This window comes from Ursus americanus, chromosome 3 (assembly GCF_024610735.1).
Source record: "Ursus americanus isolate L20-20 chromosome 3, mUrsAme1.1.p, whole genome shotgun sequence".
NCBI classification, from domain to species: Eukaryota; Metazoa; Chordata; class Mammalia; order Carnivora; family Ursidae; genus Ursus; species Ursus americanus.
This window is the reverse complement of record NC_142129.1, coordinates 48,781,600-48,853,688: the sequence shown is the minus strand read 5'-3', so window position 1 is coordinate 48,853,688 and position 72,089 is coordinate 48,781,600.

Sequence of the window (72,089 nt, the reverse complement as noted above, 5' to 3'; positions counted from 1 at the left end):
AGGAAAAGGAGACAGATCTGCATTTTGGTCATGGGAAATGATTTGTATGCTACAAGACAAATTCTATTTAATGGGGGTTTTGAGGCAAATAAAAACAAACTGATTTGTGACAAACGAGTAAAGGAGGAGCAATAACCCACTTGGGTGATTCCAATTAACTTCCTCCACAGGACTGAAGGGCTTGAGGTTATTTGGATTTGGTTTTGAGTTTGGGGTTTGGGGCAGGGTGTGGGGATGGGAGATGCGGAGGCTCTTGGCAAATAGCTTAACCTTGACTTGGGTTCCTAGCCATAGCCAAAGCAAATGGCAACGCCAATAAAGTAGATACTTGTTTTAACGCAAAACTAGTGCTTACACATCTGTACGTCAGTTTCACCAGAAATGGCGAAGAACCAGGGGAGAGAGGTGTTCCCTAAGTAAACAACCGTGTGGACTGTTTCATTCAGTGGTGCTTTTCAGACCGTGTCTTGTATATTCACACGGCAGGTTCTTCATATAAGATCATGGATAGCTTTTGATAATACATGAGGGACCAGACCCTGAACAGCGTCCAATCTCTACACCACAGCAGTTTCTAGTCAACATTTTTAAACTGGAAACCCAGGTTAAATCGGGTCAAAGTTTCCTTTGAATTTAAGCACTGCCCCACCACCTCCTAAGAAAGAGCCTCCTTTTTCCTCCCCTACTTTCTTTTATCTTATTTCCCCCTCCTGGTCAAGGAGTGAAATGATTCCATTCATGCTGAGGCTTCTTTTCTATAAAAAGGAGGAAGTATTTTTCCCCACTAAAAAGACGTTTGCATTGCCATTCAAAGGGCAGTCGTGAAATAAAGGTCTTATTAAAAGCCAGGAGTCCTATTTACTTGCTATGGAGCCTGACTTGATTGCTAATGATTTGACCACGGGGTCATCTTCCCTGAGGGAGTGCCCCCTTCAGGGGGAGCATTGCTTGTATGACACTTTTGTCTCTGAGAAGGCAAACTATTCACTTTTCCTTCCTGCATGGGAATCTAGGGAAGCCTGCCGTGTCAGGGGACGAACACACACACGTGCACGCATGCACGCACGCATGTGCACGTGCTTCTCTTGCCCAATCGATTGATTGCTAAGGTGTCACTGACTTTCCTGTCATTCTCAGGCTGTTTCACTAGCTCAGCATTTCTCAACTAGGATCGATTTTGCCCTCAGCAGACATGTGGTAATATCCGAAGATGTTTTTGGTTGTTAGGACTTAGAGGAGGGATGCCTCTCGCATCCAGCGGATGGAAATCAGCGATGCTGCTGAACATCCCACAGTGCACAGGGCGCGCACCACCACCACCACCCCCCTAAATCATCTAGCCCAAATGTCAATAGTGCTAAGGTTGAGAAATACTGCACTAACTTGATCAACTTGATTTGAGGCGATAGGTAGATCTATAGATTTAGGTTCAGAATGAAAGCAATGAGACAAAGGGCTACAGAATTTGTTTAGGGACATTGGCACATACCACACAGACACAAAGAGATTAGCTGGAACAGGATTCCACAAACACAGGGGTTATTGCTGTTTAACACCACCAATTTTAATACCAAAAGGAATGCAATTCAAAAACCCTGCCCCTAGCCCTGTGTGTGCACCAAAGGGGTTAAGCACCACTCCTCACTACACACCTACACACACACACACACACACACACACGTCCTCACACACGTTTAGAGACATGACATGAACACACACAAGAGAGAATGCAGAGGAGGAGAAATCAGTTCTGGATTTGGAGGTGATGATGACAATGATAAAGAGGAGGAAGAGGTGGAGGAAGGCATCGACATTTACTGAGGTGTCAGGAAGTATTCCAGGCACTTTATGTAGATCCACACAGCAATCTGCAATGTTGATAGACCCATTTTACAGATAGGAAAACTGAACTCCAAGAAGTAACTTGCGTAAAGGCAGAGAGCTAGTAAAGCAGTGGAGCTAGGATTCAAACCACATCCATCTGATTGTTCTTTTGTGTTGAGGGAATGCTTCATTGAAGAGCAGGACGTGAAGGAGACTGGAAGGGTAAGTAAGATTCAGATTGTCAGACCTGAGGGAAGAAGACATTCTAAACAGGATAAAGAGGGGGGAATAAAACAGATGCTGGAATGTGTATATTATAATAGGGACATTCAGAGCTGGAATAGAGGGATCTTGCAGGTTTATAGAGTTTACACGGGGCAGATACTGCTGGAAAGTGATTGGACCCAAATGTTGCCCACTGCAATCACTTTTAGGAATACATCTTGCAAAGACTTGACCTTTGATATTGAATCCATGTGAAAGGAATGTACCACGGTAAAAAGGTTACTGTTATAATAGCTTTATTCATAACAGCCAAAACTTGCAAGCAAGCAACCGAGATGTCCCTCAGTAGGTAAATGGGTAAACTGGTACATCCAGACAATGAAATACCATTCAACACTAAAGAGAAATGAGCTATCAAGCCACCAAAGGACATAGAGGACCCTTAAATGCATTTGCTAAGTAAAAGAAACCAATCTGAAAGCTACATGCAGTATGATTCCAACTATATGACATTTTGGAAAAGGCAAAACTATGGCGACAGAATAAGTTTAGTGGTTGCAGGGGTTTGGGGAATAGGGAGGGAGGGAGGGATAGGTGGCGCACAAGGGATCTTTAGGGCAGTGAAACTATTCTGTATGATATTATAATGGGGGAATACATGTCACTATACATCTGTCAAAACCCATAGAATGTACAACACAAAGAGTGAAACCTAATACAAACTATGGACTCTAGTTAACAATAACATCAATACTGGGACACCTGAATGGCTCAGTCAGTTAAGCATCTGCCTTTAGCTCAAGTCATGATCCCAGGGTCCTGGGATCAAGTCCAGCATCGGGCTCCTTACTCCGCAGGGAGACTGCTTCTCCCTCTGCCTGCCACTCCCCCTGCTTGTGTTCTCTCTCTCTCTCTCTGACAAATAAATAAAATATTTTTAAAAACATATTAATATTGACTCATCAATTGTAACAAATATTTCACACTAATGCAACATGGTATTTTAAAAATTGGGGAAATCGGGGGAGGGTTGAAAAGAGGGCATATGGGAACTTTCTGTAATTCTTCTTTAATCTTCTGTAAACCTTGAAACTACTCAAAAATAAAAAAGATTATTGGACTAGACCCAGATTCTAGACCTGGCTCTGTCCCTAACCAGCTCTTAGACCACATCATAGCCCCTCTGGGTCTTCCAGGTCAATAGCTCACTACATGGCCCACCATCATAAGACATTCCACGACTCTGACAGAGCGTCCATTGGTCCAACATGATCCCATTTGTTGAAGAGTGGAAGAGAGACCCAACATGCTTGGGCCTCAGGGCCATAAATGTCAGCCCTGCAAGGGTTTGGACCTTTGCTGCTGGGGATCGAGATCCATGACATCACTTCCTTTTTGGGCATGAAGTCATTTGCATGTGAGGACCCCAAGAACCAATGTGCGTGTGGTTGTGGCTGTTGTTTGTTTAGAATAGTTACTCATTCTCAACTTCTTCAAACACTATCACAGTGTGTTTTTCAGCACGAAGTATTTTGCAGCGTGATAGAAATTGGCATCCACAAAATGTGTTGACTTTAAAGGAGTGGATGTGAGAATTAAAATGTCTTCCTTCTACACCCCGTTTCTGAGCTTATGTGCTGAGCTGCTTGACAGAAAGTTGGCCTCAACCTGCCCACCCCCCACCCCCCGCTGCCACGTAAATGATGGTGTGACTGGCCGGACAGATGTGCTAATATTTACAGGCCTCCATGTCAATGAATCTCCGTTCACCTCATTTTACGGTTTCTTCCCTGCCTGCTCCATAGAGCTGCCTCAGAGGAAGGGAAGGTCTGAGCTTACATCCCAGGTCTGCTCTTACCTCAGTCCCTCAAAAGTCATAATGACACTGAGCACATTTCAGCAGGTCCAGTATACACACAATCTTGTCAGAATATTGCTCATGAAGAAGGGAAATGTAAATGCCAAGTAAGATGGCTAATTTCATTTTATATAAAAACATATGTTGGAAATACACATCATTTATAGATTGCACCCAATTTTTTTCTGCACGCAAATATACTTTCATTTTAACAGTGTGGGAAGAAAAAAAATAGTATCAACTTTTACTTGTGTGTAAACTTTGTACATACAAGAGTTAAGCAGATGTGTGTGTTTACAATTTCAAAGATGCACATATGTAAAACATTCCACAGGATATTTATTTGCACAGTTGATTTGACTGAAAGACCCTGTATTTACATCTTTTAATTGTGTTATGTGGGACAGTGCTACATACGTTGCTTATGTGTGTGACATTTATTTTTTTAAAAGATTATTTATTTATTTATTTAACAGAGATAGAGACAGCCAGCGAGAGAGGGAACACAAGCAGGGGGAGGGGGAGAGGAAGAAGCAGGCTCATAGCGGAGGAGCCTGATGTGGGGCTCGATCCCATAACGCTGGGATCACGCCCTGAGCTGAAGGCAGATGCTTAACGACTGTGCCACCCAGGCGCCCCTATGTGTGTGACATTTATGATTGAAAACCAAGTGGCTCATGGAAGTTAGTTCTTCATGGGTTTTGAAAGTATTCCAGACCTAAAAGTTAACTGCTGCCAAGAAAGGCGCGGGTGGGGGTGGGGTACAAAATATCAGTTGATTCCAAAATACTTAATGACGGTAAAAAGTAAAAATTAAGAAATAAAAACCCAAAACCCTACTCCAGACAAATCACACACCTTGAGACTACTTTTACCATTTAGGGAAAGAAAGCAGCTCTCTGTTTCTCTTGATGTTACTGTGTGATATTGGAAAGAGGGAGCAGCCCGGGGTAAGTTAGGATGGGGAGGTGGGCAGACATCTGTGGAGCTCACATCCAGCACTTCTCAATGAGGATTCCAGAAGGCCCAGCCTGTAAATGCCTATATTGTCTTCCTTCTCTGCAGCCACAGTCAGCTGAACATTTTGCTTGGTCTGTCCACAAAAGGTTTCTTCTTGCATCCAAGGTTTCAGGTTTTAAAACCCACTCTGTTTGGAAAAATCCTAAAATCTGCAAGGATGTGGTCTGAAGTGTTGAAGTGTTTAGCCACATGTGGAATACACAACTCAGAGAAATGAAGTGGCACATTTGTCAAGTCTCAATGTGAGATTCTCAAGTTTGGGGTCCAGTAGAGATTTAAGTCGAGCTGCACTGGCCAGAGATTACTGAACGTCTTCATCCTTCTGACGTGTGCACGTGTTTTTATTGCTCTCCTTCAGCGTGTAGGTGCCTCTACCCTTTGGCACAGATTATTAACGCCCCTGACAGTTCTGCTCTTGCCCCCGTCTCTTTATCAATAACTCAGGCTTATGAATCCAATAAATATCTGCCCAGACTGAAATTATACATTGGTGGATTCTCTCGTCCTTCCCTCTGTTAGTTCTCCACAGCAGTGGGGCAGGTTAGCTCCCCGCGTGAGATGTGCTTGTGCCTAGAATAACAGTGCCCCTAGGTGAGTGCTGGTAGCATTTCTGAGGTCACACTGAGTCATTCTGAAAATCCACACTGTGGTGGTACTCATCTTCAAATGTGGAAAGTAGCGGCTCTCTTGGAACTGACAATCACTCTCTGTTTTAAATTCCAATGGATGTGGAAACAAACAAGGCTAAGGAGTTTTCATTGCAGTCTGCAGAGCAGCGCCAAGTGGCTGGTGAGTTTCGTGGGCAGAGGGAGGGGGAATTAGCATTACTTTGCCTCGACCCCTAACTCAATCTTGAGCATATTCATTCCAGTAAAATCAGGTTAAAATAATCCTTAAAGGCCACTTGAAGGAGGTTTAAGATAACTGGGAGGGTGTGTGTGCACAGGAACTTCAGGCCTCTACAAATACCCACTGGCAGACCCTCACCTGTCCCTCAATCCCAGCCCGGAACGCACACCCCAGGCCCAGCCCCAGCCTGGACCATGACTGAGGCTCCACTGGGGTGCCCATTATCGCAAAGCCATGGCTGTGTGCTCTCAACAGCTAGAAAAGCCAGTGGCCAACCTCTGATTTCTCAGGTAAAATCAAAGTACACAATCGGAACCCCAAATGGAGAGGGAGAAGGGGCATCCAAAAGATGGTATCAAATGAGCAAATTTCAGTAATGGTGGAAAGAAAGAGTCAGAAGTAAGAGAACCTTTGGTGAAGGGGTAGGGATGTATGCTGCAAGAGAAAAATGGTATTTTCTTGCCCTGCACACTTGTCCCTCTTTCTCTGTCCCTCCATCTGTTGAAGGTGGGATTGGCAAAGAAATAGACTTGTTTCCATACAGCGGATGATGTGGAGAAGCCCATGTAGAGAAAAGGGGAAATAGGGGAATCCAGCCCCATTTGCCCATCACATACAAACATCACCACCACCACCATCAGTCACAACTATGGAAGCTTCTTTTCCCTACACCTTTAGGGAAAGGGGGGAAGTTTTCCCTAAAAGAAAAGTTTTAAATCTGGGGGAAAGATAATTCTCCATATTTCTAGAGGACTAAATCTCAGCTTGCAAGCAGTGTTTGTGATGAGCCCTTTATCCAGAATAGCTAAGGCTTGCGGAAGGAGGCACGTGATGTCACTCTGGCTTTCTCAAGCTGTCATTCTCTCATGGTCAGCCTGTAGCTTACTCATGGAGTGCTCCCACTCCTACAGGTTTGAACGCACTGCTGATCTTTGTTTTGGTCCTAACAGTCAGGTCCTCTCTCTCTCTGCCATCCTGGGAGGAGAATCAATCAGATTTCTTTCCACACGTGTCCTATTTGAGAGTTTCCACTTTAATCCTCATGCCCATGCCATCTCATCCAGATTGCAAATAACTTCTTCCTTTTCAGCCTGAACTTCAGCATCTTCTGCTCTCTTTGCTCCCCCCCATCTCCCCCCTGTAGCACCAGTCTGCTGTCACTCAAATCTCCAGAGACAGTGCCGGCTGATTCACCTGCAGAGTCTCTTGTCCTGCATGTCTCTGCGTCTGCGGGCCAGCACCCCAGAACCTGGAGATGCACTGTGGGTGGGGGAAACGCCACATGCCCTGTTCTATCCTTGGGGTTCCACAATATTCTATCATCCACACAAAAGTTCCTGAGACTTCTCACCATAAAAAGGCCTGCTTCATGTCTGTAAGTATGAACTTCTTTTAGAACCCCATCTTTTGAGTCATGCTTTCTACCATTTTGCAGAAGTGTTGTTCTGAGGAGCGTGTGCCAAGAGATGTCCCTGGTCCACACAGTGGGACCCACGTTGTGGGTCCACCTGGGATCCAAATGCTTGTATGTTCCATGCCTCGGGAAATGAGTCCCTCTCCAACCTCTCTGCCTTGTCATCAACACGCCAGCATACTGGTAATGCCAGAGATGCCAGATCTGGGGTAACCAGCCCTGAGATCCCAGCCCTAACTACTCACAGAACTTCAGAAGTTCCTCTTGTCTGCCTTCAAGTGGCAAAGACTGATGGTTGTCCTACAAAATTCTTTCTCCCCTTGTTCTTTGATAAAAGAACTGATTTTTGGCTGGGCATGGAGGGATTCTGAGTAATCTACAGTCCTCAAAATCCCTTGCAGATAGGTGTGCAACTGCAGGAAGAGATGTGTGCAGCACCGAGGAACTGTGCTTGAAGGAAAGGGGCATGCTTTTCTTTCCCTTTTTCTGTTCTCTGCTTCTGGAAGGATGTGATGGCAGGAGCTTAAGCAACCATCTTGGGTCACGCAGTAGAAACCACATACTCAAAAAGATAGAAGGATATTGGGTCCCTGATATAGTAGAGTGAGATATCAGCTCCAGATTGACACATCTGTGTTTCCTTTATATGAATAATAATAGAATTTTTTATTACGCCACTGTTATTTTGAGGTTTCTGCCACCTCAGCAGAATTTAATCCTGACTCATCTGGTTCCTCTCCAGCTAAGCCCTCAGATCTCTCCAAGGCAAACTAAAATCCCAAATCATTTCCTAGAACAGCCTCTCAGAAAGTCATCTGGACTGGGAACAAGTTAGCATCAGGGTGACCCCACTAGAGTGTCTCTTCTGATGACCATCTGCCTCCTCTATCTGGACCCTCTCTTACCCAAGGAGAGCAGAAGGTGGGAGCTGCCTAGACACTCCTCCACACCACCATAATGAGCACGTCAGCCGTCCCAGCCTGGGTGGTCTAGTCCCAGTGCCCATATGTTTTCTCTCTCTTTGCCCCAGATAACCATTCCCTGAGTTGCCAAACTTTTGGTGTTATGTGTTCATTTGGCTCTATACCCATTTGCTATTAGTGTCTGCCCCATGTTAGCCACCCCATTTGTTCATTGGTATATATGCACCATCTATTCTGATGGGCTGCAGTGTGATGCGGTTCAGATTCAACAACACACAGCTTCGAAATCAACAGAGATACTCCAATCCACTACTCTGACCCTGCCAGTCTACTCCATGTTAAAATTCATAGTGCCAAGGTTAGTAATTCAAATGAACGCAAACTCGGGCTGTGTCACCCACAGATACTCACTGAGCTGGGTGAGCCCTAGGTCGGTGATTGTTGGCTAGAATCTGGTTCACCAGGAGAAACCAATGAATGAAACGTACATGCAACCCATGTGTAGACTTAATGTCTTGATGAATCTTTCTCCATCTCTGTTTATAAGATACATGAACAACAGAAGTACATTATTTATATTTCGTAAAGGTAAAGCTCTGCATATACACAAATGTTTAATTATAAACCTTGTATTTATACTTTATCCCAGCAGTTATCAGTGCCTGAAATTACATAGGGTTTGAGGCATATGCTTCTCTTCTACCATTACACTGCAGATGCTCTTGGCCCCTTTTTTTCCCACCCCAGTACCTAGCTTAGGGCAGCAGTTAGGAAAGAACAAGTCCTTTGGAGTCAGCCTTGATTTTGAATCTTGAATCACTATGAACACTGAACAAATTACTTAATCTTGCCAAAGCTCAATTTCCCCATTCAAAAAGAATAGGGATAATAATACATATCTCATAGTTTGTGGCAAGGTTTAAATTAGTAGCACATGAAGCTGTCAGCAAATGAGACCTATAATTAAATCTCAGTGGCACAGCTATTAAGTGAGAAATATCTGATCAAATGGAGTTTTTGAGAGGCAAAACCTCATCTCCCTCATCTAGAAATTTCTCTGTGCATCATCAGGTCCCTCTCTCAGACATTCCGGGATTTGTTATTTATTCTGCCAAAAAGTATTAAGCTTACCCTATCTCCCAGGCAGCGGAAGAGAAGCTAGGGATGCTGAGATATGTTTGACACAGCCCCTCCCCTCGAGGAGCTTAGAATCAAGTAGGGGACAGACAGGCAAATGGGTAAGTGCTACATGGTTATAGATCCTATGCTAGAAGCACTATAGAATGTAGTGAGTGTCCGAGGATGGGAGGCATCAGCTCTACCTGGGTGGTCAGGACGTGAAGAGAGCAAAGTCACAAAAGGCTTCAAGGAAGAAGGGCTTATTTATTTATTTATTTATTTATTTATTTATTTATTTATTTGACAGAGAGAGACAGCCAGAGAGAGAGGGAACACAAGCAATGGGAGTGGGAGAGGGAGAAGCAGGATCCCAGCAGAGCAGGGAGCCCGATGAGGGCTCAATCCCAGGACACTGGGATCATGACCTGAGCAGAAGGCAGAAGCTTAACGACTGAGCCACCCAGGTCCCTGGAAGAAGGGCTTTCTAAACCGGGCCTTGAAAAGCAAGTCAGTATTTGTCAGACAGACCTCCCTCAGCACAAGCAGCCATGGGAGCAGAGGTGATGGGGAGAAGTGCCTCAGGCTGCTTTGGGGAGAAGACCACAAGCAATTCTCTCTGGCTGAGGGACAGTGGAGGAACAAAGACCAGGGTGGGAGTTGGAATTGGGAATGGAGCACGGGCCAGCTGGGAAGTTGAGTCCTTATGCCACAAATAGCTAGGCGCTCACTCAACAAATGTGTCACCACCCAAAAGAGAGGGGCCAAGATACTCAGAGAACGGCCTGAGACACCAGCAGCAACCAGGTTTCCTCGCATGTGGAGAGGATGGAGTTATGCTCACCCAGCCAGGTTGTAAGGCCCTTGTCTTCTACATCCTCTGGCGTCCCGGGCAGCATCCCACACACCGGTCCATCCTCTCCCTCAACAAACATCTCCCACCTGATGTTTCTGCTTCCTCACGAGTCCATTCTCTGCTAGATGATGGCTCACTATCTAATTTTTAAAATCCCCAATATCAAAAATAAATAAATAATAAAAAAGAAAAATCCCCCAAATCATATCAATATGTATCAATTTATTATTGATTCCAAGTTATATGTTGCATTTAAACAGGGACTTCGTGGGTAATACTTTAAACCAAATGGATAAAAATCCTAAAGACGGACTTTCAAGCACTCTGACACTTATGTGAAAGGCAGATTTTTGCACAAGAAACTGATGTTTTACTGCTAATTCTGGGCTATGGAATCAACTACTTTCTTAGAGTTTGTTGCTTACGAAAAGGTTTTCAGAAAAAAATAATTTTGCCTGTACAAAGGCTGAGAACAAGGATAAGCACAATGATGTTACACTTTTGACTCTATCCCAGTGACCGGCATGTGGCAGCGGCTTCACAGATGAGGAAAGGGAAGAAGGCAAGGAGGAAGAAAGGGAAGAAGAGAGCAAAGAAGATTGAATCTTTTTTTTACATGGCTTCTAGCATGGAATCTGGTGGCTAAAAACAGATAGCTCTCCACTACTGAGGGGAGCAGAACAAGGAACATAGATATCAACTTTATGGCCACAAGCAGTGTTACCCTAAATTTTGAAATATTTGAGCATGCGAAAGTTTCATGTTGTATGCTTTTTATTGGATGCATAGATCTATGTTTGTAGAAAGTTTTAATGGTTGCAAAGACAAATTGCAAAAACGATTCCTTTTTTTTAGTGATCTTGATAGATCATGCTGCATTCTCATTAAGTTCTCAATACTGGCTGTAATATAGATTATAATACTAATGTTTCCCTTGGGGTCCAGCATCAGAACTCCTTGGTAAATGTCCTAGAGTTAAGGTGAGTGAACCAAAGGGCTGTAAGTCGCTGGCATTTCTGTGGTATGAAGACTTTGGTGGCAGATGCAGGCTGTTGAGAAACTTTTCTTCAAGCTTTGGAGGCCAGGCAGTTTGCAGCGTGTTTTCTCCCCACACTCTGAGATCAGTGTGGTTCTGACACCTTCCTCCCAGATACAGCATGATTTTGGAAAGACAACAACAAAGTCATGGAAATAATGGTATTATTGTTTAAGGGGGCCTTCAGGAGGCAATACGCTAACAAGAAATGAAGCTTGAATTCTTTGAACTGAATTTTTCAGGAAAGCACTTCCAAACTCTTGAAAGGGAAACATCAAAGTTTGAAGGGCAGATATGAAAAAGACTCCCCCTCTTACCCCACAGTGACACAAATTCGACCTGACACGCATTGATGGTGAGCTGAGCGTGCCAGCGAAGATGAAACGGGAAGAGGCACGTGCTTGTCCTCAAGGAAAGTATTACAATTATCTCTCAGCTGCTGGAGACCTTTGTTTCCAAATTATTGTTCCCTTCTGTCCTCTGCCTACTCAACAAGGGCCGGCTGGTACATGGCTTTTAAAGGTGCTCTCTTAAGGTACACAACCTCTTCCAAGATAATAGGAAACAAATTGTAACTATTATGGGAAAACATTTTTGCACCAATCAGTTTGGCCAGACCAAGAAGGTTAAAAATAGAATGTGCTGGTAAGAGCTGAGGTAATGGAAAATCTCATATGTCTCTGGTGCCAGTGGAAAGAGGAACGGCCTTTGTAGAAAACAACTCGGTAATATTTACCTTACGTTTAAATGGATATGCAGGTTCATCCAGCAAGTCCACTTCTAGAAAGATAGCGCTCTTTACAAGTCCTTTGCTCATATGTGAAATGAGGTATGTTAGATACACATACAGAGCACTGCTAAAACAACACAAGAGTAAAACCACCTGTCTGCCGCCGGGGGAGTTGTCAAGTGCACGCCCCTTAAGGGCGTATGAGCTCAGATGGAATCAGAGGCAGACATAGCCTCGGCGGACCCAATGAGCCGTGGTGAGAGCAAACGGTACGTATGTGGCGCGGGGCGTCTGGAGCAGGTGTTCAGGGCAGCAGTCCCGCAGCACTGTCACTTGCCCTCCCCTGACTGCCCAGGAAATGAGCGCACTCGGCGGCCACCGGTCTAGTTCACAAAGCTCATCCTCTAAGGACCCCAGCTCTGTCTTGAGTCCCTGAAAACCCAGGCCGTCTTTGGTGTTTGTGAAAATACAATGTCCATGACTGATACTTCAGATCTACATATGGCTCTCCGTCACCCTTCTGCCCACCAGAGAACCCCCCAACACCCTGTGAGCGGCTACCGCCAGTCTCCCAGCACCTGCTGCACTGTCCAGCGACCTTTACAAAAACAAGGCCCAGTAGAAGCAAACGGGGAAGGGCGGGTGTGAGCCATGGGAGTGCTCAGGCTCTGGGATTCAGAGTCCAGCCGCATCTGAAAATCTTATGAACCAGTGGGTTTGGGTGTTTGTTGGCAGGAGGAAGATAGCCTGCAAGGAGGAAAGTCTGTGCTCTGGGCTCCAACCAAGAGGAACAAAGACCCCGAGGGGAGACCGTGGACCATGTCTCCCCATGTCTCCCTGAGCACAAAGTGGCTTCTGCACAGTGAGAGCTGAAGGAGGCCCGCTAGCTTCTACGATCTGCAGAAGTTCCAGTAATCAGTGTCCAGAACAGTCTGAAAGGTAGGGGTTAGATTCCCCAGGAATCAGCATTTTCAAGCGCCTTTGCAGGAAACAGACACTGTGTGTGAGAGCTGTGTGTGAACCCATGGGAAACATGCCCATAAATAAAATCAGGAGACTTGGACAGGAGGGCACAGGTGCCCCTGCCATGTGGCCTAGAACAAAGGTTCACCAGTGGGAGAAGCCTATGGAATTTCAGGTTACAAAGCCAAACAGATTGCTTGCTTCAACTTGTGGGAGTCGGAGGTACTGAAAACCGGACCAGAAGTCTTCTCCTTCAAGAGGATGACTCCCGAGATGTCCTGCAGAGCCTGCTGTGTTTCCTGCTTTCCTTCCCCACAAGTCCAGTCCTGCCAAACAGGAGGTTTGCGGGGCCAGTGAAATGCCAGCCCTCCCCTGTGTCAATTGCTCCTAAAAACATTTTCTTGTCTTGGCTACAGACCCCTAGCAGGATGTACCCAGAGCCTCTGTCTACTATGCCAACAGAATATAATGCTTGACAGGAGGAAATAAATCTGATTATCCAAAGCAGAAGCCAAAACCAGAAGTGTGGCTGCAGGTTCCAATGGTGAATAAATCCAAGGCGGTTCTTTTGCAACAAGACAGCCTGATGTTTAAGGGGAAGTGAGAAGTCACTCAAGACCACTTCTCCAGCCTCCAAACTGGTCTCTCTGTTCATCTCTCCTCTGCCCCAGACAGTCCTCAGGGTTACTTTTCCCAAAAGCCCACTTTCATTGTTAATAAAGAGGTTTTCCAGGCATCACATAGGCTCCAAAATTCTTAGCTTGGCTTTTTGTATGCTACTTAGCAGTACATTTCACACGTAGTATTGACTTGCAGCATTTAGATTAGAAGAGGCCTGCTAGGGACTGAATCGCGTCTCCGCCCCCCACAAAAATTCATATGTTGCAGCCCTACCCCCCAATGTGATAGTATTTGGAGGTGAGGCTTTAGGGAAATAATTATGTTCAGATGAGATGGTGAGAACAGGGTTCTCATGATTGGATGAGTACCCTTACAAGAAAAGAGACAGTTTTTGTTTGCTTGTTTGTTATCCATCTGGCCAAGTTTTATCTTTCTTTTGGAGAGTTTCAGCCTTTTGCATTTAAAGTAATCAGTATAAGGAAGAACTTCAGCCATTTTGTTATTTGTTTTCTTTTGAGTCTCTCATTTTCTCCATTACTGCTTTTCTTGTGTGTTAAGTTGATTTTTGGTAGGGAACCTGATTCCCTTCTCATTTCTTTTTTCATGTATTTGTGAAATGCTTTTTTTATAGTTATCAGGGGGGTGATATTTAGCAGCCTAAATTCGTAACAATCTAGTTTGAATTGATATCACCTTAACTTCAGTAGCATACAAAATTTCTACTCCTGTAAAGCTCTGTTCTCCCTTTATGTTACTGATGTCACAAATTACCTCTTTATAAAGTGTGTGCCCCATAACATAGATATTTATTATTATTTTGTATGCATTCGTCTCTTAGCTCATGGAGGAAATAACAAGCAGAGTTACAAATCCAAACAACAACAAAAACAAAACTCTCTTCGAACTGCTGTCTCTGTCTCTCTCTGCTGTGTGTGGACACAGAGAGAAGGCACCCTGCTGCAAGCCAGGAAGAGAGCTCTGACCAGAACCCAGCCATGTGGGCACCCTGGTCTCAGACTGCAGCTTCCAGAACTGTGAGAAAATAAATTCCTGTTGCTTAAGCTACACAGTCCATGGTATGTGGTTAAGGCAGCCTGAGCTGGCTAAGACAGAGCCCAAAGTGGTCCTCTGAGCTGGCCTTCTTTTACACAATGATCCAAGGGGACACAGAGTAGAGCATGGGTCAAAACCCAGCCGGCCCCCCAGCCCCCAGTCCCCAGCTCCAGCAAGTATAACAAGCTTGCCAAGCATCACAGAATGAAAGAAAAGGCCCAAAGCAATAAGTATATTTTTCTTAAACACGTCTGTGCCTTGAAACTCTTTTTATCATAGCTTTGAAATAACAAACCGAAGGTCCAAGGGGAACCTCCTACAAGGTCTGAAATTGAGAATTCGGCTTAAGAGGCTGGCAGGGATGAGGAGGGAAAGGGAGAGGCCTAGCTATTTGATTATAGCAATATTATAATTACAGGGCGTGAATCATGCAAGGAGAACAGACTGCAGGATTCACAAGCTCACGGGATTTTTGTATCTGTACACAAAACTACAAAGCTCGAGCAGCTCAGAGCTTGGCTTTCTGTCAGTAGCGCTACATTACGCTCACACGGCGTTTTACAGCTCACGAAGGGCTTCCACACAGCCACATACATAGTCTCCTGCAACCCAGGCCACGACCAGCACAGGAGTTAGCATTAGCCATTACCCCCTTGAGCCTTAATTTCCGTAAGTGACCTGAGCAAAGTCACACCGCTGCTGAGTGTTGGAGCTGAGACTGGAATACTGTGTGTGTGTGTGTGTGTGTGTGTGTGTGTGTGTGTGTGTGTGTGTGAGAGAGAGAGAGAGAATTGGGGTGAGCCTGAGCAAAGTCACACCGCTGCTGAGTGTTGGAGCTGAGACTGGAATACTGTGTGTGTGTGTGTGTGTGTGTGTGTGTGTGTGTGTGTGTGTGTGAGAGAGAGAGAGAGAGAGAGAGAGACAGACAGAGAGACAGAGAGAGAGAGAATTGGGGTGAGCCTGACCCCACTTCACTATACACTCCCAGACTACATTCCAAGAAGCCCACGAACATTCTCCATTAACTGGTAGCTGAAAGAAAACTGAACTTCTAATGAGAGACCTGAGTTTCAGCCCCAGCTCCGTCACCAATTCATGACTGACCGGGGCAAATTTCTTAGTCTCTCTAGTTCCCAGTTTCTTCCATCATGAAAGAAGCAGGCTGAATAGCTTTGTCTTTGATTCCCTTTCAATTCAGACAATCTGTGATTTTCAGAACTGAACAGGGTTAGATAAAAGAGCGGGCCAACTCACTTCCAAAAACTCCTGATCCCTGGACCAGGTCCCCAGGAGGAAGACATTATTCATAACGCATCCTCCCCACACTCTTCAAGTGGGGAGGGGGAGACAAGACCTGCATCTGGTCTGAATGCAAAGGAACTGAAGCCTGTCCCATCGCTCTAGTTAAAAGACTCTGCGTTAGCCGTGCACCAAAGTGGTCAACATGACTCTGGAGGTAAATCAAAACCAAGTATGCAGAAGATCAAAAGCTTTGCTCCACAGAGACCAACAAAAGGCACATTTCCCAGACACTCTTCCCTGTGGAATTTAAGATCTTCTGCTATCTTGCCTAATTTAGACCCCAAACTCTAGTAATTTCAGGCTGGAAATAGTCCTAGATCAATAAATACCCAAATCATAGTAAATCAGAAAACAACGTTTATAGCACTGAAAATCTCTTTATCATGGCAGCATCTATAGGTATTAACTGTATTTATTACTAATAAAATATGAAGAGTGTGAGAGTTTAATGTGTCATTCCATGAGTTTTTAATCTTTAACACAGACTATTTTGAATCAAGTTCAAAAAATGTCCTCGATGGTTCCATGTCTTTAGAGAAACAGAACATCCATCAAGAGAAAGACTTTAATGCATGTTTTCAACAAGTAAGAAATAAAGTCATTGTCAAGAAAAGATGAAAAAAAATATGTATTAGGGCATATTAGCACTGGCTTTCAAATCCCATATTATGGAATTCTTATATTCTGTATTAATTCAAATTTTCACATATTATAAAAATTTCAAGGAATCTCCACCAATAGAGTCTTCTGATCAGCAGATGTACAAAAGGAGGATAGCAAGAAAACGTATCCATCAGAGGAAACACAATTTGAGACTAAGATAAAGCTTCCCAGTTTTCCACATTAGAGTCCCACCTTCACGATTTTGTGCCGTTCCACTGTACCCGCACCAGTATTATTTACTTAACACTTAATTTTAAGTTCATACTAAACAATGAAATCTGTTAAATGACAAGTTCAATATGTAAGTTATTTCTTCTCAAATACATTAAACTATATCGTAACCATTAAAAATATTCAATTGGGAGCCCCTAAAAATGCTACATGATGTGCTTGGACAAAGAGTTGGTCTGCAACTTTCAAAGTTTGTTGGCTGCCATCTGGGTTTCCTCATTTATCCGCTTATGAAGTATTCAGTTAATATAGATACAAAATAAATAGAGACACAAACTGAATATCATCCAGTTCCGGTCATTATAGTCATCATAGGATGGGAAGACAAACAGCTGAATTAAAATTACAGCGAGGCTGCCGCTGGCACAACAGAGATGGGTATAAGGCACGAGGAGAGCAGAAGAGAAAGCACTCAATTCTGCTGGGGCAGCTTTCTGGAAGACATGGTGTCTGAGCTCGGGTGCTTGTTAGCTGTAGAATGTTGAGAAATTACTCCAGCTCTCTAAACCATACACAGTGATAAGCAGTCAATGATACAGGGTATCTAGAACAGCGGCTCTCAATGTGTTTGGGCTCAGGGCCCCTATAAACTCTGAAAAATTACTGAGCAGCCCAAAGAGCTGGTGATTTGTATCTATCAGTATGGATTGTATTAGAGTTTAAAGCTGAGAATTTTAAAGTTTTTATTGCTCATTAAAATAACAATAATAAGTGCACATTAACATAAATAGCATTTTTCTTATCTCCCAAAACAAAAAAAAGTTTACTAAGTGAAATAAGCCAGTCACACCAAAACAAATACTGTGTGATTCCGCTTATATGAGGCTCCTAGAGTAGCCACATTCAGAGACAGAAAGGGGGGAAGGGGGCAAATGGGGAGTTGTTTAATGGGTACAGAGTTTTAGTTATGCAGGATGAAAAGAGTTGTACCAACTGATTGCACAATGATGGGAATGCACTTAATACCAGTGAACTATACACTTAAACATGGTTATGATGGTAAGTTTTATATTATGCATATTTTACCACAATTAAAATATTTTTAAAATTAAGTTGAGTAATAGGAATGGCACGGTTTTACAGTTTTGCGGATCTAATTTTTCTTTTTGTCTAACTTAGCATAGCTGGTTATCTCTTATCCGCTCTTACATTCATTCTGTTGCAATATGTTGTTTTGATTGAAGTATATGAAGAATATCCACCGTCGTGATTAAATGATAAAGGGAAAACATTTTGATAACTTTATCAGATTAATCATGGATCTTCTCCTTTGATACTACACCAGAATTCAACAAGTGGTAGTTTCTTAAAGGTTAGTTATAATGTGGAATCTGAAACTATACAAATGAACTTTTGATACTTTGTTACATTAAAATCCATTTTCTGCCTTGCACCTTACATAACCCTTTGACCAATGCATGATTTCTTCACACCCACTACTGGTTGTTGGGAAATGGTGGTTCCCTTTTCCAAATGTTGTCTCATTTAATTTTACGATATCTAAAAACTTACATGTGTTACTATCACTTCTGATGTCATCAGAAAAGTCTTTAAGTGTTCTGAATTTATCAAGCTCATGGTGGTGAATACAAGTTTTCCAAAATTCCAGTTTTCTCTTGAAAGCTTTAATTTGTTATTTATTGGCCATACATACTATAAGTGACTTCCTTGACACTATAAGTGCATTTTTGTTTACTCTCATAAAAAGATCCACTAACTAGCCAAGTCTAAACATCCGCAGGCTGTGTGTTATTCCTGCAGGTAAAAATGTGACTCCATGAAGGAAGTGACTATTCAGCTCCCAGCTCAAAGTATCTCTCACAAGAGCTTTTCCTCAGGACAATTTTACTTCAGTGTGCAGGAGAAAGGCTTTATGCTTCTGTCCCATTTTGTCACACAGAATGTTAAAAAGATGCATACTTAAGGGTCAAGTTTTAATAAAATAAATAATTTTTACACCTTCATCAAGGGCGTTCCTAAGTAAAATTTGCTTTCTTTCCCCTCTGTAAGTATGTGGTGGTGAAAAACACAATGACCGCTAGTACCATTTGATGCCAGGCATTGACTTATGCTAAGGAGCCAAAAGGCTTACCCTCCATTATTTTTGCAACTTCCGTGTAAATGCCAGCACAGTGAAAAAGGCAATTAACATCTTACTGTAAGTATGGAAATGCTTTGATCTTGTGGGTTCCCAGGAAGCTGTCCATGGACCATGCCTGGAAAGCCTCTGATCCAGAGGTCTTTTATTTTCTTTTTTTTTTTTTAAATCTTCATTTTTAGGTATTATACCAGAAACACTCCAGCTCCTAAGTATAAATGAAGATTGTAAAAATAAATAAAGACCAAAGGAAGTATTTTAATGCTTGAATTTTTTCTGAAAAGCGTTCTAGACCTAACACACCTGAGCATGGTACCTTCAATACTAAAAAGGAAATTCAAGTGGGTGCAATGTTAGGCATAGAGCAATAAAACAAAAATTATCCAAGCTGGTTACTCTGAGAGACATCTGTAAGAGAGGTTATGGCTTCTAAATGTTTCTTTTCTCTTTTAAAAAAATGATATTTTTCTTCAAAAAAAAATTTAACCTAAAGGAGGGAACCCCCCCCCCCCCGTTGTTAGTCATATTATTTCTTAATTTGGGCAACCAGTCATGGCTTTCACAAGCAATGACAACAGAAACTTTTCTTAAAACAGAACAGATTTTTCAACCTCAAAACCTATACGGACTGCTGGATTTCAAGGAATAAAATCAGTGGAAGCTTACTACATTTGTCGTATTTCAAGCTGAGTGTGTAAATAATAAAGGTCTAACTCAAAAAACAAGGCTGATAATTCCATGGTGACCAGCCAGACTCCCATTCCCATCATTTATTCATATGTTGATAGACTTCCCCAGGAAGCCTGGGAAAATAACAGAAGTAACTCAACTTTCCCCAAGAGAAAAGGCTTCATTTTTCCTTGGCAGATTCATTCCTAATCACAGAGCAGGGAACCATTATTAACATCTGGATATTCAAAAAGAGCCACTGAATTATTATAAAAATGTTTCAAATCATCAGCCTAAAACTCAAATGATCTACAATGTGTATGATGCTTTTTTTCTCCCTTTAGTCAAGAAGATAAATGGAGAAATTCTTTATATTTCAACTTCCATTACACATTTGTTTTTAATCTGGGAAAATTCATGTCCGCCTACTGTACCTCCATATCAAAGACTGATATGTCAGCATTAGCTTCTGCTCCTCTCACCATGAATTTCTTTTAAGAATACAACTTTTTTTTTTTTAGGAGTGAGATTACTGCAAAAATCAGTTGGTCCCAAGCAGTTATAAGTCAGGTACTAATACTGAGTTCAATTCCTTTTTAGTGCAGTTATGTGCTGTTAGATTGAACAGCAATTAGGCAGATCAAGTGTCTTCATGTTTAACCCCATCCCCCTTTAGACAGTTTCTAAAAATTAATTGCCATGACTTGTCATAAACACACAGACAACACACATATTATAATGTTCTTTGCAACACCTTCAAGTCTCAACCTTGGGAGCTACTAATTCTGTTGGGTCGAGACGACAGTTTAGTTGGTGGCACTTGATAAATATGAGATACTCCTCTATTTAAAACCCTCTGGTGGCTTCCCATTCCTCTCAGATCGCTATATAAAGTCCCACCATGGCCCACAAAGTTCTACTTGCAGCCCCATCAAAAGAGATTCAGGCCAGGTGGGGGAAAGTGTTTTGGGGGACCCTCCAGCAGGGATGAACAGGTTAAAATCTTTGCAGGCAACCTCTAGTTAACAAGGCCCATTCCAGACCTTTTGCCCTCTGCTCTCCCTGCCTGCAAGACTAGCCTCTTTATTACCCACCCCATCACTTGTCCCAGCCTCCTCTCCCGATGACTGCCCATCCCTAGCCTCCCTGAACTAAGGCTCTGCCCCAAATGGTCTTGTCTGTTTTTCCCAGTCAAATCCTACTCAACCATCAAATAGTCTCAGCAAAAGAGTCAATAAAGAAATCTTGCCAAGTTCTGCCTCATACACACTCACAGGCTCTGTAGCCTTCCTCTGCAGGCCTCCTCACACTGACCACACAGTAGATAAGTAGCTGTTGAGGTGGTCTGTTTTTACATGTCTGTCTCCCCACTAAGCCTCATAAATGCAGAGACTGGGTCTGTTTGGCTAGTATAACCTCCCCAAAGCCCACAAGAGAAAATATGCATATATGCCCTCAGAAAGCATTCCTTCCTTGTGGGACAGAGTTCTTAATAAGGAGAAACTTCCCCAAACCAAACTTTACATTGGGGTGAAAGCCCATGAAGTGAATTCAAGGGGGCTTCCGAGGGGAGACTCTTTACAATCTGCTGGAGATAAGGGAGAGAATGGGAAGAGGATTTTTAGGTTGGTGCCTCGCTAACAGTTGTGTGGCCTGGTTCAGCAGCCCCAAAACCACCCATCGAAATATTTAGAGGCTTAAAATCAATGGCTAACAAACAGTTGAATGAAATACCTTCTATCCTCCTATCTTGAAAAAACACACCTTCAAAGTAAACTGGAAGTCTGAGTACTCAAACACAGTGAAATAGAGAGACTTTAATCAAGTCGGGTTTTCTGCACCCAAAGTACCCACATTTGAAAACGCTTTTGTAGGAAATAATAATTTTCTTCATTGTCTAAATACACACAACACACACAGAGTTTATAGTTACCCATTAGGCAAGAATGGGGCCTATGGTTTGGAAAAAACAAAACAAGACAAAACAATTGATTTCCAGGATGCTCGGTCTCCATATTGAACTGTGAAACCAATATGTGTACAAAGGAAGTTCCTGCCTGTGAAGAAATTGCTGTTCTCACTTCATTGTTATTCCCCTTTCAGTCCTTCCCCCCGCCCCAAAAGTCCTGCTCCTTTCCCCCCTTGGACACGTTACAACTCTGTATTCCTTCCTTGGTGTCTCCCAAGAGTGATGGGTCTTCAAGTCTCAGACCTCTCTGAACTATGTCCCACCTTATGATTACAATGCATGTTCTGCAGACTGTCATGAGATGAGGCTTCTAAAAAGTGAAGAAGGACAGTTACAACGCGGAACACAGGGAGACCTTGCTTTATAAGGTGAATGTGATCTGACAGTGCCGAGTTCCCGATGGCGTCCACTCCCCTCTGTCTTCCATTGTCTGTGAAGAGACTGTTCACCTTCATTTCGGAAGGTGACTTGAACAAGGGCCTTTCACTTTCCCCTTTGTCCTCCTTTGTGTCAAGTAGTCACCGTGATATTCATTCAAATCCTCCATGAAGAACTTACATAGATGGTTTATAACTAAATATAAATTAAGGATCCATGAATCCCTCTGAGACATGGAGCAATCTGTGGCAACCTGGACGCAAACCTTGCACGGTCCTCATTCTGTCCAGTTCTGATTGTCCCACATGGAATCCAGCCGGACCCCAGAGCAAGGCTTGTCCGCACTTCTCTTCACTCGCCTGCTCCTGCACTTACTACTTTTGTGTGTGAAGGAAAAACCACACCAAAAATGAACTTGAAAGAATCAGAAATTCCAATCGTTGGACTGAGAGCAACGACTGAGGCATCACGAGTAATTGCTTTGAATGCCAAGGTGAGGGGTGCTCGTCCCAGTGGGACACCTGTTGTTTCTGTGCCTTTATAGTTTCCCACCTCCTTAAACTTTTCTGAAGTGGCTTCCCAGGCTGGAACTTGCTGTGTAACCAGTAAGAGAGCGAAGGAGGATAAAATTCCAAGGTGAAATGTACTAAACCCAGACATACTTTTCACCTTGTCCTTTTGGCTCCGCCTCCAGCAGGACTCAGGCCTAATGATTCCAGGAAGTGAAAGCAATTAAATTTCACTTGGTGTAAAGTTGAAGAAATTGTCCCATGTGAACACAATGTTTCTTTGCCACATTCCATCAGTGGCAATAAACAGGCAGATTTCACTGGTTTGGATATAGTAGTGTGAGCTCTCACAAGGCGCAGGTTGATTTCATTTTAAAAAGTTAAATTTATGGGACAGTGGACTGAAAGGTTTGTACTGACATGTTTGAAACCCTCTTTTAAAAAGTGGCATATTGCATCGTTCCATTTAAGTGTTCACACCGCAGACTGAAACATAATCTGTTTACTGAGAAAACAACTTTTTATTGCCCTGTGAATAATTTCCCATTGAAAAAGAAAACAATGTACAGTATTTTAGTGCTTTGTGAAACATCTGGAAATTTTTCTTCAGTTGCTAAAGCTGTTAGGAATTTGCATCCACATTCAAACTACTGATTTTTTCATTTAATGCAGAACCACTTCAAGCTTACTATTGAACAAATCTACAAGCAGCAGCTTCCAGAGGCCCGCCGAGGGCAGTCAGACACAAAGCAACAAACCCACCGCAAGGCAAATCTGGTTTCATGGCGAGCCCATTTGGGGATGTTTTGCTTTTTTGTCCTCCCTTCCCTGAACACAGCGTAAAGTGGATTGTATTCGTTAGGGTGGCGGGCGACACCAGCTGCTCTGACGAGTAAACCCCAGTCTCGGTGGTTTGTCTCAGTACAAGGGTTCTTGCTCACCCAGCGGTCCAACGTGGTGTCCCCAGCAGGCTGGCAGCTTTTGCATGGAAATGCAGAGACCCTGTTTCCATCTCTGACTCTGCATCTTCCACAGGGAGCTTTGCAGCAGAGACACAGCATGGAGACAGGAGTGGCGCCCGTTCCACCTGCTCTCGTGCCACAGGCTAGAACTCACTCCTAGAACTCAGTCGCATGACCAAGCTAACCACAAGTGAGGCTGGAACCGCACTGCCAGTGCCAGGAAGGAAAAGAAAAGGGTTTGGCCAACAACTAGAGTCTGGAGATTGCAGTCCACATGTTACAAAATTTTAAAATTTACCCCCAATTCTGACATGCTCGGTGCTCAGTATCTGCTTATCCAACCCCTATTGTGGGCTCCATGTGACTCACTCTGCTAATGGTCCTGGTAGTTTCCTCAGCTGACTAATGGGGCAGCAAAGCCATTGGACTTCAGATGCTTTTTCCTGATCTCAGCTCCAAAGCCTGTGCCTTTACTTATGAAAGTGGTGAAATGGGACTAACGATGGAGAAAAGAACAGCACATCGACAAATCAAGCTCGAGAAATAAGTACAAGCTTTAGTGTCAAAATCTTCTTTGCATTTTCTCTATTTTACTTTTCTCCCAAGACTGTTATTTCTCCACAAGGGAACTTCCTGCAAATTTAAGACTTAAGTAATATTTACAAAAAAACTCTTTCCATGGTTGTTTATGTGCCTATGTGTGGGCACAATACTCCAACCTAAAGAGGATGTGGTTATATGAGCCAGGTTCCCTCACAAACGTGTGCCCCCTAGAAAAGATAAACTAAAATATAAATAACTGAAAGTTGTTCATAGATTCCTCCTTGCCCATGCTGTGCCTCCTTCTCCTCCGCAGCCCATGTGAGCAGCTCTTCTCTGTGTTACCATCAGATACCATCCTACTTGATCGTCTTATTATAACTGAATATTTACCTGCCAGCCTCCTCCATTACATGATAAACTCCATAAAGAAAGGGACCTTCTCTACCTTGCTTAACCCCAGCACATACCACGGTCTCTGGCTCCTAATAGGTGCTGGCTAAATGTGCGTGAAATGGGATCGAGTTGAATGTAAGTCAGAAAAAGATAGGTTCCATAAGACAGTAAAAGAATCAAAGGGCTACCAGTGTTCAAAAGAGCCATGCATCTGGCTGAAGGGGGGCAAGGAGAGGGGGACCGTTTCCTGAAGCATTTGAAGTGGACTTTAAAGACAGGGTAGAGTTTCAACAAGCAGCATTGCAGTGATGGCACTGCAAACACAGGAACAGCATATGTCAATGCTCAGAGGTTGAAAAGCAGAAACGAGTTTGAGGAGCAGTGAGTATTCCTGTTTCTCATGCACTGAAAGTGTGTGAAGGGAGGGATAAGAGATAGGAATGCAATGGCAAGTTTCAAAGCAATTCTGTGGGCAAGAGGAAGCTGGGGGAAGTCTGGGTACTGGGGGGATCCATCTGCCAAGTGGGCAAGGGATGGAGTATATGGATGAGAGACAGGAGAAGCAGACCTCTCTTGCAAAGGCTGCAAGTGAAAGGCACCTGCTGAGGCAATCGACAGGAGGGATGGGGCAGGCTGAGTTTAAGGCATGGGCAGAGGAGGAGCCCACAGCCCTGGAAAACAGGCCAGATTCGAAGGAACGATGACAAGGCAGGAATGCGAGGGGGATGAGAGTATAGTGCTGCCTCAAGAGGAACTTGAAGGGGAAACACTGATGTGGTGATTGAAGGGAAGGTGAAAAAATGGGTTTGGAACATTTTGAGCTTGAAGTGCTTGGGAGAGGCAAGGCAGGGATTTGGGCAAGTAGGACATCCAAAAGGAGCTAAGGAGGAGCTGGCGTTGCAGAACGGTGAGGGCCAGGTGGGCCAGGTGGGCCAGGTGGGAAGGGGGGGCCACGTGGCCCAGACCTTGGATTCATGAAATTTCTCCAACTGAGACTTGACATTGCCTTTAAATGAATGTATATATACAGTCCCTGAATTTGTGTGGGTGTTGGAAATTTGATAAGTATAAACTTGCAAACTGCACCACAGTTTTGCAACCCTACTGGGATGTTTATTCACTGTCCTAATACACGCAGAGACTTTTAAAAAATAAAAGTGTCTTTTAATAGCTGGCGAGGCATCCCCTCATAACCTGCATTTACCCCTAACGGTAGCAATCTCTCCACTGAACTATGATTGCTGTGTCCCTCCCCATCTTCCCACTACCTGAGGGACGGCATGGGGTTAGAACCCCAGTAGCGAGCCTGGCCTCTGGCAGAGAGAAGACAACTCAATAAATAAATATTGTGAGAGGGATGGTGAGGAAGGGAGAAGTCATTTATTTTGAATTAATAACAACGGACCTCAAAGTGGAAGATTACATAGAAGAAAGAAAAGTATCTTCCTTTCAAAAAGAGCAACAAAACCATCTTGTAGCATTAGTAATCTTATCTAACATATGGCAGATCCTAAATGCAAGCCGGGTGCCATCTTCCTTAGGAAGCTTCCTGCCAGTATCATGGAAGTTCTGTCCAACTTGGGGTGAGGGTGTGGGGTGAAGAGATAGGAAGATCAAGGAAATTCCGCTCCAGTTCTTTTTTAACATCTTGAATTCCATTTCTGAGCACATACAGTCATCTCCTGAGAAACTCTCTGACCACCTTTTCCATTCCTTGCTTCCTCTGGCTCTTGAGTGAGCATGGATGGAAAGAGAGAGAGAGAGACGAGATCAAGATGTGGAAATTTTCAGCAGATTTGAAGACGAAGGATGAAAGATCTTGGCTTTTTTCTTCCCTATTAAGCCCCGGGCAGACTGCTTCAAGAAGAAAGAACAACACATTGCCCAATTATTATAAGAATATACTTCTGATACACCTGTTTTACTTCCCAAAGCCAACTTTGATGACCTTAATTTTACCTACGCTCTGGTATAAATTTTCCCTGAGATCTTTATCTTGTCCTGACACCAATTAGCACGTGAGTTTCAGCAGAAGAATCCACGGCAATTTAATACACACCTTTGAAGAAAAGGAAAGACTGATCGAAATGAAGACTGTCTCAAAACCAATTGAACAGGTGTGCATTTCCATAATGGCTGCACAATTCAGCCACGTATTGGTGTTTGCTCCTTTTGCTTGTGAACTGAATTAGTAATCTTCACATGCTCTGTCCCGGTGATTGAAATAAATTACTTTGTTAAATTGCGAAGCAGGTTGACCCATCTGTTGGCCCATGAATGTTCAGATTCTCAGAGGGTTTATTATTCCAAATAATGACTGCCATATGCAGTGGTAAACAGTTCCTTTAAAACTGACTAAAGGATTTGGTGCGACTTTTGAAGGCAATTTATAAAGCTATTCATGTTCCCCTAAAGGATCTGCCCTTCAACTAACTTCCAGGAAAGTTGTCTTGATAGGTTAATCCTAGCGGAGACACCTTGTTCTCTTTGGAGAGGCCAGAGGAAGGCGAGAGCAGAAACATATGTTCTGTAAACACCTACTACGTGTCAGGTGCAGGCCCATGTGCTAGCATGATTCCCAGAGCCTCCCATGGGCCCGAGCCATGGGTACGGATGACAGAGACAAGGCAAGGGTGGAAGAGGTTAAGCAGCCCATCCAAAGACAAATGCTAAGTTGTGAACTGGGACTCGAACTCAGCCCACTCGTTCCAAGACACATCAGGCTATTTCCATCAGGCCTGAGCATCTGATAGAGAGTGTTTACACTGTGAAGTGCAATGAGAGTTCTGTGCATTCACAATTTAGACCCAGGGAGAAAAAAATTAAGATAGATTTATTTCTTGTTTTCTGATTCTGCAAATAGCCCCATTCGGACAGGACTTGTCTCCTTGTCTCCAAAACAGGAGCCTTCCTCTCATCTTCCTGATCTCCTTGAAGGGGAAAAGAGCAGGGCTTTGAACTCCCACTGGCAAAGAATATAATAGGAATGGTTTAAAGACAAAAATCTGTGGTCCTCTTCTCATCTGGGGCTTTCCTTACTTTAGACCATCCTCCTTTTCAGATCCCAGGGGAGAATGCGTGTTCTGCTCACACCAGGTCCATAAACTGCTCTGACCATGGAGCAGCCATGATTTGTTCATGATGTTAGCAGTGACTCACTGGCTAGATTACAGATGTTGAACTGCCAATGGATGGCCCAAAGCCAGCACATGGTCGGCTCTTCTGGTATTCAGCTGCAGTATTAATCATGTGTGGAAAGGTGCTTTTTTCCCTCTCTGAAAAATGAAATACCTAATATACAGTATGGAATGAAGGCCCTGGAACAATTCCTTCCTTAACGGGAAAAGAATAAAGCTATTAAAAGAATAAACTCTTGTATGTGACATGATGACAGCTGGATTTTTCTGATGAGCTAAATGAGTAAGTTCACTCTCCTTTGATTTATGCCAGGGCAAAGATTCTCTCAAAGCTTCAAAAGGCAGAGAGTACATTTGGAGATGCCGAGGGGTCTCCACTCCCTTTGTTTAGAGAGAGTGAGAGGCTAAGACTGAGCCAAAAACAAGTGTTTGATGGGCAGAGACCTGCAGAGGTGGGCAGCTAAGTGCTCAACAACAGAGGGGAGAAGTGCCTGTGTTGAGGGCAGGGGGAAAGAACCTTTGGTTAAGGAGGCTTGCCCTCATTTCAACAAACCCTGAGACACCTCTGCAAGGGCCAAAAGGGGGTCCTGCCTCTGTGGTTGGTCTCCTCCCAGACCTGAGGGAAACACATCTGTTCCTCTGCTGTCAGCTTGAATCTTGGGGAGGGGGCTGAAAATTAGGATTCTTCTTCACCTCCACCAAAGATGGAACCAGAGAAAAAATGAAGTCCACATTAAGAGCCTTAAAAAAGGCTTCATATATAAAAACTAATTCCTGGCAGAGGAATATATTTGACATCAGAAAAGATTGCTCAGCTAGTGTCCACTGAAGAAAAAAAAATTGGGGGTGGTGTGCCTGGGTGGCTCAGTCAGTTAAGTGGAAGCTTTTGGCTCACATCATGATCCCAGGTCCTGGGATAGAGCCTTGCAGCGGGCTCCCTGCTCAGCGAGGAGTCTGCCTCTCCCTCGCCCTCTGCCACTCCCCTGCTTGTGTTCTTTCTCTCTCTCTCTCTCAAATAAATAAATAAAATCTTTTAAAAAAGGGGGAAAAGAAAAAATTTTTGAATTACGTATTTTTATTTAAATCAAGTGTGTTGTGATCAGCATGAAACATCAGACACACCCAAATTTGGAAAAACACAAATTCAGAAATAGTCTACAAAATAACCAGCCAGTACTCTTCAAAGGTCATGAAAGACTGAGCAAGTATCATAAATCAGAGGAGAGTAAGAAGAGATGATAAAGAGCAAATGTAATGTGAGATTGTAGATCGGATCCGGGATCCAATTAAGATAAAGAACGTTCGTGGAACAACAAAGAAATTTAGAGATTAATTAATAGTAGTTAACAGTTGATCTGGGGATTAACACTTGGAGAAATTAACTTTATCAGATGTGTTCATTGCCAAGGGTTGTCCTTGCTTTTAGTGGACAGAGCTAGGACACATATGTATGCATACTGACCCATGTGTATATACCTGTACATATTTACTTCTATGTCTATCCGATGGTATACATGTGAAAATAAATGTGACTTTATGTTGAATACGCAGCACTGGGTTCATTCTAACATTACCCCCTTGCTTCTCTATAACTCCATCCATAGTGAAAACCGAGCTCTCATTATCTACGATTGTTCATTGCTGGTACATAGGAATATAATTGACTTTTTAAAAATATTTTATTTATTTGTTGATCAGAGAGAGAGAGCACAAGCAGGGGTAGCGACAGGCAGAGGGAGCAGCAGGCTCTCTCTGAGCAAGGAGCCCAATGCAGGACTCGATCCCAGGACTCTGGGGTCATGACCTGAGCCGAACCCAGACGCTTAACTGACTGAGCCACCCAGGCGCCCCTATAATTGACTTTATATATTGATCTTGCATACTATAACCTTGCTAAACTCACTTTATAGTTCAAGGAGCATTTTTATAGATTCTTTAGGCTTTTCTACATAGACAATCATGTCTAAAAATAGAGATAGATTTATTTCTTCTTTTCCAATATGTATGCCTTTTCTTTCTTTTGCTTCTCAATTACATGAAATAAGATTGGTAAAAGGGCAAAAACATTGCCTTGTTCCCAATCTTTGGGGAAAAGCTTCAAGTGTCTCACCACTAAGTATGATAGCTATAGAGTATTTTTGTCATTATTATTATTTTTATTATTAGCTGTAGATTTTTCATAGATGTCCTTTATCACGTTGGAGAATTTTCCTTTTATTCTTAATTTGCTGAGAGTTTTTATCCTGGGTGATTGCTGAATTTGTCAAATGTTTGTTCTCTATTGACATGATCAAATAGCTTTTGTTCTTCAGTGTGTTAATATGGTAAACTATATTCATTGATTTTGAATGTTCAACCAGCCTTGCATTCCTGAATGAACTTCACTTGGTCCTGATGTATTGCCCTTTCTATATTTTGTTGCATGCAATTTGCTAATATTTTGCTGAGGATTTTTGCATCTACATTCATGAGAGATATTAGTCTGTGGTTTCCTTTTCTTATAGTATCTCTGGTTTGGGTACTAGTAAGGGTAGGATATAAAGACAGAGAAGCCAATGGTGGAGAAATTTTATCTATGTCTCTATCTATATAAAATTGGTGTGTAAACCAAATTCTGTCCTTTCCTGGAGAAGAGGTTTGGGGATGGCTGACTCTGGCAAGTCTATAGACTTCTTCTCCCTGTTCTACAATTAGAACAAATTTGGCCAAGATCCTGTTGGATCAGCTACTGCATAATATTGACAATAATGTCAACTGCACTCTCCTGAGACTTAATAATTAAATTTCAATGTTTAATCAAAAGAAAACTCAGATGTTCCCTAATAATATGCTGACTTGTTTGCAAGTTGGGTGAATTTTAGCTATACTTTCAGAATAAGCTTGGGATGAGTATGCCAGATACACAATGAATTTGAGGTCTAAGATCTTAGAATAGAAAAATCATAAAATATCGCCTGAATATAGTGTGTATTAATAAATATTTGTTGGATGAATATGTAGCTCTCTAAAGCTTGTTATATGCTTGGAATGTTTTTCAAGTCTCATACTGCTTAAATTTTCAACGTTGTTCTGTTTAGAAAAACAAAATGTGAATCTTTCTTCAATAGTCTCACCTTCTTTGACTTTCTACTCATTTGTGTCCTAGAGGAAAACTTGCCTCAAGAGTTTCTGGTTCATCCTATTTATCCAACATGTTTGTCCAACGTCCAAAGTAATACTTTAATTTGTCTCAGGAGATAGCACACTGCCATTGGTCAAGAGCAAATGAGGTTAAGCCTGCATTGCCTGTTCTCAGCCTCAAACTTAGAAAGGGGGTTTTCAGCGCATGAGTGTGGTTCTTTCCCAAGACCATCCAGCAATGACAATTTAGTCTGGCAACTTCATGCCATAAGCCTAAGACTTCTGCATCTGAGGAACAGCCATGGCTCTTATTTCCTCTCTGCCGCACTATGCTGCCACCTCTGTTTCCTCTGCACAACCAGACCATGTCACCACCATCAGCAGCCATCACTCTCCCCTTCTTTAATGAGAAAGCTGCATCTCAGGGGTGCCTGGGTGGCTCAGTCAGTTAAGTGTCTGACTCTTGATTTCAGCTCAGGTCATGATCTCAGGGTCTTGAGATCGAGCCCCCAGTTGTCAGGCTCCACGCTCAGCAGGGAGTCTGCTTAAGATTCTCTTTCCCTCTCCCTCTACCCTTCCCCTCGTATGCACATGTGCTCTCTCTCTCAAATAAATAAATTAATCTTAAAAAAAAAAAAAACTATAAACTATATCTCAGGTCATCAGATGATGGGCACCTGAAATGATAGTTCCCCAAATGATGCCTCAAATCTAGCCTCAACAGAGTTTTTATCATTATGATCAACCATGAGCCAAATCATAACTGCAATTTTGCTGGTGGTCGGAAAGGGAACTACTCGTGTGTGTGTGTGTGTGTGTGTGTGTGTGTGTGTGTGTGTGTGTATTCAGCTGTACCCAGAAAAAGGTTATAAAAACATCTTGTACCTTTTTAGGATTATTTGTTGAAACCTCTAATCAAATTAGACATTGAAAAGTCTTTTCCAAGAATTTTCAACTATAAAATCCATGAGCTCAAATACTTTAACTTATTCACTATTTGTCTCCAACACCTGAAATATTGCTTTACAGAGCAAGCACACAGTAAGTATTTATTGGGGAAATAAGTGTTTTGAGGTACAACAGCCCAGTTACCTCACGAGTACCATGTGTGATGTTGTAGTAAATAGCTTCTCCCCTACGTATATGTCTTCTATCAATTCTAAGGTCATGGCCTAAAGAGGGAAACATTTTCCCAAATTTGAGGACTACGTGACAGCTGCAGAAGGCACCCAGCAATGAGTTTGCAGGATAACGCCTGGACTGTAGTACCAATAAAAACACGTTGAACTAATAATTGAGAAAGAAGAGTGACACACTGTCAGATATTTCACTTGCTTTATCTCATGAAAGTGTCTGTGACAGCTACTCTAACATTTCCCATTTTCCAGAGAAAAAAAGTAAAGTTTGGAGAGGTTAAGTAACATGCCTAAACGTATACAGTTGTATCCGGCAGAGCTGAGATGGAACCAGGACAGGCTGGTCTCAGAACCCTCAGCCTGAACCACCCCGTAACACTTGTGAACTTGCCAACCCATTCCTTCCTCAAGGACTTTGCTCTTCCCTACCCCTGGATCTTTGCACAGCTGCCTCCTTATCATTCAAGCCTCGGCCCAGTATCCCTTCCTCAGGGAGGCCTTCCCTGACCATTTCCCACCACTCATTCTCTCCCAGGATCCTATCAGACTGTCCTCATGGCATGAACCACCACCTGGTATTCTCCTGTTTATGATTTTGTTATGATTAAGTCCCTCAACCAGAACTCAAGCTTTGTGGGAGCAAGGACCTGCTTCAGTCCTGTTGGCCTGGGACCCACAGTCTGGTGCTGAACCTGGCACATGAAGGCACTCCCCCAAAACTTCCTGAATTCCTAAATGACTGCTATAGGCTGGTTGGTGGTGTGTTCAAGAAGATGGCACTTGCTGGGCCAGTCTTTAGAAAAGCACCTGGTGTATGACTGGTGCGTGTCTCCAGACCAATTAAGTTCAATTCCCACATACACTGCCTCTTTGCCATTTCAGGCAAGAAAGTAGATGCATACGTGGGCCAACGGAGCACATTTTTCCATGCAAAGAGGAAGGCTCAATGAATGAATGTTTGTAGTGGGCTTTATAATCTCTCCAACAAAGATGCTCTGATCAATAATAATTTCCATCCTTTTCAGATCAGAGCCATACATACTCAGCTTCTACAAGACCAAAATGTCAGTTATTTCTGTTTTAAAGAATGTGTCTCAACAGACAGCCCTAAGCTTTATATATCACATGGGATAAAATCCAAAGAAAAAAATTTATTATAGAAAACTCTCTGGCCTGGGTCCAACCTTTGATGGAGAATTTTAACAATATTGCTTGGACTTAAGTCTCTCAGTTTCTCCCAACACATGTCTGAATGAGCTTGATGTAAGTGACATGCATCTTGTTTTCGACCCTTGTAAGGAAGCTTATTGTCAGCATAATTGTTTTACGGCCAGACCAAGACCTCACACGATGCTGCCATGTTTGTTTCTTCAGAAAGTTTGGTGGTTCAGATGACATCACCTTCCTCTCCACCCTCACCAGCTCTTCGTTTTCTGGACCAGTCCCTTGCAACTGTTCCGATTTCATTCCCTTTCAGGTGCTCTTCTCCTGTCTAGAATCCCTCTCCTTCTGCCTGTCTCTTACTCTTAATTATGTTTAAAGACTTGCATCTACTGTCCCACCTCCCCTTGCCTGACGTCATCTCTCAGGTTCACTTATACTTTCCAGGTTAAGCGGAGTGCCCCTCCTCTAAATTCTAAAAGAAATTTACGGAGACCTTTGCTTTAATTACCTATAATTATCTACTGGCCTATGAGCTCCTGGCATGCCTACTTTATTCATGTTGTATCCCCAGCACATTACCGTGTCCTGCCCATGATAGCACCTAATAATGACTGGGAACAGTATTTACACTGAATTCATACGGACTCTCACATCCCCCTTCCATTTTGTGTTAAATTGACTCAGAGGAAAAGAGTCATTTTCCTCCACTCACTCTTTAAAAAGTTGATTTCTCTCATAAAATGAAAAGACCAGATTTTCAGTTCCTGGTGTCACTCTCCCAAACCTGTCTTAAGATCTACAGTCACCCGAACTGAGAGTGAGTGGAGGTAATGGTCCTAGGAGCAAAGAACACACTGACATCAAGAACATGAAGGCATTCCTCAGACAGAAGCAATATTGCACATGAACCAAAAAAGGACCAGGATGGGAAAGCATCAAGGAAGGCCCAGATTTCTTATCACTGCCCAGCCTTCTTATCAAAACCTTATACCTCCATGTATGAGTGTTCCCTTTAAAACACCATAGTCATTTCCAAGATATAGAGGAAATAACAATCATGTTGTTGGTACAGTGTAACTACACAGTAACAAAACCAGGTTTCATTTGCGGCTTGTAGAATGAAGTGCACACATGACCGCATGCCAAGTGTAGTCTATTACCTTGTGGAATCAGAGCTACAGGGGAAATTGATGTGCCTTCTCCTAGATGTGCTTCTACTATAGTAAGAAATGGTTCAAAAACTTGTCCACCTCTGGGTCCATCTAAGAGATTCCTTAGTAAAGTTAATTTGGCGAGAGTTTACATCTGGGATAATGGCTACGCTCTGCAAGGTCAAGAAAAAGTGTGACTCTGCATCTGTCACATACAGCATCACTTCCTAAACTCTCTAGGCTACAGAGCTGGTCTCAAGGGCCAGACATCTCCTATAACCTCCAAGGAACCCCTAGGGTGGGTTTTCTGTCCCAGAACTTCATCCTTCACTCCAATATCTATACATACGTAATAGACTAGAGGCAGAGTGAGACTTAGAATCCACAGATGACTCACCTAATCTAGTTTACCTGCTGATCCTCGAGATCCTTCAACAGGGCTCAGTGGTAAGGTCCCCATAACCACCTGCCCCCAGTGCAGGTTTCTGCTTCCAACTAGCCAGGACCCCGGGCAGCAGGACTTCCTTGATGGGAATCTCAAAACGGACAGTGATGTGGGATTAAAGAAAAATGATTTCCTTCCCTGCCCCATGGTTTGTTTGATACTTAACTTGGCCAATATCTTTTATCATAGTTAGTCTCCATGATGCAACCTCCCCATTAGATGACATCAGGTTCCAAAATGCAAATAATGTTCCAAAACTATTGGCAGAGGTTCCTCAACTTGAAAAAAAATATGACACCAATAGTTCAAGAAAGAAATTTAGTGGGAGACCATTTCTGTTACTCAAAAAGTAGAATATCAACTATAAGGAAGGAGAATGCCAAAAATAAAACTGTGGGAAGTCTTCTACTTAACAGACTGGAGTGGAGATTGAGAAGCTCAAGGACTTAAAAGTTAGCTCCACTTTGGAGTGGGCAGATCAGAGCAGGCAGTAGAGGGGTAGGAAACTGCCTCCTTTTTAAAGTCCTACCAAGTGTTTTTCTATATGGGACCTACTGAACTGGATTTTTTAAATTATTAACGTTAAGGTTATTAACATCTTAGCAATCAAAACATTATGGCAATCAGCATAATTTAACAGTACAAGATACCACAGGTCTATGGTCTTGAGGATCAACCGATGGGTAGCAGACAACAGGTGTGATTGCTTCTATGTTCTGGGCTATACATATGCTGATATATCTATTACTGGGTTTTTGTAAGGAATAAATAAAATAATGAAGAAGAACTATAAAACTGTAAAACATTCCTCTAAGATAATGGATTTGAATAGTAGTAGTACTCAAGTTGTTGTAACTAGTCAAATGAAACATACTGTTACATCAAATGTGATGTTGGGAAGGATTTCCATTGATTACTCCCTCAACAAACCTTGTCTCCTTTCACCCTGAGCTAAGTACTATTCTAAGTGCTGGAGATGCAGTGGTGAACAAGATGTAGAAGGTCCCAGCTCTCATGGCACCTCCATTCCAGGATCAGGCAGGGACGGGAGAGACAGAAACAAGTCCATAAATGAATATGATGGTATCACCTAGTGGCAAGTGTTAGACTGAAGAGAAGATAGGATGATACAGTAAAGAGCAAGGAGATGAAGAGTGACAAGCAGGGACAACTAGGAATTAGAGCTGCTGGCCAGAGAAAGCTTCACTAAGGGGGTGACACTGTAAAGGAGACTTATATGATGAAGAGTCTGTCATGACAAGATTTAGAGTCAGAGCTTTGCAGGCAGAAGGAATGGTGAGTGCGGAGGCAGAAGTGTGTTAAAAGAACGTCAGTATGGCTGGAGAGCAGTGGCCAAAGGAGAGAGTGTAGAGTCAAGTAGAGGCCAGATCACCCAGGACCCTGTGGTATGTTTGGTGGGTCCCTCCTCCCTCCCTCCTTTCTCTCTCCCTTCTTTCCTTTCTCTCTTGGCTGTCTACCCAGTGGCTGAACCCCTTTCTTGTGATTTAGGAATTTTTGGAATTTCTCAGCTTCTAGTCTTCCTGGGAGGCATACAGTATCTTGCTATAAACTTGAAAGCAGGAAAGACTTGCTCTGCCGCCTCCCTTGCGGCTGGGTGGTGGTGCATGATATACTTCAGCCCATCAGATGCACAAGCCCCAGTCTTTAAACCGGAAGCTAGTGATACAAAGAAGCACGAATCCTGGAGCATCGACCTGGAGTCCAGGCGATGCAGCATCACATCCAGGTAGGTTTCCAGGGGCAACCAAGGCCCCAGTTTCAGAGTAGAGCTCAGCATCTTATGGAAGGAGGGGTGGTCATCACACAGTGGCCTGGAATGTTCACCCATGGCGGGAGCAGTGTGCTCACTAAATGCCTGGTGCGGAGATGTTGGCTGTGGTCCTCCACCTGTCCTTCCTTGCTCCTGACTGCTTTCTGAGACTCTCCTGCAGCCTCCCCAGGCGTTCCAGGCTTCCCATTCCCATATCCTTTCAATAACTTTCTTTGCTGCTGGAATTATCCACAGTTCACTTCCTTTTCTTGCAACCAAGAACTCGGACTGACACAAAAAGGTTAGACCTTTGAATTTTATTTTAAGGACAGTAGGAAGCCACTGGAGGGTTTTAAGCAGAAAAACAGCATGGAATGCTTCGGAAGAATTCCTGTTTAATTTTAGAATTACATTGTAATTCTCCTAACTGATTGGTTTGTTTTGGGCTCTTGGACATCCTCATTTGGGTAATTGATTTTTTTCTTTTTTTATGTATTCTCTGTTAGAAAAATGTACAGTTTAGGTCAGGGGTAGTACATAAAGGAAGTAGATTACTCTGGTATGTATTTTAAAACTTTATTCTTGGCTCCACATTGCTCCTCTTTTTAAGGTTTTACTATATGTCCTACTTTGCCTCAAATTTTTTCTGGAAATATTTTAAATATATATATATATATATATATATATATATATATATATATATATATATATATATATGGTATACATATATACCTGGCCACCTGATACAGTAGCCACTAGCCACATCTGGCTATTTTAATTTTAATTCACTAAAATCCTGCTCCTCAGTATTTGAAGATGTATGTTCACACAAAAACCTGCACATGGATGTTTATAGCAGCTCTACTCATATAATGGCTAAAACTTGGAAGCAACAAATGCCCTTCAATAGGTGCTTTGATAAACTGTGGTACATCCAGACAGTGGAATATTATTCAGTGCTAAAAAGAAGTGAACTACCAAGCAATGAAAAAACACAGAAGAAACCGTAATGGATATTACAAAATGAAAGATGCCAATCTGAAAATGCTACATACTGTATGTTTCCAACTATACGACATTCTAGAAAAGGCAAGACTATGGAGACGGCAAAGAGATCAGTGGCTTCCAGAAGTTGGGGGTGGGGGGTGGGAGGCGAGATAAATAGAGCACAGAGGATTTTTAAGGTAGTGAAAACACTCAGGATGATACTATAGTGATGGATATATTTGTCATTATACATTTGTCCAAACCTATAGAATGTGCAACACTCAAAGTGAACCCCGGGGAGCCTGGCTGGCTCAGTCAGTAGAGCATGCCCCTCTTTATCTCATGGTTGTGAGTTCAAGCCCCATGTTGGGGTGGAGCCTACTTCTTATTAAAAAAAGAGTGAACCCTAATATTAACTATGGACTTCTGCTGATACAATGTGTCAGTGTAGGTTCACCAGCTGTAAGAAAGGTTCTACTGTGATGGAAGATGTTGCTAATGGGGGAGGCTGTGCATGAGTCAGGGTAGGGAGATATGAGAACTCTCTGTGCCTCCCTCTCAATTTTGCTGTGAACCTAAAACTGCTCTAAAAGAAGTAAGTTCTTCAAAAAATTAATTAATTTAAAAATTCAGTTCCTCATCACACTAGCCATATTCCAAGGGCTAAATAACCGTGGGTTATCAGAGAGAACAGATATGAAACATTCTCATCATCACAGAAATCTCTGTTGAATAGCCCTGCCACATACTACAGTACATACAGTATACTATAATATTATTTAATATAATGAATATCTTTTTGTCCTGTTGCCTTGGAGAATTTGTCAACTGAACATTTATCTGCACCTAAGGACGAGTGATGGCAAGGGTTCTAAAATGCCACCTATAGCATAAATCACATACGGGAGACAGAAGGCTTATCATCTCAGGCATTACTAACAACCCTTCCCACATCTCGGTATGAAGGATGTTTGCGCGGCGGTGTGCACAGAAAAGAAATATTCAAGATGCCCTCTCCAAAGAGCCAGCCCTAAGACAGCAAGAGCCGTGTCCCAAGCTTGTCTGGACATTACACGGGCACTCAGAAAAATACAGGAGGAAAAAGAGAGGAAATCAGAAACTGTCCCTTTGGTCTGCATGGAGCAGTGTCTTTTCTGAGGACGAAACAACGCAAAAATTCTAGTGACATCTAACATCAACACGAGGTTCCAGTTTGATAACCGAGTAGAAGACGTTATTGTCTTACAATATCGTCTCCTGGAAAGAAAGCTGAGGTTTCTATACCAAGATGGAAGAACAAATACATTCTGTCCCAGTGGTTAATCATGTTTTTGTTATTAAGCAAAATGCACACAAGGTGTTGTTTTCTCCATCGCTTCAAGGTCAGCCAGGCTGGGAACTGATGAGCTAGAGCAAAGTGCTGTCTCCCAGGCACAGGAGGACTGGCGGGAGGGAACATTTTTCAGAACGGCCGACTTTCTTCCACCAGCGAGCTTTGGGCAAGAGAAAGGAGCTCTCGGGACAACTATCAACACAGTAGCAGCCTGGTGGTTTTCTTCTCCTCCTCCGGGAGCTATTTTCTTTGCAAAACTACTGTAATTTTAATGGGCTGCCATTTGCTCATTAAAGTCATCTGGGGATTTAGTCAGCATACGGACCACAAAATAGAACTCTGTATAATGTTTAGGATTTTGTCGTTTAATAAAACATTTTATAAGCTCAGTGTGTACCTATTAACTAATAACTGCCCTTCTCAGGGCCCAGCAGCCTGGCCTGTGGTCTCCAGTGCACTGACTGCTAGAGGTGAGTTATGGAGGGATCTTTCCCAAGTTCCCATTCATCTTTATTATGATACTCAACTAGTAGATGATGAGTAATCAGTCACTGTTAAATTCCATCCCTGGGAATTTGACCGGGCTTGGCTTCTTATCATTCAAAATCTTTTTGAGGGCTGTCTCCTTTGGAACAGGGAGACCCTGAGCTTCCAATCCTATGGAGGGATTTATTATCTGCTGGGGAGCAAGAGTGTGTGATGGGGGGTGTGATTATCACTGATAGAGCAGTTCCTAAATGCTGGTCCTTGAGCTGATTCCATCAGAATCTCCCAGGATAGATGATAACAATGAGGATCCCTAGGCCCCAGTCCAGAGCCACTGAATTATCTTCAAGGGCAAGGCCCAGAATTGTTTGAAAACCACTGCCCCCAGTTTTCTCTGATATGTGGCCAGATTTGGAGGCACTTGGAAAAGAGGATACTACTCACCAGATTGAAAGGCATATACTTTATCCCCATAGTGGAATAGCTTGCTTTAAACAGGAAAAACAAAAGTCAACGCACAAACTTCATTGCATCTCCAAGCCTAACCACCCGTTTAATAAGTGTTTATGACAAAGGAGAAAATGTGAAGAGGCAACATAATCTAGCACCATGCTTAGAAAACTCAAAAAAGGCATCACTCATTGACAGGCTGTTTTCTTGAATTTTATTACAATCTTTGAGCACCTTTGTGTCATTTTACCTTCAGTTCCAACCGCTATGGGAGAGGGGGCTTACCTAGCCCGAGGTTCCAAATAAAGCAGGACTCAACCCTAAGAAGAGCAGGGGGAGCAGAGGGGGCACTGAGACCCCAATACTGGGAGGCAGAGGGGCAGAAGTGTTCAAATAACAGTGTGTTGAGCCGGGGGTACAGGGGGCAAGGACCTACGCCAGGGGGAAGGGGAGGGAAAGAACAGACAAGAAAGCTTCCACTCTGAACAACTGGATTGCGTTCCAATGACGTATTTCTCATGGCTTTGTCTAATGTCTTTTCGTCATAAATAAACAAATCTCCAGTCAACACGTTGCCTTAAAATGTGTTGAAAACACATGGCTCTTTTAAGATTGTGCTCAGTAGAAGCAATGGTTTCTTTTACCATAACCTCTAGTTTTGCTTCTCATTGGGGTGGGGGCTGGGGGAGACAGGTCCCCACAAGTTCCCAAGTGAAGAAATCAGCGACATGAATTGTGACCCGTGGAGCCTGGTTCTACCTGTCTCACAGCAACCACACTGTCTGCTGACACGTGCTTAGCTTTTTTTGCAAGCGTTGTCACATTTGTTCTTCACAAATGCCTCAGAAGCGAGGTATTATTATTATCCCCATTCCAGAGATGGGGAAAGGGAAGCTTAGGAGAGTTAAATAATTTGCCAAAGTTATAGCCCCAATATTTTAGACAAGCTACGCTTCTAGATTCAAACAATACCATCTGGCGCACCGCAAGCTGTCAAGGGATCTTTCCTCGTGAGGGCAATAGCCAAGAAAAAAAGAAAAAAAAATGTTATCTGCAGCAAAAACATTCTTCTCCCATTAACCAAAAACCCTCCAATGAAAACCCAGCCAGTTTGGGTGGACAGAAAAAAAATATAATCCTTGTTCAGAACATGAGTTGCTTTAGTCCAGTAGATTTGTAGAGGAATTTTGCCGTCCTTCTGTGGCCTACTCTGTCTCCCCCAGCCCACACTTGTCCCTCGATAAAAACAAAATCAGAATAAAGACGATGAAATAAATTTTATATTTATTTTCCCCTAAGCGACAAACCTTTTCCTAGAACTTATCTTCTCTGAAAGCTAAGCCCTCCCAGGGAGCATCTAAGATCTTGGGCCCCTTCACAAAGGATTGATGATTCGGGCCCCAGCCCCCTGCATTCCTGGGACAGCTTTTCTGCAGGGAGTCCCACCCACGCTCGAGCTTTCTCTCAACTTCTCCCTCCTGGATTCTGCATCTCAGAGAATATTGACATTCAGCTGGAGTTTCTAAGAAGCTAGCTATGATCCAGCAGCACATCAAAGAGGCTGACATTTGCCCTGCACAGACCCTCCGTGCCCTTTCCAAAAAGCACGCACCCACTTTCTATGATGATTAGGATTGATACTTAGTGAGCAGTGACAATGCACCCTGAACAATGAGAAACACAAAAGCTCCTTTACCTTCCACCCAGTGCCCAGTGTCCTGCAGATAAAATAACAGCAGCTGCCATTCGCTGGACCCTGACCAAGGCCCAGATCCTGTGCTAACCAACTGGCAGCTAATCTTCGTGACAACTTCAAGAGATGGGAAGACATAGGTAACCCCATTGTACAGATGGGAAAACTGACAACTCTAGAACATTACCAAGCTGGTAAATGGATGTGCTGAGAGCAGCAGGCTCCAAAGCCCAAGTTCTTGACTAGTACACCGTAAGGCCTCTTACAGCTTGGTGACTGATCTTCGCTAGGACAAAGGAAAATAGGGCACGCACTTCCTATTCAGGTTATCTCCCATCTTGTTTTGGTTGAACTAATAAACATTTTTTAAGGAGAGTCAACAAGATGGAAAAAACATATGTGACTCAAGAGTCTCTGAAGACTGTACTGATAGTATGGCTCGCCATCATTCCTCCTGGAGTCTTGTCCTTTGGGCAGGTTTTGCAAACATGCTAGAAAGGGAGAGATTAAGTCAGAGAGGGGCAGGAGATACCAACGGAAATACAGATCTCTGTCAGACAGTCCTCACTATTCCCATAAAGTGTAACGAAATAATTGAACAGTCTGCAAGGTGGACTGTTATCTTCTCCTCTGCGAATGCTTTCCTTCCAACAGGACATTCCCAAGTTTGGGTCAAGATGAGGAAAAGGAGACATCACATGGAGGCTTAGAAGGCTCCATCTGTTTACTTTAAATGCCTATTCTTTATTTTAAGATGGTTTTCTTCTTCTTTTTTTTAGCACTATAAAATCCTTTCCTCTAAGAAGTGATGATGATAGAAAATGTTCATTTTCTTTTTCTTTCTCTCTTTTTTAAAATTGTCTTTATTTGACCAAATAAAGAGTTGGTCACCTTGTGTCCGTTTAAAAAAAAAAAAAAACTACTTTATAAAAAATTTTACTCCTTCAGGAAAGTCTTGGGGTAACTGTTTCAGAGTTTTCTAATTTTTCTGATCAGTATGGTTTATTTTGTAAATACTAATAAAAAATATTTTGAAAGAAATAAACCACAAAATTTAGGGGAACCACATGTACATCCGTATCCTCCTTGGTATAACTTTTTAAAAATTTTTTTCTTAATCCACCCATTTCTGATTCTTTGTATTACTTATCATCACTGACAGAAGAGTGTAGAAAAAGCAAGGTTTCTTGGCAACGTTGAGAGATTTTAGTGACAAGGGAATAATTAGATGCATCAGTGGATAAAGTGAAATTTAACAAAATAATAATTTAAACTTATTTTTTATGAAGCTGTAAGAAATTCATTTGTTAGGTAACAAAAGGTATTTTTTCTCTGTAGCAGAGGTAAAACTTTTAAATATTTATATAATTCTACCAAAATTTAGGTTGCAGTGAATAGTGATATATATCTGAGAATAAGAAAATTTCTAAAGCAAATGATCTGACCTCATGGAAGATAGCCTGACACTCAAGAAACAAAACCTCTATTGTGAACAGACTCTATCTCAAGAGCAGACTGACGGGGGATTTGGCAAAATGGAGTTTAGGCTTAGACTAATTTCACATGCTAATGAGAATCTCTGGATAAAAGCTGCTTTATAATGGGTACTAACCATTTGGCAGATTAACAAGAGTCAGACCAAACAGAGCAGGAATTAGTCATGTTTGTCATAAGACCATATAGCTAGAAAGAAACTGGAAGAGTTTGGTTTTAGCCTGTCCTGGAGGGGCTTTGGGGACGATATAGTTTAAGAATGGCAGACAAATCAGAGTATCACACAGTCTAGCAGCCTTCACACAAGGAAATTGTACAAGCTTCATGTGTAACCTCTTGCAATTCCTTTCAGCATTGAAAAACTTTGTATCCATCAAATCAGGTGCTAGAGTTTGTGTTCCTTCCTTTTCTTCAGTCTTCAGAATCCCTGCCCCAAATGGAGAAAACATGGCAAAGACAAGAATGCAGGTTTTAGAGATGTACTAATATGGCACATGTGACTATTCTAACTTAAAATTCAGCTATATTGACCACATGCGGCTAGTGGCCTGCACATTGCACAGTGCAGACACAGAACATTTCCATCATTGCAGATGGTTCTATTGGACAGCTCTGCTCCAGAGTCAAAGATGCCACTACCAGGAACTTGAGCTTCACTCAATTTCCTTATCTGAAAAATTGAGGAACTAATAATATCTGTCTCACAGGAATGTTAGGAGAATCCAAGGTATGTAAGACTTCTCTGTAGGCTATGAAACTAATATTAGCTATTTTGATGATGATGATAATGATGAATGGCTTCCATATGGAAAGCCTTCATATAGTTAGAAATAATAAGCAATCTCAGTCTTTATTCCAAGTATACACAAGTTCAAGTCATGAGGTTTTTTCCTCCAATTTTACGCTCTCTCTTTCTTCTTCAAAATTTGTCCTTTACTTCATGACTATGGACAAAGAACTAGAAAATGTGTAAGTGAAAAGGTCCCAGAATCCTATTTGAATACTAATTATGTGTGAGTACTAAGCTTTAAAAAAAAAAAAAAACCATCAAACAGGATGTATGTTATACACCTTATTTAGTGTTTCCCAAGCTAATGTCCCCAGTCCCAAGGAGTCTGTGGACGTCTACGGGTCAGGCAGAATAGGACAGATGAAGGGAAGGGTGCATGGTAGGGAATGTGGTATCAGAGTTGCTCCCATTACTACAAAATCTTCCCAGAAGTTGTATGTTTTCCAAGATAAATCTACCTAGGCCAGTTGACATATAAAGCACTGGCTTTGTCTGAAATGATATACATTAAGTCCAACAATATTGTTTGGTGGAACCATATGCCATTGCCATTTTTGTAGGGCAAAAATAGTCGAACGCTGACAATCACATATGGTTCAACCCAGTGCTATTTCAATTTGACCTGTACTACTGGGGCCAAGAGTTCAGGTTTTAGTCAACAGACAGACCAGGATTTGAATCTCATTCTGCCACTAAATAACTACGTGTTTCTGGGAAATTTATAGAATAATGGGTAAAGCAAATACAATTTGCTGATCAAATCTTTCAAAACACTGGACCAATGAGAAAAGAAAATAATAAAGTGCTTTTGGTTGGCAGAAAGTTTGAGAACCATGGACATTATATTCCTCAAAGCAGGGCTTTTCATTGGCAACGTACCATCCCCTTCGGGCAACTTTAATCATATTGAACAGCGAATAACAGAGGTAAGTAGCCAAGGAGGTCTCCTTAAAAACCAAGAGACTTATCAAAAGCCCATGGGCTTCCTACCTCGGGCGTAATAAAAAGCACCTTCAAGTTTGTCTAAGGCAATTGCACATGAAAAGCTATACTGATGGCAGAAAGACAAGATATTAACTGCAAAAGCCAGAAGCAGAGATAAACAAAGTAGCAGAACTGTCAAGAGGCTCTTGGACTTGACCTTCTTGATGGCCTGCCATATTATGATGTTGCTCCACCATATTATAATAATTTTAATATCACTCCTGAAGAAAGCAGAAACGTGTCTTGTACAGTCAGGATATTTCTATGTACAAACAAATCATTGCACTAAAGCTATGTATGGTGCAGGGAAAGTGCAGCCCAATGCTTCCTGCCGACCAGGAAGGCGGGGGTAGCGGCTGCCTCCAGAATCACCTGCTCAGCACAGGCACTCCTGAGACCTAGGAGCAGGGACTGTGTCAGCACCCAAAGAGGAAGGCCAAACCAGGTTGCTGGGACCAAGGCAGAGAGAGAATAGGAGCCAAGACACAGAATCCAAACAACCAGGAGAAGTTGGAGAATAAGAAATCTGAGCGCAAAAAAAGAATAGAGCAGACAACCAATAAAGGGGCTAGATGAAATCTAAAGACAAAATCTACATACCTGGGGTGGGTTTGACACAAGTGAGCAAACAAACAGAAAGAGGATCCCTCTAAAGGGACAAAACGGGATGAACTTTGTGCAGAAAAACTCCCAGATAGGAATGCTGCATGTCAAGTCATGGTAACTAAATTCAAGCTTGTTACTGGAAATGAAGAAAATATTAATTTTAAACAACAGCCTCCTATTCCCTCAGCCCAGCTGTTACTAGGCTAGTGCTTGGGAAAGAAGGCAGGATTGAGATTCAGACAAATCGGAGTCACTTGGCTCACCCGTGTATTAGCTTTGTGCCCAAGGGCACATGTCTTCATCTCTGTGAACTTCAGTTTCTCATCTTGAAAATAGGAACAATCATACCACCTTCACAATGAGGTGGTGAACACTGTATGAGGCCACACGTCCTGGAAAGTGCTGCGGTCATACCTGGTACTTAGCAGATACTCAATAAACATTGGGTGCCCTCTCTTCTCTTAGTGATGGTGATTTATCAGCCACTGAAACAACAATTTATAGATTTTCTCTGTTCCAAGTGTGCTTGGTCAATGATTTCCCCCCCTTTATACCTGCTAGAAGTACATCCCTTCCTAAGAGGGCTGCCCTGTGTATTCTTCCAAAGCAATGTGAATCGCAACCTTCACTTTGAGACTTACTTAGCCTGAATATCTAAGCCTTACTTTGGTCTTAGTGTTGATAGTATCCTTTAGCAGAATGTCAACACCAGAAAGATTTTATTGTCAGCTGACAGTGGCAGGGGAAAAGAAATCCCGCAAAAAGCAAGAGCAACCTCCCACACCTGCCAAAAGAACACAAAAAGCCCGAGCTGCGGCCCTAAATGTCCCACCATGAGCAGCTGCTCTGGGGCCCAGCACTTGGCACGGCCGCTACTGCAGCCTCCGGCAGAGCCCATGATGGGTCTCCAGACTTATCAGGAGCAGACATCTGCAACCATGTCTTCAGGGACCACCCAGAGGGCAACCAGAGAACCCGGGGGCTCCCTGAGAATTTGCAGAAAGGTCAAGAGTCACTTGCTCCAACCAGTTCACTGAAAGCATCTCAAGAAGCCCCAGTGGAAAGGTCATCTTAAGATAGTGACAGGGCACAGCTTGAGGGGGAACAGGAGGAGAAGACAGAAGATTTTTTTTTTAAGTAGCAAAAAGTACATCTGTTTCTGGCTCAGCTTAGATTTTGGAGTCTGATTTTTATTTCCACGGCATTTCCTTGGCTGTTCCAATTCATGTCTAAATCACAGAATGTGTCCATTGTGCACTTCTGGGCTTGCATATATGTGCCACGAAGCACAACGCTACAAATGCGTTTTCTCACTTCATTAAACATTGCTTTAAAATGGCATCCAAATGTCCGCTCTTCCCATTGCATCTAGAGGGGGTTGTGTTACTCCCCCTCCCTGCCAGTGGGAACAGAAGGAAGGCCTAAGTCACAAGCTGTGATGTTTAAGATCTTTCAATTTTGCAAGTCCAACTCTGTAGGCTGATTATAGGGACAGCCATGCCACCGCGAGGGAGGGCCTTTGAGGGCCTGGGCCAGGGCCATTGGCCTTGCAATTCTCCAGTCCCCACTGCAGCAGCCAAACTGGCCTAAGCCCCGGGGAGCCCTTTCCACTTCACTGGGTGAAGTGCTGACTCCACCTCCCGCAGGCAGGCCAGGACGCATTCTGCTGACTTAAGAAGATGCCACGTAAATTAGAACTCATGTAACCATATGGTTCAAACCTGCAGGTCATATTTTATACACAAATGACTATGACAGGTGGTATTTTTGTGCTGACAAGTTGTATTTCATCCATGTTTACTTAGAATTCATGCTATCATTAAAAGCTGAGCAATGGAACTTTATCATATATTTATGCAAAAGTTTGACTGAGTTTCCTTATTTTAAAAAAGTCAAAGAAAAATTCACCCAGGCAGCTTTTGCTTCTTCCTAACTCTTATCTAAGTGTTTGATGTTATGGTGGTTTCAGATGTTCCAATGGGTGTCTGAAAGGAGTTCTGAAGCCCTGGTTTCCGAGTGACCAATGCTGAGTGTGCTAAACAGCTATTTTATTTGTATCCCAAAGTCAAAAGTGCATTAGTTTATCAACCTCCCAACGCTGTGTGACCTCTGGCTGTTCGAATACGGAACCGATTAACTCAAACTTTCTTGACTGTACCTCTTCTGACATGGTAAAGTAAGAGAATCTCCAGCACGGTGATCAGTAACCTCTAAGGCCTATATGTTGAGAAAGGAAACAATAAACAAAATGCTAGCTGGATCATTCTACAGCCTCTGGTCCTTTGAAGGCAAACCTTAGAAAAATACCTCTCAAGCTCACTAGACTTCTGATTAAACTCACAATCCAGTCAGTCCTAGAGCTTCTGTGGCTATATGAGGACTGCAAGAACCAAGAGACTTTCAGCACAAATCTTGAAATTAGACTGAAATATACATATATATGATTATATCATTCTTTTCTTTCATTCTATTAATATGATGCATCACACTGATTGGTTTGCATATATTGAATCATTCTTGCATCCCAGGGAAAAATCCCACTATGTCATGGAGCATGACCCTTTTAATGTGCTAGGATTTCCCTGAGAACTTTTGCATCATCAGGGATATTGGCCTGTAGTTCTCTTTTCTAGTAGTGTCCTTTTCTGGTTTTGGTATCAGGATAATACTGACCTTATAAAATGACCTTGGGAGTGTTCCTTCCTCTTTAATTTTTTGGTATTGTTGAAGAAGGATTGGTATTAATCCTTTTTTAAATGTTTGGTAAAATTCATCAGTGAGGCCATCTGGTCCTGGGCTTTTCTTTGTTGGGAGATTCTGATCACTGATTCAATCTTCTTGCTAGTAATTATTCTGTTCAGATTTTCTATTTCTTCCTGACTCAGTCTTGGTAAGTTGTATGTTTCTAAGAACTTTCTGATTTATCTAGGTTGTCCAGTTTGTTGGTGTATAGATGTTCACAGTAGTGTCTTATGATGCTTTGAATTTCTGTGGTATCAGTGGAATGTCTCCTTTTTCATTTATAATTTTGTTGATTTGGAACCTCTCTCCTTTTTCCTTGATTGGTTTAGCGAAGGGTTTGTCAATTTTGTTTATATTTTCAAAGAACTAACTCTTAGCTGGTTAATCTTTCCTATTGTTTTTTCTAATCTCTATTTCATTTATTTCTGCTCTAATATTTATCATTTTTTTCTTTTGCTAACTTTGGGCTCTATTTATTTCTTAAGATGTAGATTTAGGGGGGCGCCTGGGTGGCTCAGTTGTTAAGCGTCTACCTTCGGCTCAGGGCATGGCATGATCCCGGCATTCTGGGATCGAGCCCCACATCGGGCTCCTCCGCTGGGAGCCTGCTTCTTCCTCTCCCACTCCCCCTGCTTGTGTTCCCTCTCTCGCTGGCTGTCTCTCTCTGTCAAATAAATAAATAAATAAATAAATCTAAAAAAAATGTAGATTTAGGTTGTTTATTGGGAATTCTTCTTGCTTCTTAATGTAGGTATTTATTCCTGTGAACCTCCCTCATAGAACTGCATTGGCTGCCTCCCACAAGTTCTGGTATTTTGTGTTTCCATTTTGGTTTGTCTCAAGAAACTTTTTTATTTCACCTTTAATTTTTTATTTGATCCCCTGGTTGTCCAGGAGAGTGTTGTTTAATTTCCACGTGTAGGTAAATTTTTCAGTTTTCCTCTTGCTGTTGATTTTTAGTTTCATGCTGTTGTGGTCAAGAGAATATACTTGGTGTGATTTCAATCTTCTTCAATTTGCTAAGACTTGTTTTATGGCCTAACATATGTTCTATCTTAGAAAATGTTCCATGTGAGCTTAAGAAGAAAGTGTATTCTGCTGTTGTTGGATAGAATGTTCTGGATGTGTCTGTTAGGTCCTTTGGTATATAGCATTGTTCAAATCCATTGTATTTTTATTGATTCTGTCTGGATGATCTATGCATTGTTGAGGGTTATTAAAGTCCCCAGCTTCAGGCATCTGGGTGGCTCAGTTGGTTAAGCTTCTGACTCTTGATTTTGGCTCAGGTCATGATCTCAGGGTTGTGAGATCGAGCCCTACATCAGGCTCCATGCTGGGTGCAGAGTCTGCATAAGATTCTCTCTCTCTTCCTCTCCCTCTCTCTCTCCCCCCACACTTCTCTCTTTAAAAAAAAAAAAAAAAAAGTCCCCAACTCTTACTATATTCTGTTTATTTCCCCTTTTAGCTTTGCTAGTTTTTGTTTTATATATTTAGGTGTTCCAATGTCAAATGCATATTTACAATTGTCATATCTTCTTGATGTATTGACCTCTTCATCATTATACAATGACCTTCTTTGTCTCTTAATCATTTTAAGTTTAAAGTCTACTTTGTCTATATAGCTACTCTCCTTTTTTATTTTTTTGGTCACCATTTGCTTGCAATGTCTTTTTCCATCCCTTCACTCTCAGTCTATGTGTGTTTTTAAGGCTAACATGAGGCTCTTATAGGCAACATATTGTTGGAACCTTTTTTTTAAACCATTCAGCCATTCTAGGTCTTTTGATTGGAGAAGTTAATCCATTTGCATTTAAAGTAATTATTCATAGGTAAGGACTTACTATTGTCATTTTGCTATTTGTTTTCTCATTGTTCTGTAGATCTCTCGCTCCTTGTTTCTTATGCTGCTCTCTTTTTTCTGTTTTATATCTTTGGTCTCAATATGCTTTAATTTCTATATCATGTTCTTTTGTGTAATTACTACAAGACTTTCTTTTGTGGTTATCATGAGGCAAACATAAGATATCTTAAACTTATAACACTCTCTTTTAAACTAACACTTAACTTCAATAGAATTCATATACTTTACGCTTTTACTTCTTCTCCCTCTCACATTTTAGGTTATTGCTGTTACAATTTACATGTTTTTTATATTGTGTAACTAATAAGAGATTATTATATTCATGGTTATTTTTGTTACATTCATTTTTTTAACTTTTAAACTACTGTTATGAGTTATGCACCCCATTACTGTATGACAGAATCTAACTATGATTATATTTACCATTACCAATAATTTTTATGCTACCTTTTGGGTTTTTATGTTGTTAATTAGTGTTCTTTTACTTCCATTCAAAGAACTCCCTTTAGCATTTCTTGTAAGGCAAGTCTGGTGGTAATTATCTCCCTCAGCTTTTGTTTGTTCAGAAAAGTCTTTATCCCTCCTTTGTTTCTGAAAGACTTTGTTTCTGAAGGACAGCATTACCAGTATAGAATGTCTAGGTTAACATTTCTTTCTTCCAATATTTCAAATATGTTGTCCCATTTTCTTCTGACATGAAAAGTTTATGTTGAGAAATCTGCTGTCTTGTGGGGTGGGGAGGGTTCCCATATATGTAACTTCTCTCTCTGCTCTTGCTGCTCTTAAAATTCTTTCTATGTTGGGGTGCCTGGGTTGCTCAGTCAGTTAAGCAGCTGCCTTCAGCTTGGGCCATGATCCTGGGTTCCTGAGATCGAGCCCCAAGTTGAGATCCCTGCTTTGCAGGGAGCAGAGGGGGAAGAAGAAGGAGAGGGAAAGAATCTCAAGCAAACTCCGTGCTGAGCATGGAGCCCAACTTGGGACTCAATCCCACAACTCTGAGACCACGACCCAAGCCAAAACCAAGAGTCAGACGTTTAACCAACTGAGCCACCCAGGTGCCCCCTATGTCTTTGATTTTTGACAATTTAATTATAATGTGTCTCAGCATAGCCCAATTTGGATTCAACCTACTTAGGATCCTTTGGGCCTCATAGATTTGGATGTCCATTTCTCTCCCCAGGTTTATGATGTTTCAGCCACTATTGCTTTAAATATGCTTCCTGTTCCTTTCTCTTTTTCTTCTCCTTCTGTGATTCTCATAATGCAAATGTTGTTGTTGTTGTTGTTGTTGTTGTTGTTGTTGTTTTTCATTGTGTCTGATCATTTTCATAGGCTTTCTTCATTTTTTTATTCTTTTTTTTTTCCTAGTGTGACTGCATAATTTCCAATGTCTTATTTTCCAGGTTGCTGATTCTTCTGCATGTTTGAGTCTCCTTTTGAAATTCCTCAGTTCAGTTACTGTATTTTTTAACTCTAGTATTTCTGTTAGTTTGTTTGATGGTTGCTATTCTCTTGTCAAATATCATTTTATTCATGCATTATTTTTCAAATTTTGTTTAGTTGTCTGTCTGTGTTTTCCTATAGTTCACTAAACTTCCTTAGGAGGATTATTCTGAATTCTTTGTCTGGCTGTTTATAGATATCCTTTTCTTTAGGATCAGTTATGGGAGCTTAATTAGTTTCCTTTGATTGTATCATATTTACCTGATTTTTTTGTGATCTTTGATTCCTTTATGTTGATATCTGTTCATTTGAGTAATGGAACTACTCTTCCAGACTTTACAGGTTGGCTTTGGGAGAGATAGCTCTCCACCCATCAGCCCAGTTTGGGTTTCTTGGTGTTTGCTTGTAATGTCCTTGGGTAAGTGGGGCCTTCTATTCTGGTCTATTTTGGGGATAAGGCAACTGTTCAAACTGTAAGAATGGGGATGGGGGGTTACACCACTAGCTGAAAGCAGTTGGATAAGTTTTCCTCCCCAAGTGAGGCTGTAGGATGTGTTCTGAAGTTGCCTGAATTCTCTGGTCAGGCTTATTAGATGGTCAGGACTGGGTACTATATTCAGTAGTAGATGTGGCTATCCATTAACTTCCTTGCCCTGGTAGGACAGCAAACCAGAGCCCAAGGCCTACACAGCTCATTGTTTGAGTGTGCACCGAATCTCCTGGTCCAGTGAGGCCACTAGTTTTACTTTGCAAACACAAATTGTGCTCTCTGTTGAAGTGCCATTGTACATAGGGCATTGAATGGGCTATGCGGGTTCCTGTGTGCTCTAGTTAGTTTCCCTGTTTAGACAGGCTAAAGACTATGTTCAACAATGAGTGGGGCTATGAATTAGATTCCCTGCATACAGTGGGAGAAGCAGCTCTAAAATCAGTAAAGCTCTTTGTTGTCTTGAGCCAAGTTCCCCGGTCAGAGTGAGCTGCTAACATGGTTCTAAAGATGAGCAAAACCACTGGTTACAATTACTACTTGGGCACTGCAGATGTGAACTCAGTCTGCAGAGATCCATGTGCTGGTTGTTGCCAGCCCCTTCCCCTTTCTCTGCCATAGCCAGATTACCAGTGACTGGGCCCTGCAGATTCCCCTGCAATCCCCATAGTGTGAGATCAAATTAGGGGCTTTCTCAAAGCAACCCACAATGCTAAGGGAGGTTGATTTTCCACTGCTGCCAGGTTCTCTTTTCCCAGGAGAGGAACCAAAGTTTCAGGGGGGACCTCTCTGTGTGGAGCTGTGCTGTCCTGGAGGAAGGGCAAAGTGGTCAATGTGAAGCTGCATTCTCTTAACCTTCTAATGCAATCTGTCTTGATCTCTGGTGGGGGGTGGGGGGGTGGGGGGTGGGGGTTGTTCAGGGGGGTGCTTCAGCCTTACCCCCATGTTCTAGGATTCTCTCAGTGGTGTCTTCTTCACGAATAGATATTATTTGTTCTTGAGAGGGGGAGAAAAGTCAGCAACAACTTAAGCCACCATGTTGGTGATGTCACTCCAGTATTTTTCTGATTTATGAATGATTTGATAGAAAAAAATTCTGACAAACCTACCAAGATTATAGTCACATTTAGTTACACATTTTAAAAACGATCTTTCTTAAAAATAATACAATTTCTTTTAAATCAGGACTACTCTGACCACTCAAGGCATGTAGTTGCCAAGCCTAAACTCCACCCAGAACATTGGGAAGCTCTGCTCCTACAGTCTAAGGGGCATTTCTGGGAGTTCAGGTAAAGCAGATGACCTCTGTCCAGCCAGGCAGAGCTGATTTGAATCCTGACGTCTCCTCTTACTTTCTTTAAGCAACTCCAAAATGCCTCCAAGTTCAGCTTCCTTACTCATAAGATGGGATGGAATGTACAGTGCCTGGCATGCTTATTAAATGTTCGTTTCTTCCTTCTATCCCCTACTGAAGAAACACTAGTGTCCTCCAGATAATGGGAGCATCCAGGGAGTGGGGAAAGTGTGCGCAACTGAAATTTGACTTTGCTTCCTCCCATGTTCCTTCGTAGGCACCACCTCTTTTCCCCAGGTGCTTGTCTTTCAAGTCTTCACTGACAGTGCCTTAGGGACCGACATCCCCATGTGCATTTTAATGAGAGACTCGGCAAAATCTTTTTTTAAAAAGGATTTTATTTATTTATTTGAGGGGGGTATGGGGAGCACACAACAGTGGGGGAGGGTAGAGGAAGAAGCAGGCTCCATCCCCAGACCCTGGGTCATGACCTGAGCCAAAGGCAGCCGCTTAAGGGACTGAGCCACCCAGGCATCCAAGACTCTGCAAAATCTTAGTTTCTAGAGATTGAAGAGAATAATCTTTTTTAAATGAACATGTGTCTGGGGCGCCTGGGTGGCACAGCGGTTAGGCGTCTGCCTTCGGCTCAGGGCGTGATCCTGGCGTTGTGGGATTGAGCCCCACATCAGGCTCCTCCGCTATGAGCCTGCTTCTTCCTCTCCCACTCCCCCTGCTTGTGTTCCCTCTCTCGCTGGCTGTCTCTATCTCTGTCGAATAAATAAATAAAATCTTTAAAAAAAAAAATGAACATGTGTCATTCTCTTTTAAAAGTAATATATGATTACTACCAAAAAAAAAAAAGATAAATGCAGAAAAGTGCGAAGAGAATTACCTGTCATCCTGCTACCTAAAGACAAGCACCATTAAGATTATGTTGTATTTTTTTTATTTTTTCTGTATGCCTATTTATTGTAATCCGTGTGTGTGTGTGTGTGTGTGTGTTTAAAGAGATGATTACACTGTTTCTAGTTTTAACTTAGAACAGAATGTCTGTATACAACTTTGTATCCTTCTCTTCATTTAACATTATAACCCAAAAAGCATTTTCTGTATTATTATAAGTTTCTCATAAATAATAATTTTTAATGGTTACAAAACAAGGGATACATTTTTAAAGGTAAAATTTTCAACTCTATTAGGTGCTGTGGGAGATAAATGTATAAAACCAAACTCAATATAGGTTCTCTGAGGGCAGTGATTTTGTCTCTTTTTATCCTCTGCAGTAACCCTGGTGCTTAGACTACTGCCTGGCCTGACATGGCACACTTTAATAAGTAAGAACAAAAATGGCTGAATATGTGAAGTCCCAGAGATCACATGCGGAGTCCTAGAGGGCTCTCGGACTCCCTCTCTGGACCAGCACTGTCCCCTGGTTTGCTCTGAACTCATCCTTCATAATGATTGACAAGCAACTTGCTCTGGCTGCTTCTAAGCCTCGATCTGTTGCTAAGACACAAGTAAGAGTAAACACATGAGTCATAAAAATAGCAATAGGTTTTTTAAAGCACCTGTTTCCTATTTAACACCCTCATAAGCATGTTTTGAAAACTATAAGGGAATCTGAGAATGCTTCAAATTGTTTTTGGAGTTTTTAGAAATTAGAAATGCAAGTTATAGTAAAGCCATCTCAGATTCCCCTAACCTCAAATATCTAAATTTGTTGGAAACGCTGTGCAAACAGAAAAGAAACGGGTCTAGTTTCATGCAGAAGTCAATTATAAAAGGTATATTCGTGTGTTTAGTTGACAGCTTTGATGTCCAAGAAAACAAGGCAAGACTTTGCCCTGCCCCGGTAGTATTTGAGTAAAGTTCTGGCAACGGTGATATCTATTAGGTTCTAGGATTTTATCACCATGAACAAGGGCAAGATCAGTGGTTCAACCCAAGGAACAAAAACGGATTCATGGAAAATTTCAAATAAAAATTGGGCAGAGCTGAAAGGATACTTTGTGAAATGCTTATCCCTGGTAGAAGGACCCGATGAGCAAAAGTAGATTTTTTGCTTACCTAAGAGCCACCACCGCATGAACCCTTGTATTATACTGAGTCTTAGTATATTGGATTCATGTACTATCATACTTCCTTTTTCCCCTCCAAAATCTAAAGATATGTACCCCTCTAAATGTCCACAGACCTCATGTGCCCGCAAAATTCAACTCTGAAAACAAATAAAATGTGGACAAGAAAAACTTCTACATTATCAGTACATTTAGCCTCTGACATCAGCTCTGGTAAAGGTGGGCCAAGGAAAGGAGGGAAGGAATGCATCGCCACGTTCTCTCTTCTCCCCCAGCCCATGGCCAAGACTCCAGGCAACCGAGAGAGTTTCTGAGACCACAGTAAAGGTGAGTAAGAGACTGGGAGGCGGAATTCCTATGGGAAGGCTAAAGGAAGTGGGGGGATTTGATGTGATCAAGAAGAGGAGATACAGAACTTTTTCAATTTTAAAAATTAATTTTTTGTTATGTGAAAGGATGTTTATGCAAGGGGATGACCTCTTTTCTCCGTTTCTTCTGGGGCAGGTCAAAAGAAAATGGACTTAAGCTGGAGCAGAGCGGGTTTAGGTAAGACAGAGGAAGGAATTTCCTGAATGTGGAGGTCGTTAAAAACTGGAATGAGTTACTAAGGGAGTAGGTGGACACTGTTCCTCTGGGGAACATTTAAAAATAAGATAAATTTTCATCTGTCAGGGAGGGTTTAGAAGTAATCCAACCAGAAGGCCTCTCAAAGCATTTTCCAGCCCTATAACCTGAAGGCCAAATTCCCTCCAATTTTATTTCTACAGTTCAGGAGACGTGAGATGGATGCCTGGAGCAGAACTCGGGATTTCAGATGTCCTAACTAGAGGCTATTTGCTTTTTGTTCTATTATAAGACACCACTTTGCATAAGAGAGGAACGTCATACTCCTTCCTGGAAGCCACAGCAAGAAGAACATTCACAACTCAAAACTTGGCAAATTAAGTACTGCTTAGACACTGGCACTCCCACCCTCACAGACACAAAATACCCTGCCCTCCTCTCTGCCTTTTTGTTCTCTGAGGCCTACGGGGCACACCTTCCCGTTTCGCAGTTTATCTTTCCCAGACGGTCATCCCAAATACTCCCTTTTACGACTCAGTCGGTTTCTCCAAACAGTCTTTCGAAACCTAAACGAATATTTCCCCTGCAATTATTTGGCAAAGTTTCAATCTTAGATACGGCAAGCTAAAAAACAAGCTTGCGCTTGGAAAAAGTGTCGTCGGGCACATTCCTTTTTTCTTTTTCTCTGGAGTTTGAATCAAGCCAGGGGGGGATTTCCATCCACCCTCAGAGGACCGACCAGCCTGATGCTCGCTCTGGTTATTTACCAGCTTTGTTTGAGTTCCATTGCTTTCCTTTCTTTTAAATGTGTTGAGTTGTCTTTGTTTCCTGCCCAAGCAAGAACGTTAAAAGGAACTGATAAGCAAAGCCTCCTCCGATCCCCTGTACCTCCTCTTCATTCTTTCCCTAACTTTTCTTTGTTTTAACTTTACCCACCTCCTGCTCACCCCTCACACCAAGATATTTGTCAGAAGTTCCCTCTGAACTCTCCAATCACTTTGTCTGGCATGAAAGCTCTGAATTCGAGTGGAAAGAGAAGGAATTTGGTCTAGGTAAGAAAAGGGAAGGCTGGCAAGGGAAAAAAGGAAGCCCAAGGAGGCTTCAGCCACCCTGAACCCTGCTTGAGATGCTGTCTAACAGTTATCTCTTAAGCAGAGAGAGAAACTTCTTCCAAGAACTCAGGATTGGGGCAAAAAGAGATAAATGACCTCTGAGGGAGACAACTGGAATGTGTTCATTGACCGTGAATTAAAGCAGATCCTATAACTTACACCCTTCATGAGGCCATCAGATGTCTACAACTTCTGGTTCTAAATTAAAGTGACCAAATTATAATGATAAAAAATTTTAAATCATCATTATTTTTACTTCTGTGGAAGCTTCACAGAGAACTTTAAGTCTTGATGGGGATAGGGTGAAGAGGGGGATCATCTCAGTCTTTATACACCATTTAGAAACTACAAGAGGTGTATTCTCTTGTAGAAGGGAGGAAAACCAGGAACAGAGTGACGACATCATTTACCCAGCGTGGCCAAAGTAAGTGCAAGGTTCTATGCATCCACATGTAGTATATTCTTCACCAGGATGCCCTGTGAGGATGAAATTTATTTGTATAGCTAAACAGGTGGTAAGGTTAAAAAATTGTGTGCATAAGAAAATATTGAGTTTATGAAAAACATCCTTCAAGTAATAAAATACATCACTACATATGTAACACCGTGAGAGAAGCTTATCAAGTAGTCAGTCTTCTTGGTAATGGTTGGTTTCATCAGCCCCTCCAGGTCTGCAACCCCAAGGCTCTATCCAGGTCTACCTGGAGAGGCAACCACAACACCATGCCCCTTCAGACTCCTCCCTTCAGGCCCCTTCCTTCAGGCCCCTCAGAGTTCAACTCTCCTTTCTCAGAAAGAGAAAGAGGGATGAAAATCAACATGGAGAGAGCGATAGGGATAGAGATAAGAAACTCGGAAAAGATCGTTTGCGTAGGTTCTACCTCTGGGGACCTATACACTCTTTACTGGTGACAAACAGTCCTGGGGTATTTCATGTTGGACGGTTAACCCAGCTGTTAGCTGACAGTCCAGTCTTTCACAGAACCATCCCTGAGCTAACTGTATGCTGTTCTCTGAAGCACTGAGAGAGGAACATAGCATAATTCCTCTCTTTCAGCCCACCATACGCTTACTCCAGTTCAGCCAACCACCATGCTGGCAGCAGATGAAATTCTTTGTTTTCCCACATGTTCTGAGCCTTCACCTTAATGCCTTAAGACAACCAGCTGGTTCTGCCTGGGTCCCTCTCCTCCCCTAAACAGGAAGAACCCACAAGCCCAGCTCACAGAAGCATGAAGCCTCATTACCAAGGTTCTGCCAAAGCTCGGGATACCACAGAGTGTTGGGTCCAATGTTCAAACTTCTGGAAATGTGGCTGGTTCCACTACAGAGAAACAAATCATCCTCTGAACAAAAACTCCAAAACTTGGAGGGAAGAGAACATGAAAGCTGCAGCTCTCTGTAAATTACATATTATCTGTGCCTAGAATGCCCAGAGTGGTCATGAATTTGGAGATCTCAACAAGAGTAACAAGCCGATATCTGACACCTTATGTTCCTAAAACTCATTACAGCTCTGGGAATGAAAGTATAGGGAGACAAAAACAAACAAACAAACAGTGAATAAATTATTTACAAGAGGAAAAGCTTTCATTATTTTCTTGAGTTTTTCCCAGTAGCTTCAAAACTGATAGAGAAAGATAAGTCCTGCCTCCTAAATTCTCTTGAATTCAAAGTATCTCTGGTCTGGGATTGAAAGGATTCTTCGTGCCTTTATGAATTGGACTGAAAAATACAGACTCCCCCAATCTTAACCCTTTCTTCTCTTCCTAAAATGTCATAAGGAAAAGCAATGAGATTTAAATCACATATCCTCAAAGAAAGAGATATCTGTTTTTTTAAGTCAGACTTTCAAATTAATGAAAAGTCTATTCTTTATGTTGAATTGGGAAAATGTACTGGGAAAAGGTGCTGACCCTTCTGTGATACCTAAAATCTGACTACCACTCTCACACTTTATTCAGAGAAGATTCCCACAGCACTTTGCTCCTCTAGACAGCACAGCATCTCTGTGGTGCTGGATTGAACCAAGCTGGTGGTGGACACATTTCAGGTGTACATTGAACGTGTGGATCTATCTCATTCACTGTGAACTCCTCAAGATGTCATGCTCTTCTCAATATCCAGCGTCTCACTCACGGTAAGCACTCAATAGAGTCTGGCTAAGTCAATGCACAAATGAATGAATAATCATGTCTAAATCACTAAGATTTTTCTCTCTCCTTCTCCCTCCCCAGCTTCCATGTCAGCGTCTCCCTGAGAATCACTCCTTGCCCATTTTCTTCCCCTAAGACATTTTAGTAAAAGGAATGTACCATATTCTGAGAGTCCTACACATTCTGTTTCTTATTTCATCTGAGAAAGAATTTACTGAAGAGTCCTCCCCACCACATGTGGATTGAATTTCCATTCTCTTCTCCCCATTTCCACCTTTCTTTTATTTCTGTCTCCATCAGAGCACAGCACTCAATAGGCTGCAGAAATAATTTTCTGCTGAATGAAGTTCGGCCATAAGTCAAGGGCAGATTTATTAAGGCCCCTGCACAGCCTGTTCCCCAGCTTACTGTCGACATGACAGTTTAAATCTTTGATCACTCTTACGCGTAACCCCTTCCCTGCCGGACAGTCAGGCCCTGAGATGAGCACACCTCCTGCACATGAGCCGTGGGGAACGTTGTTCTGAGCCCGGGCACACGGCGCCTCTTCACCAAGACCCAGGAGCGTCCAGTGTTTTCAGGGATGGTCAAGGTCTTCCCACATACACACTGCTTTTTTCCACCTGCCTCTGCCCCCAAAAGGCAGTCTGTTGTCACACTGCCACACTCTTCCACTTCATCTCTATTAGAGAAGCAAGAAAACACCACTGCAGTTGGGGTCTCCAGCTAGCTGTTCCTGGGTTAGCTGGCTGTTCCATGAGACACTGTTGTTTCTGTTTGGTTTAGGTTCCTGTTTTTAAAGATTTTTACCTTTCTGTGACAGTTTACTAAACATCTGGCACCACGTAAGACAGTCTTTAGAAAATCCTTGAATCAGTCAGGTAGAGGGGTTATATGGGTGCCTTGACGATTACTTTTAAATGTAGTTTGATGTCGCTGCGTATGACACGTGGGCACTTTGGTTACTAACACACACACACGCATACTTCCCCTTCGCAAAACAATGCTGGAAGCTGACACTGAGAATATTAAACTGTTTGCACATGTTGGAAGACTCCCAGGAATGATTCTTGCATTCATGTGACCAAAATAACGTATTGCCTATTTCAGGTCACCAGGGCATACATTCCCTTGTTGCAGATTCCTTGGTCAAAATTTGCCCCATTGATTCCTCCCTAAGGAATGATGGCTATTGTTATCCCTCTTGTATGGGTAACGCTTGTATCAAAGTCTTCTCCATATGTCATGTCATTAGATTCTTACCGCAATTTCTACAAGTGGACTTTATTGTCCTTATCTCACGTGAGAAAACCTGACTTATTCAAAGTGATACTCTAATGTAGGTAGCTAACTCAGTCCTTATACTCAGATCCTCTTTGGAGACACAATCCTTTTACAAGTAACCCCGTAAGAAATCACCACAATGCTGAATAACTTGTGGAAAGGGCTGTTAGCAATTTATCCTCCCACCCATTTTTTGGTGTAAGTACAAACTCACAATATACAGAAAGGTATAAAAAAGACAAAAATGACCCAAATCCCCTGAAGAGAACCATGCTACCATTTGGGTATATATCTTTCCAGGCATGTTCCTCTAAACAGGGAGCAGAGTATGTTCCTTTAAAGTTGCAATTACTTCTAGAAAGATAGAAGATTCTTAGAAACCAGACATAGAGTGCCATCATCAGAGAAGAGTTGGCCAGAAGTGCTAAGAGAGGTCATACATCTTCTGTCCTTGTTTAGATAAACACAAGTTTCTGCCCACGCCCAGTCATTGCCAGAGACACTCAAAGAGAAATAAGAATACATTTATCCTTCGGCAGAAGATTAACCGTGCATTTGCTGACTGGAGTGTTGGCGTGATCGTCAGGGCCTTACACACTCTGCTCTGAAGAAGAAAAAGAGAACAATCTAGAAAGTACACAAATTGCTGAAGAGAGCAAAATCTGCAGGAGCTGGCTCAGGACTGTCAGGAGAAATAACAAAACGTTAGTCACATTTCCAAGAAGGTGGGTGTTTGAGGAAGACTCTAAGTGCTTTTTACTTGGGGTGACCCACATCGATGTGCTTCTACTGGGACTTCATAGTAGCCCTACAGAACAGCCAAGGTCCTGCACTATCTCCCCCTACGAGCATTTAGATTGGTCTAAGGGGTTGCCTTTTTTTCCTGGCAAGTTCTCAGTTGTCACTTAACACCTGCCAATTGTACAAGGTCATCTAGCTGGGATATTTCCATTATCTGCTAGATAAGCTGGGGGAGCTCTTACTTGCAGAGAAATATATGTGCTCCCCCCACCCCCGCCCCGATCACACCCATCCATCTCCTGCTTGCATCCTTTTACTTGGGCATAGCCATGATTCCAGGCACGCATTTATCTTGGGGTTTATGAGATATCTGACCATATCTGCTAATACTGCAAGCATTTTTTTTTAATTCATATGCTTTAATGTGCAGTTGTAATAATACAGGTGTGCCATTCCTTAAGCGTTTTTACTTTTAAGCATTTCAAAAGAAACTGTGATTGAACGTGGTCCCATAAATTCTTACTTACGAAAAAAATTGGCTACAAATGATATGCTAGAAGCCACTTTCTCAACATTTCCCCCAAAACATTTTAAACACCACAGGCGGAGTATGACAGCCACATTGGAACAATGGGGATAACTGACAGCTTTTGTGCACGTGTATTTTTTCCCTGTGCCCCAAAGTTTCTGAGCCTTTGGGAGCTTCCAGGGACAATGACTCTAGTTTAATAACTGTGAAATGCTATTGAGCTGGCAATAAAATACATTCTCTACCACAGAACAATATGATATTTACAACAGCCAGCATTCCTGCCAATCACGGGACGTTCACGAAAAAGGGACATGAGTTCCTTTAGCAACAGGAATGGCCCCTTGTGTGTACACAAGCGTGAGGGTTTCCAGCGCCGGAAGAACTCTGCGGCCGCATGCCACAGCTTGGATTCCATTAAACTGTTGTGTTTATGTACCCGGAGAAGGAAAACATCTCTCTTGTTTACAAAAGATAAATTCAGACATCAGGGTTGCATGCTAGCGACTATGGCCTTTCCCACATGCATTTGGACTCTGTCAGCCCACTGGATGTATATGAGAGCGCTTGTTCTGTGCGCTCGCCAAGGCATTCCCAAGCTTCCTTATATTGCCGGACAGATTCAGCCAAAGAGCAAGTTATTTCACGGGAGCATGATTTTTTTCTTTAAGTCAAAGGAAGGAGCAGAACCTAAAATAAGGAAGAGAAGAAGAGAAGGCTGTTTATTCAAAGCTGAGAAGCACTCCCTTCCTGGGAAGAAGTCACCAGGCTCCAGGGAGCCGGCAAAGGAAAGCCAACCAAATGGTCGCTCCAAGAAGATGAAGAACTTTGCCCTTGATGGGAGATTCTTTTTCTACATGAGATCAGCAACCAGCCTGATTCAGGCAAATTGCAAGGCTCTGGCTCTGTTTTAAGTACACCTTATGTGCAGGAGAACACGCTGAAACCGAGATCTTTGGAATCAGCCATCACAGCAGACTGCTGCACCGTGTCTAGAAATCCAAACCAAGAAATATGAACACAAATGGGCATCTCAGATGCCACAGTTACACATGGGGAGAGTTAAAGTCCTAGCAAAATTTGCATCATCCTCCAGCTGGGTCCCATTGCTATTCTTCAGCCTCTATTTGATGTAAATTGGGGATCTGATGCAGCACAGATAAGATTTTAAGTTGGTGCTCTCTCAGACAAAAGGGACAAAAGGGGAAAATTCTCATGCAGACAGGGCGAATCGGCAGGGAGATGACTGAAAGGGCATCTTGTGTTCAGCGTTTTCCTTGATCCTTGACTGTTTGGGTTGAAGTGTGACAGTTCCAAAAGGATTCAAAGACAGAAGTTGCAAAAGGAGGGGTTCTAGGAAATGCGGTGTCAGAGCTCTTCTTTGAATTTGACACTATCTAGATCCTTCTTAGATTGTACGAGGCACATTTCATTGATAAAGATGAAACCTTTTAAAAAACACACACACAACATTATTCTTTTTCATTAGTTTACAAAATGAGGTCAACACTGGAGCAATGGTTTCTTAGTAAGCTGTGTGTCCTTCACTGGCTGTGGTCTCCCTGAGAACAGGGACCTTGGATTCTCCGTCTTTAATTCCCTGGCAGCATCTAGCACCAGGCCTGTGCATAGTAGGTCCTCAGTAAATGTTAACTGACAATATGGCTCTTCTTTCTCAGTAAAATAGAAATGCTATTAGTTTAACCACACAAAACTGCTTCTTTTGTAGAACCAAAATGATTATTGGCAATCTCATAGAGTGAAACCCAATACTGTCCCTCTACTATTAGCTACCTTCCACATACATTATTCCTAATATTCCACATACATTTCCTAAGAGGCACTGTGTGCCTACCACTGTAGCCACACTTACCTCCGCTTACAAGTGAAGAAAGAGATGTAGATTAGTTAAGAGATTGCCAAAGCCAAGTAGTTAGTCAAAGAATAGCTAAACATTGTTGTATTGCTCCCTAAACCCTTTATGGTAGTCACCTTTCCATCATAAGTGAAAGAAACCCGAAGTGAACAACCTTAAGTAGAAAAGTAGATTTAGTGCCTCATAAGGTAGGAAGTTAAAGGGTGGGTTTTTTCAGGCACAGGGACTCAAAAAATAGCAATATTCTTTTTTTCTTTCTCTTTCCATCTCTTTGTTCTACTTATTTCTCTTCTTTTGTATACTGGCCTCATTCTGTCTTATCGCAGGCTTTCTCTACATACAAAAGCAAGAGGTCCTAAATCCAGCCTCCATGGAAGAATCCCATTGCCCGAATCTCTGTGAAGAGGAAGATTGGGTTTGGCCAAGCCTAGGTCATGGGCCTATCCCCAGGATCAGCATTATGGACTGAATATCCATGTACCCCCAAAACTCCTATCTTGAAACCCTACTTCCCAGTGGGACAGTATTAGTAGGTGGAGCTTTGGGGAGGTAATTAGGAGATGAGGTTGTGAGGGCAGAGCCCTCATGAATGAGATGAGTGCCCTTATAAAAGTCACCAGAGAGCTTGCTTGTCTCTGTTCTCTGCCACGTGAGGGTACAAGAAGTCGGCAGTCTATACGTGGAAGAGGGTTCTCACTGGAACCCAACCATGCTGCCACCCTGATCTCAGCCTTCCAGCCTCCAGTACTGTGAAAAATAAATGTCTGTTGCTTAGAAGCCATCCAGTCCCTGGTTGTTTGTTATAGCGGCCTCACAGACTAAGACAGCCATGGATGAGGCTCTATTATTAATAATCCAGCAGAACCATCTAGGACAGAGAAGAAGACTTTCCCCAATGGAAGGAGAAGGGAGGCAGACAAAACCACAGATGTCCAATATTGCCTTGTCCATTCCTTCCCCATGTGCCCACCATCCTGCCTGTGAGCTCCAGAACAATTTATTTGCTGATTAATGAATGATGTCCTTATGACAATGTTGGTATTCAGGAGGCTGAAAGACCAAGTCACTACTTACTCTAATTTGGACATGCCACCCTTCCCCACCACACCCCCACGTCCCTAAGAATAGGGCGGATCCATGGCTTGCTTCCCGTCAGGGGCAAGGGGCTACAGACTATACTGTGGCCAGGTCAGACCTGGTCAAGGTTCAAAATCAAGTGCCCTTTACTTTACAATAAACCAAACAGAGTTGGGGGGGGGGCATCAGCACAAACCAACCACCCCTAAGCAAACCCACAAGAGGTGAAAGCCAGAGAGCAAGCTACACGGCATTTCTAGAATAAGGCAAAAATCACAGGCATTTCACAATTAATTTGGGGAGGACCGAGCTTATCAGAGAATGAAGTTAAGGCAGTGTGGTTATGCAGATTTTCTCGTTTCATGACAATCTGTACCCAGGGATTTATTGAGAGGAAAGAAAATAAATGATTAAAGGCGCACGTAGGTGTTTAATGAATATCTATTGAATTAAACTGGATTAAGTTAAGGACGACCTAGTCTTTCAATCATATAGGCAAGCAGGCCGTGACCTGTGGACTTAGCTGTCTTTCTGAAAGGAAAGTGGCCAATCTGGTAGCAGCCAGGAAGCAGTGGGCACCGTGTCCTGGCAGAATTTGCCTGTGGTTGCAGCCCAATGGGTGTGACTTCATCTGCTAGAGGAGATGGCCTAAGAACACCCCGGAGTAGGCTAAGGGAAGAGGTTTTGGCTTTCAAGAATACCCTTACTAAGCAGCCCTGCTCGGCCGTGTGCCCTGTGATGAGGTCTTCTCTGGTTTCCAGGTATTTTCTTACCAGAGGGGCGCCACTGCAATATCCTGCCGTGGCCCTTCCCAGTGCAGATCAAGAGCGGCCTGGGGCAGAACTGAGACAGGTTTAATGAGACGAGGGTCAAACGTCTTGAAAGAATACGGCCTCACGGGCTGGGCGCAACACTTCTGAGACTGCCTAGTGAGCAGAATGCGCAGGGATCCCGAGAACGAGGTGCCATCCTGGGGCTCCTCAGAAGTTTTCAGCCGCCTCTAGGGAATGCCATCCTGCCCCAGGAATGAATTCAGCATTGCTCGGAGGGAAAAGCCATCCGTTCGGGGCTGTCCGCTCACAAGTGAGTTTTCCCCAGAAGCTTTTTCATGAACCACGTCTGCACCAGGCATTCACTGCCGTCAGGGTCGGGCCATCTTATACACTAACAGAACAACGAGTTGCTTATTGTTGTTGATAAAGAATGCAGTTTCTCATTGGTGGAAACCACCCCTTGAGTGATTCATGTAGGCTGCACACAGTGGAACAAAATAAGAATGAGTAAGAAACCTCCAACAGCACTCACCATGCGTCGGTCACAGAGCTAAAGGCTTTCCACATGAGAACTCATTCAGTCCCACAGCCGCCCGGGGAAGTAGGTGCTATTATCACCCCTGTTTTATAGGCGAGGATCACATGCAGTAAGTGGCAGGACCAGCATTTGAAAGCACACAGTCTGTTACCAGAGACCATGTTCTTAATTGCCATAAACACTGCCCTAAACAGGGGGGTTTTGTCCTGCAAGTGAGATCATGTGTATAGAAGGCATGTGGAAGGCACCCAGCACACATCATTATTGTTACACCAATAATATCAGGTCTCATCAACATATTACAATCAATAATCATTACTAAATTGATTATTTCATATAACTGATGGTAAAGGTGATCTCATTTGACCAAAAATCACAGAAGAACTAATGACAAAGGAACTGGACCAGTGGTAGCCAAGGTTCTGAGTCTGCTTCTAACCCTGAGTCACTGATATACTAATTTACAGTTCTGGATTAGTGTCTCTAGGTTCCGCCTATAAAGACAACTCCTCAGGCTTCTTGGTGATCTGGTTTTGACATCTTCAAATGAAACACCAAGAGTATGTTATTGCACAATTGACACTAAAGTTGCTGAATATTAAAATAGTAAGATTTTTTAAAAAGAATTTTGAAACAAATCAATCCCAAAAAATAAATTTATCATCAACCACTTTTTTTTTTTAAGACTTTTATTTATTTGAGAGAGAGAGAGAGAAAGCACAAGTTGGGGGGTGCAGAGGGAGATGCAGACTCCCCACTGAGCAGGGAGCCAGATGCTGGACTTGATCCCAGGATCATGGGATCATGACCTGAGCCAAAGGCAGACACTTAACCAACTGAGCCACCCAGGCACCCTATCAACCACTTTCAAATGTGGCTTCCAGCTGCTTCCATGTACAACTCAAGAAAGGAAACTGTGTCATTATAGCATTCATCCAAGACAAAAGATTTAGCAGCCAACTGAAGAAAACCTAACTGGACATATATTTAATAAGAATCATTTAAGTGTGAAGGCTGAGAAATGTTATGGCCGATATGTGAATGTTCTGTGCACCCACCAACGAACCACAGGACTCACTACACCTGCAAGCAATGGAACAAGAGGTTTTGCTCATATGTGGGCACAACCAAACCAACGTTGAGAGCGTCCGCACTCTGTGGCAGAGCAGTACTTACAGACAGGCTCTGTCTGCCTCTCCCCACCGACAGCCATAGAAATGGCCCAGGAAGGATGCAAAACTGCTCTGAATTGGGCTTTCACTGAATCTGGGGACTGCCAGAAAAATGAGTAGGATTTGGGTTTATTTTTGTTTATTTGTTCATCTGTGTGTTTATTTGCATTTTAACCAGAGCAACTTTCTGAGTGAATTTACAGGGATGAGGGCTTTCTCTAAAGATTTTTCTTTCCCACTGGAGTATACACCGCCATTTTAAGGAGCATTTCTATCAGCCATGAGGCTTTGCTTGCAACTTTTTGTGTAGCCATTAATGTTAAAAACAGAAGCTATGGCATCCATTTGCATTCCAGGCATAAAGGAAAACTGTTCCCCTTGTTAAGAAGGCTCCTGTGTTTCCAGCAGTGTCCCAGATGCAATGTTTTTTTTAGGTGGAGGGAAAGGAAGGCAGGCAGAAAGTGAGCCGAGAAATGGCTTTTTTTCTAAGTGTGGCAGATCATTAATAATCGGTGAAGGATGGACTCAAGAAGCCTCAGCGCACATATTTCTAGGGCTGAAGTTGAAGACTTCATTAATATTCTGGAGGAATATTGCTCCCCTGAAGTTTCCTCGCGGCCTCCGATCCAGCTCAGCACCACGTAAACAACGAAGGGGCAGTAGATTCTAAGATAGTCCCAGAACTTTATCAGTGTTAGAAAGAGAAGCCTGGTTCCCCACGCCGATGCAGAAATGAGCTGGTTTGCTTTGTTGTTAATCAGTTCAGGTTTAGCCTCTTGACTCTTCAGGCTTATATAGTGTTGCAAAACGCTGAAAATCCATTTTGTAGGAAAATGTTTAGCTCTCGTAGTGTAGTAGAGTGTGCCTTATTTCTTTTAACCACATTTAGAACTACTTCAGCTTGATGGAGTTTATCAGCCCATGCCAGAGGCCTTTCCAATTTCATTTTAGTCTGACTAAAACCCACTTACCCCTAGAGGACTGAATGCATGGATAGGAGAAAACACAGCGTCTCTGTTTTGGCTACAGAGGGCTGGAAGGAGAGAAGGGGGGGGAATTTCTCATTGGTTTCTGTAGCAATGTACATAAACAAGTATCAGGAGTGGTCCCAGGGCCGGCTAGGAGATGGACACCTCCATACCTGGATCTGGCATGGAGTATAAAGGAGGAAAGAGGGGAGATGGAACTTTTTGCTCATTCTGCCTATCTAGGTGTAGAGTATTGGGAGGTGGAAGACAGCATATCAAAGGAAAGAAAATTGGGGAGTGGGGAGAGAAATGCCTTTGTTTTATGCAAAAATCCCTCAAGGAGAGGGAAACAAGCAAGCAAGTAATAAATAATATGCCCACGTGTAGCCCTGAGCCCAAGCAACACTCACAGTCTAGACCCTTGCAGATCTCCTCTCCCTCCAGCCCCACGGCCTTGAGCAAGCCACTGGTCAGGGACGGTGGGTGGCTTTCCTGCCAGAACACCCAGGCCTTCCAGCCCTGGGCAAAAATATCCACGTTGGTACTTTGTAGCCTTCTGATAAGAACAAGCCCTGTTTGTTTCAGTACTAACTTCTCCACTCCCTCAGCGTCATTTCCATTCTACTGTCATCCTTCTCCAACTTTTCTTTTTTTAAACCCTTCAAGGAAATGTCACCGAAACATAAGGAAGAGATCATTAGTATGTCTAACAGTGGACATTTTTTATTATGTAGAGCTCTGAATCCACACTGAACAAAAGCAACTGTTCAGAACCCTCCAAAAAAAAAAAAATTGCCCAGCAATTTTAACTTAATGGGCAAGATTAATGGATTGTCATATAATGTGAAGGGAAAATATTAGAAAAAAATGAAAGTGGCTCTACAAAATTGGTTTGGAACTGGAGTCTCCGTGAAGGCCCTTCAGCCGGAGGATTACTGTCTGCCGGGCTCGCGGCTAAGCAGTGTATTAATCTGAAAGCCATGCCTTGTACTGATACCCAGCACTTAGTGGTTGGTTTTATGTTAAAAATGCTTAGTCTGAAAACCTGTGCTGAAAGTTTGCCCAAACATCTCATAGTTGATTGCAAACCCGAGTGCCTGGGGGCTCTGAGCCCACACCTCAAGAATGTTGGTGATTGGGTGACATTCTGGCTCCACACCTGGATTTGTCAAGGCCTCTTAACGGCTGCTGGGAATGTGCCCTGCCTGGGGCCCGCTGCCCTCCCCCATCACCCCTCTGACAGATGAAAACACAACAGGGTCTGTTGCCTGACTGACACATTCCTCTCCTGTCTGCCTCTGAAAGGACTTTATTTAACAGTCCTGGAGTCGGGCTTTTGACTGACAGATTGTGAAGGGTAAAAGTCATTCGGTTCCATTAAGCTCTGTAACTGCTCTGGAACAAAACACCTTTAAAAAAAAGTGTCGGGGGGAGGGGAAAATAGAGCTGTGGAGAGTGGGGGCATGAGCTTTAGGGAGAAAAAAAGGGGATTCTTTTCAGGTTCAAAAACAATCCTTCTCTTTGCCTTCTGTCTATCAATTAGGGCGGCGTTCCCAGAGGGAATACAGGCCTGGCCTCATTGGTGTCATTCAGTTGCCAATCTCCTGACAGGGACACCAAAGGGCCTCATGTAGCGCTGCGGAAACTGTCTGTCAGGCCATCAGCAGCTGCTATGACGACATCACCTCTGTTTTTCTAGGGCTGTTATAGAGAAAGGGGGGCGGGGGACTCACCCAACAGAGTCGAAGAGTCTCAGCTCCAAATCTCGGTTCATATTTTCCTTTTACAACCCCCCCACATCTCTTCAACCCCAGGGTGAATTTCTTCACAAAAACAACATCATTTCCTTGCCTGGCTGGGCTACGGAGTAAATAATAACTCGCCAGCCAAGGACACGGTCTTGGGTGTTAGAAAGGGGTTCTGCTTCAGGGAAAATTGAAGTCCTGACTGAATGCATTCAGTGACTGGTTCACACGAGCCCAGAGAAATGCCATTTGTGGTGAAAGGTGGCTCAACCACCCGAAAGGCCTGCCTAGGCAGAGCTGTGTGAAAAGCAGTGTGGCCCCACAAAGGGCTTCCTGCCAAGCCTTAACCTTGTTTGGGTTCCTGTGGCTTTCATTCCCCCCTGAGTTTTGCTTGGAGCCCAAAGGCTCAAATAGAGCTCAAAACTCTAAGCCAAACTCAGCACCAAGCAACCACTTCCCACTTTTCTGTTTTTCTGCCTTGCTCTCTCCTTTCCCCAAGGCCAGACACACATAAGTTAACTTGGGTTTGCCCCAAACACTCCTTGGCCTCATCGGATCACCCTGAAGACCCAAAACTACAAAGGAGGGGTGCATTTACCTGAGCTCCTGGCTTGGCTGGGGAAAAATTGCCTTCCTGTCTCCTACCTCCTCCTCTCCTCTCTCTACCGTTTCTGGATTCTGCCTGAGACAAGGAAGGTAAATCAGAGCCGTGATGGCAACCTGCTTTAAAGATACGTGGTTGCCTTCTCGTGTTCTGTGATGGCTGTGTTTGTGATTGTGAGCATTTCCCTGGTAGCCTTTTCACATTACACATCCTTCCAAATGGTAATGACAGCACTTTGTACCCTACTGAGTGCTGGAGAGCACCACTGCCAAGCCCCATGGCTAGCCGTTGTGTTGCAATACTTCTGCTTCGCTTTAGGGAAGGGGATTACTGTGCTTCACACTTTCACATGAACTGTACAAAATGTTTAGCCAAACCCATGTAAGAACATGTCCATAAAGCTCTCTCTGTGCTGCCAGGGCCACGTTGTCTATCTCTTTCCTAGAGCTTATTTCTTCCTTCATTCCGAAGCCTCTGCAAGGGTTCTATACTGCCTGATCATAAACCCCATCTGGAGTGGCTGAAATCTGTCCACATAGCAATACCCCGGTCTCAGGCACCCAGATGCTGGGGCTCGGTCTGTACCACCCCCATGAAAACCATGCCTGGGGAAATTCGGAATAAGCCAGATTTTTGGCACTGGGGTTGTATGCAGAGGAGCAAGTGGACAGCATCATTAGAGAGAAAGAGGCAAACTTGATTGTCATCTTGCTGCTCTACAGCCTCAGGAAGACACACTCAGGGGCCAGCCCTTTGCCATCTGCACCAACAGAAACTGCAGCCGTCATGGGAGGCACTGAGGGTTTGCTAATGAACGAACGTTTCCAAACTGCTTTGCACATCTTTGGTTTTGATCGCTGCACAATTTCATTACTCAAGCCCAGAGGAAACAACCTAAGGGATTGGGCAGGAGGCGGGGATACACACAAAGAGCTTTGACTTCCTGGGGGCGTCACTGCAAAAGGACTTCAGTTACTGGGTAAAAAGATGCTGGGAGTATTTCACTTAGGATGGATTACTTCAAAAACACACTTGGAAGCCGCAAGTGAACAGATGCTTGGAGCTCCTGAGTGCTGAATGGCGACATGGGTTCCCATCCTGGGGCTCCACGTCACTCTCCAAAGCCCTAGAACTCCAGCCCTTCTCTTCATGATTTTTCACAAGGATTCAGATCCAGTATTGTGATGCTCACATTTCTGGCCTTACCATAGACAATAGTTTCCAAATGTTTCTCAATAGAAGGCCCAATAGTATAAGATCTGAATATCAAACTGTCTGTGCTAGAAAGACAACCATCTTTGTTTACTACTTTCTCAAGGAATTCCTGACTGTTTGCATCCACCTTGGGTTTACATAGCGCTCTGGCCCCACATCCCAATATCTACTATATCAGGCACTGGGTCTCTTCTCTTTTTCTTTGCGCTGTGCTACCAGGACTTAACCGGTCCTTTGGGCCTTCAAAGACAGTGAGGCTTCCTTGCTTGTATATAATATCCATTGGGTACTACCTTCTTTGACTTGTGTATTCTTATAGCATTTCCCATTGACTGGTTACATTGAAAATAACCTTAAACCAAACCTATTACAATTCAAATTCAAAGGAATAACTGGTTGCTACTATTGTCTATATATAAGTTTAGACAAGTCCTCTAATTTATATGAGAGGATACCCCAACTATGAACCAGCCTACTCTTCTCACATTCTTATAAAAGAGCAATAAAATCTATCATAAACACCACTCTTTCATCTTTCATTTTCACTCCCATGCAAACCATGAGGCTCGGTAAGAGGCACCCAACAAAAAAATACCTAACTTCTTCCCTACTTTCTAACTCAGGATAATGCTGAGCCAGGAATATAAATGCTCAGTGTGTTGCCTTGTGCTGAGAGTTACATCTTTCTGTCTCTCTCCACAACGGGATAGAAGTAGGGATTTGAATGACCACCTATAATACCCACTGGGACAAATCCTGTGAGGAGAACTCTAACATGGTCCTTGGAATGCTGTGAATTTCTAAAATATCACATATACCCATACTCAAAGGTATATAAAATTGCATTATTTTAAAAATTATCCAGATTTTCTATTAGC